The 59283-nt window shown below is 34.7% G+C and overlaps 7 protein-coding genes across 7 annotated transcripts in view; 3 read left to right on the top strand and 4 right to left on the bottom strand.

The window, feature by feature from the left end:
* The window catches only part of LOC144434931 (eukaryotic translation initiation factor 5A-1-like), a 3172-nt gene extending 2980 nt beyond the window's left edge, over positions 1 to 192 (bottom strand). The window contains exon 1 of the mRNA XM_078123459.1: positions 31 to 192. Coding sequence (XP_077979585.1) covers positions 31 to 192 — 162 coding nt within the window. The remainder of the gene's footprint in view (positions 1 to 30) is intronic.
* A 1808-nt stretch (positions 193 to 2000) lies between these two features.
* Positions 2001 to 5608, bottom strand: LOC144435714 (eukaryotic translation initiation factor 5A-1-like). The gene is made up of 5 exons (XM_078124322.1): positions 5571 to 5608; positions 5122 to 5311; positions 4704 to 4808; positions 3642 to 3773; positions 2001 to 3116 (listed from the first exon to the last, which is right to left on the bottom strand). The coding sequence occupies exons 2-5, from the start codon at positions 5281 to 5283 to the stop codon at positions 3051 to 3053; spliced, it is 465 nt and encodes a 154-aa protein (XP_077980448.1). The 5' UTR covers positions 5284 to 5311; positions 5571 to 5608; the 3' UTR covers positions 2001 to 3050.
* Positions 5609 to 6280: 672 nt separating this feature from the next.
* On the bottom strand, positions 6281 to 32342 carry LOC144435229 (uncharacterized). Its single transcript, XM_078123812.1, has 23 exons — positions 32324 to 32342; positions 31354 to 31524; positions 30170 to 30692; positions 29835 to 30004; positions 29136 to 29229; positions 28340 to 28534; positions 27799 to 27866; positions 24220 to 24358; positions 23638 to 23672; positions 23070 to 23243; positions 16797 to 17002; positions 16100 to 16167; positions 15888 to 15943; positions 15242 to 15298; positions 14152 to 14208; positions 13258 to 13440; positions 12205 to 12387; positions 11112 to 11241; positions 10644 to 10726; positions 10197 to 10270; positions 9748 to 9799; positions 9027 to 9205; positions 6281 to 8688 (listed from the first exon to the last, which is right to left on the bottom strand). Exons 1-23 carry the CDS (start codon positions 32339 to 32341, stop codon positions 8565 to 8567), a joined length of 3039 nt encoding a protein of 1012 aa, XP_077979938.1. The 5' UTR covers position 32342; the 3' UTR covers positions 6281 to 8564.
* Positions 18055 to 20742, top strand: LOC144435847 (fibrinogen-like protein A). Its single transcript, XM_078124484.1, has 2 exons — positions 18055 to 18481; positions 19083 to 20742. Exons 1-2 carry the CDS (start codon positions 18181 to 18183, stop codon positions 19718 to 19720), a joined length of 939 nt encoding a protein of 312 aa, XP_077980610.1. The 5' UTR covers positions 18055 to 18180; the 3' UTR covers positions 19721 to 20742.
* A 3235-nt stretch (positions 32343 to 35577) lies between the features above and the next one.
* Positions 35578 to 39023, top strand: LOC144435213 (small ribosomal subunit protein uS8A). The gene is made up of 5 exons (XM_078123793.1): positions 35578 to 35620; positions 36546 to 36683; positions 37386 to 37465; positions 38150 to 38235; positions 38858 to 39023. The coding sequence occupies exons 2-5, from the start codon at positions 36551 to 36553 to the stop codon at positions 38949 to 38951; spliced, it is 393 nt and encodes a 130-aa protein (XP_077979919.1). The 5' UTR covers positions 35578 to 35620; positions 36546 to 36550; the 3' UTR covers positions 38952 to 39023.
* A 2000-nt stretch (positions 39024 to 41023) lies between these two features.
* On the top strand, positions 41024 to 43917 carry LOC144435806 (mitochondrial import receptor subunit TOM22 homolog). Its single transcript, XM_078124430.1, has 3 exons — positions 41024 to 41153; positions 42195 to 42437; positions 43056 to 43917. Exons 1-3 carry the CDS (start codon positions 41103 to 41105, stop codon positions 43155 to 43157), a joined length of 396 nt encoding a protein of 131 aa, XP_077980556.1. The 5' UTR covers positions 41024 to 41102; the 3' UTR covers positions 43158 to 43917.
* Positions 43918 to 44771: 854 nt separating this feature from the next.
* On the bottom strand, positions 44772 to 49243 carry LOC144435071 (protein chibby homolog 1-like). Its single transcript, XM_078123617.1, has 4 exons — positions 48997 to 49243; positions 46826 to 47012; positions 45945 to 46063; positions 44772 to 45377 (listed from the first exon to the last, which is right to left on the bottom strand). Exons 2-4 carry the CDS (start codon positions 47007 to 47009, stop codon positions 45294 to 45296), a joined length of 387 nt encoding a protein of 128 aa, XP_077979743.1. The 5' UTR covers positions 47010 to 47012; positions 48997 to 49243; the 3' UTR covers positions 44772 to 45293.
* Between the last annotated feature and the right edge of the window lie 10040 nt (positions 49244 to 59283).

Raw genomic sequence — 59283 nt, 5'->3', positions numbered from 1 at the left:
TGAACTTTGACCCGAGTCAACGTTACCTACCTTAGCATGGCCGTGTTTTCCAGGTTTTGCGGTCGATAGTTCAACAATCTTACATGGTCGGTCGTTGATCATAACATATCCACCTTTACGTAGAGCTGAACAACGTTGGGGGTAAGTATTGGAGGCACCGGCATCTGCTCCAGCAAACTCGTCATGGCTCATAAGATTGTACGATATGATATCTATGAAAAACTGTGATGAAAAATCATAAAATCAAATTAAGTTTATATTTCAATTTATATTCCAACAAGTATTAGGTGCAAGTTCATTTGATGATACTATTGTAAGCAACACGGCCTGAGAGTAAAATATCATGCATCAATTTGTACTAGGCACGGGTATTAAAAAATTCATGTCTTTCCTTTTCGTAAAATTTAACTGTAAGGGACACATAGAAAAACAACTGGACGGTCAAAAGACGATATAATATGATATAATTGCAATACATAACGTGTGTACTAGTATTTGTAAATAATTGCACCCTTGTGGTTATATATGTTGGTTTGAAATGATCTTTGTATGTCGTGAGAATAAACTAATGCCAAGCGAACTTAGACAGAGATGCTCTCAAAGAAAAAATGACGTCCTACATGTACTATATATGTTCAGTAAGTATGTCATAGATTTCGTCAAATGCCTACCATTCTACGTTTCATATTTACGACGTAATAAGATATTAATGAAAAAAACACACACGTGATTTTTGACAAACTGTACTGTAGAGTGTAGAGTTTGATCAACTCTATCGTGACAACTACATACATTGCTATTATGTGACAAAACTGACGGATCTTTTAAAAGACTCAAGACAGAACTTTCTTTTCAAAGAAATCAAAACTGGTTGAAAAATCAGAAAGTTTTGAAATATCAGGCTCAAAATAATGAAAAAACAATATGATATTTTACCTAATCGTGCCCTATCCTGGATGGTGAGCACTACAGCCAGTGTACAAACAATTCAACATATACTCCCAGAGTCACAGTTTTTATATTACTGAGGTAAAAAACCAAGCTTCATCGCGTCACGTATTAGCTGACGTCACATTGATCACGTGACATCTCTTGGCATGATTTTTACTCTATATACAAGTACAATCCCGTGGCCATACTGCACTGTGTACTAGTATGTCAGGTTATATAGTAATTAACACATATGCCAAGGACAGTTTCTCTGTTGAACAGTGATTTTTTAGCTTCTAAACTTACATTATACCTCAGACAACTATAGCCTTTATATGTGGTCTGAGATAATATATGTATTTAGTTTATTACAACTGGACATGGACTTTCAAAGGGTCATGCCAGTTTTGTTATGGCAAATGTAGCAATAGTAGTAATTAGTAATAATATATAGAAATACACAGACACGGACGGTGTGTGTACTATTATTTATCTCTTCGCCTTCCTTAATATCTGCTAAACTCAGCGTATTTGTATTTGATATTCCTCCATAGAAATGTAATAGAAAAATATATCACATTTATTATCAGTCTACATCTAGTGGGAATATGAATAGTTATTGCCTTTCATGTTCATTGATGTAGCAATAAGAAATAGTTGTTTACCTATCAAATAGTGTGTTGTTCTGAATTGGTCACTTTTCCTTTCGTAGTCGAAAGTCGATGGGCAAAAATACATGTATTGATGATAAAGTATAGTTTTGTATGCTATCTAATTATGCGACTAGACGATTTCGCCACAAACAAGAATAAAATGCTTCGGTCTACCACTTGTACTTGACAGGTGGAAATACTTACAACTCAGGATAAGATTGACTGACGTATATGTTACATAGCCACTGTGACAATTGGATCTGATGTCTTATTTTGGGTGTTTTTTTGAAAAAATGCTTTTTTTTCATGATACTAATAAAAAACATTCAGTTTGTGACAAGGAAAGAATTCAGACGAGACAGCCAACATGTTGCTTCATGTTAGTTTATTATCACTCAAGCAGTAAGAATACAGAGGTTTTTGTGTTTTACAGACTATTAACGCATAGATATTATTTTGAAAGGTTTTTGTTACCCTTATCATTGATAACTGAATCATTCTGTGGAATCACACCTATAGATAGGATTCAAGTTTGCATTGGAAATGGTTCAAGACATAGATGTTTTACAACAATGCATCAATCAGGGTATTAAATCTGCCAATGAACATTCTTTTTCCGAAATTCGTTTTACGAAAGTGTGCCACGCAATGTCGTGCGTGATTACCAATGTAAAACTATACACGACTATAAGCAAGTTAATTACTAGAATCATACCGGTACACATGATCAACTGTCCACTAAACAAAGGATGGGGGGGGGGTAATGGGAATGTGAGGGCAGCACGGTAGCTAACCTCTCATTGTAAACGAGTCGGAGAGCTTAAAATGGTGCAGATAAAACTGAATATAAACATAATTATGAACACAGAGTTTGCATAAGTGGTTCTTTTCTTTCTTTGCAAAATAATACTAGTATGGGTAAAGATATTTACCGCGTACCGTACTATATCTTACGACCCCAAAGAGTATTTATTGCAGCTATTGTGATACAAACAATATGACGTGCTCTAGCTATGGCTATAAGGTTATGGGTGATAGCCTAAGAGACCAGACTGGACTGTGGTAAAAAAAAAAACTCTTACATCTTATCCGTGGCTTATGTTAGCTATGTCATTCTGAGACTGTCAGCGGGTATATTCATTTGAAAATATAACATTTACATGGATATTTCAGGACAATCATTCTAACATCTTTGGTTTTTGTACAAGTTTAATCATGTGTACCGAACATGACAAGTGGAATCCAAAGCCTACCATGTCTGTAAGAATTATTATAGTGAATCAAAGATCTCTATAAAATAAAGTAACATACACATCAATCAAGAGGTATACAGAAAGTCAGACTACATTCTATTCTAATGACATATTCACGATATATGATAGTAAGCTGAGCTGCTTGCTGATAATTGTGATTTCTAGTGTTGGGTAAGTTGATAATTATGTAGTTTTCGGTCCAGCACATCTTCGTCTACTTGTAGCTGCTTTCTCTTACACCAGTCACTATGCCATCATCCATGGTCATCAAAACCGTCACCTTGACAACGAAAAATGAATCGTGTTAGCAAGGGGACACGAACACTTTGTATAATACAATGCAGTTGGAAACTTCGACTGTAAGATATGTCGCTCTGCCCTCACCGGCCAGTTCTAGCTATATACTAAGGGGTTGAGGGAGCCCCGACACTGAGTAACTTATTGGAAACTTATTGATCAGTAAATTACGCTGTGATGAAGTCATTACAAAGACTATTATGAAACGAAAACAAAAACGACAGTCTCTCCCCGGACTATGTTGCCGAATAAAACCGAAGGTAGAAATTGCTGTCTGTGCCCCCGGGCGCCTTCGGTCACCTTTATTTTGAACTGATTGGGGTCTAACAGCTAGACAAGGCAGGTGATTAGAGCCAACACACAAGCTAATGCTATGCGTGGAATAGTCCGGTAAATATAGTCCCATATATAACTTAAATATATGTCGTTATGAAAACTGTCGACTTTTATGCAAGTTCAATAAACCAATATGAAAAACTGCACACGTAGTAAAGGTAAGTTTAGTCACCTCGAAGTCGTCCTCATTCTTGTCTTTCTCTCGAATCCTTTTCCCAAGATCGCCACCAGGTACTTCGATGTTATCCTTCATGTGTCCACGATCGTCAAGGAGAGACATGAACCGACTTCCAACGCCTAACACCTAATAATGAAACCATAAAGACAAATTGACCATTCTAGTCACTATATAACATGAAAGGATGGGGTGGGGGTGGGGGTGGTGAAATGTGCATTGATTTTGCGTGTACTGAAAACTTTACAAAAACAGTATTCTGTAGATGACTCCCAATACGAGATGTATGTGTTATATATGTACCAGTATATATATGACAATAAAACCCATATCATATATATATATATATATATATATATATATATATATATATATATATATATATATATATATATATATATATATATATATATATATATATATATATATATATATATATATATATATATATATATATATATATATGTTGAGGGTAGAAGAAAATCAAGTCGGGTTTTTCGACGAAAAACCCGACTTGATTTTCTTCTACCCTCAACATATACTCCGCTCTGCGTGCAGACGTATCGAGCACTGTACTACGGACAAATCTTACCACTGACTTCATATATATATATATATATATATATATATATATATATATATATATATATATATATATATATATATATATATATATATATATATATATATATATATATATATATATATATGTTGAGGGTAGAAGAAAATCAAGTCGGGTTTTTCGACGAAAAACCCGACTTGATTTTCTTCTACCCTCAACATATACTCCGCTCTGCGTGCAGACGTATCGAGCACTGTACTACGGACAAATCTTACCACTGACTTCATATATATATATATATATATATATATATATATATATATATATATATATATATATATATATATATATATATATATATATATATATATATATATATATATATATATATATATATATATAAATCCTGCATTGTACACGTCACATAGGTTTAATTTAATGTATCTACAGGTTCGTGGAATAGTTGATAAAACTAAAACAACGTTGGAGTAACATACCTGGAAGTCCTTCCTCGTGACGTGCGGTACGTCCTTGTTATGGGTTGACGGACTTATAGTTTCATATTTATGCTTGGTAAATATGTCCAGACCAATCAAACGAACCTGTAATCGAAATGAGAAACAACGTCAGATACCGAATCTTCATACGCACCGACTGAGAACGAGAGAAGTTGTAACATGTAAACGAATTTAAATTTGTCCACGGGTAAACACTACGACTGATGGGCATAAGCTTACAAATACATGTATAACTCATGGAAGATAATGGACAAGTGGAATGCAGTTGCAATTAAAGTGTAGGAAGAAAATAAATATATACTTTGCGAACTACATAAATGGTCATCCTACATTCCAAGTTTGCATGTTACGGAGTTGCCCCCCCCCCCCCCCCGGGTGTGGTACACGTCTCGCTTACCTTAGCATGGCCGTGTTTTCCAGGTTTTGCTGTCGATATTTCCACAATCTTACATGGTCGGTCGTTGATCATAACATATCCACCTTTACGTAGAGCTGAACAACGTTGGGGGTAAGTATTGGAGGCACCGGCATCTGCTCCAGCAAACTCATCTTGGCTCATAGAATGCACAGGACGAAAAAACGAAAAACTGTAGGGGAAAATAATATAGAGTTGAGTTGCTTGAAAGTACTAAAATTTCGCTTGTTTGGGGGGAAAGACCCATCTGACGCAATCGCCCTTGCATAAATAAGTTAAGTTTTGATTTCAAGAAGACAGTGAAAAGTAAAAACTATTACACACTTGACAGTATTGTGACCAAGTGTAAGCTCAATGTGCGGGGTTCTTCACGAAAGTGAAAGACACACGAAGAAAGACATATATGACGAAAACTGAATTATTTGTCTCACCTTTTATGCCCGCTCCACTATGGCGAGCATCAGCTTTAGATGCGTTATGACGGACAACACTCACTTCACGATATTTATACCTAGTCCTTACAACGTGTTGTGCAATACCAATGAGTCACGTGACACTGACATTGCACCATAGGTCCCTAGACGGATTGCACCAACCCATGCAAAATTGTTTTGGCACATGTCCAGGGAGTAGAGTCCACAAATCTTAAACACGTCTTAGTATCTTGACATTTTTATGATTTTAATGAAGGAAAAAAAATGTGGGGTGTAGCGGGGCAGGACGTCACAGCGTGCAGCGCCACCTACGACTGATAGTGTAGATCGCCCACCAACCCAAGATTTGCGCAACCAGTCATACATTTAGTATTTCTCATTAAAAGTCTAGGATTTGTAATAACAGATTTTATTTTAGTCTTCATAGTCTTGTCTAAGTAGACTTCAGAATCATCTTGAGCACTGGGGAGGGGGTGGGGTGGTGGTGGTAAATGCACTGCCAAATTTACATCCAGAAAACATAGTGGTTGTACCTGAAGGTCAATACCAGAATTTGAAGGGTGAAGTAACCACAGAATGAAACAGACAGCAGTAAAACAATCTCATTAGCATATGTTGTCCATACGTTTCCTTTTATTATGTGTTGTACATAAATATACAAAAAATTCCAATTGACTATTGAGTATGCTTGTGTTTGGTCATCTGAAGGCATTTCCTTCAGTTTCTGCTGGTACTGTAGTCACATGTGACATTGACTATGAGGAGATAAACAAAGCAAAATAAAACAAGGCTAACATTGAAATCCCATTGGAGATTTACAGAAATAAAATGAAAAAGTGTTTATTTTTGTATACAAAGTATTTACACATATGCAATCCTATCAAGACACTCCATACAGTGTTGAAATTTAAGATATACAAATCAATATTATACAATATTACATTATAAAATTTAATATACACACATTGTTATTTACTAGTAGTAAGTACATAATTGTGCTCTCTCGTTTCTCTATAGTATTTCATTACATTGAAATATTGGTCCTTATACGCACTCCTGTTAAAAAATAGTTGGTTGCTGGGTGATGTACACAATCTAGTATTTCATGTATTCTTGTAGTTGTACACCAGTAAGGTATTAAGAGGCAATTTATAAACCATACCGACTAATTTATTACATGAGGAACTATGCAATACTCAGGGGTTTGTTCATTCTAGTATGCTTGTGTTTGGTCATCTGAAGGCATTTCCTTCACTTTCTGCTGTTACTGTGGTCATATGTATCATCTTACTAGGGGTGCACTGCCTATATAGAAGAAACAATAAGTAACAGAAGGCATGCTACTTTTGGTTTCTATCATGATAGAGAGAGACACCAGTACACTCCTTGAATTATCAAAGAGTGTGCTCAGCTTGACATAGTTTCTATCAAAGGGAGCAGACTACTTGAATGGTTCACTATCATAGATGCAAGTTCCACATAAATAAATAAATTCAGCATATTTATAATAATTTTGAAGATTTGTCAAAAAAGAGACCCTGTCTCGAGGTCACAACTTGCCAAAGTTCTCGGTCTAAAATTAGAACTGTGTAGTCACCAAACGGGTATGTAAGGCCTAAGGGTTATATAGGCAGTACAGGTCAACAGTGCTACATCTAACACTTAGGTACAACATACATCAAGTATGTGAAATGGCAAGGGGTGATTGCTAAATCTAACACTATGTCTTGGTCTTGCAGTTGTCCACATGTAGCACCCTTATGTACCTCAGTCCAACATATCATGGCAATTCCTCATTGTCTGACAGACAGACACATTAACTGTTCCTCACCATCTTCATAATTTTCATTTGAACCACACAGTTAAAAACAAATTATCCATGTCTGAAAGCCACATTACTCAAAGTAGACCCACTTCATGTATGCTATTGGAACTTGGGGGGAGAGGTGGGGGGAGGGGGTACCTCCAAGAAATAAGGCACAGCTTTGAGTATGTACTGTCATATGTGTATCCGATCCCCTGTTCTCTCACAACTGTTACAACCCACGAAAAAACACTGGTGCATTTGCTTTAATGAAGTGACATCAGGCAACGAAAACATTACGTAAAAACAACAATAATGTAGGAATAGGTGATGCTTTTATCAGTGTGTTTATATCTGTAGAAGTTATAATGTAACACTAACAGTTGTACTCAATTGTTACAACATGTAGCATTCTATCAACAAACAGAGTTATAAGGTCCTGGTTCATGTGGTGTTTATGCTTTGATAAGTTACTGATGCTAATAATAAGGTATGTCTTTCCGTGAAAGTTGTCTCACTCCTGCTTACCACAAGCAAGTAAGCAAACACACTGGTGTGTTTTGTTGCAGGTTGTATCTTATCCCTGTGGCAATAACTTAATATGGATTACATAGCCTAGGATCATTCTTTTGTTCAGGATTTTGCTCAGTGGCTCTACCACACAACTATTTCTCTCAATCAATTCTAAATTGAAATCCTAATCCAAAACGGGTCTTTACAATTACCTTGTGTCGCTGCTGAATTATTTACCTTAAATATCCTCCATAATATGCATTTATACAAATAACACACAGTATATTCAAGTATTTACACATTCTGTGTCCAAGGTGATAAAGCGGAAAAATTCAAAGTACTTGAAAGTGTTTATGGTGACTGTCTAATAGTTTTCATGTCTCAGTATTCCTGGTCAGCATTGTATAAATGAGTTTGCAGGTGTATGTGTCCTTAATACAGCTGGAAACTCTATGTACCCCTCAAACCGTTTGGTGGTCTGGGATATATCTGATGAAGCATGGCCCCAGAATCTTTTGTCATGAAGATAAGTTCAGTGTTGCAAGCCATCACAAACTGTAGACAAAAAAGTTCTGCCTTATATCAGAACAGATGAAGTCATGAATGTGTAAATGTGTATAAATGTCTAGTTGAAATAAAAGCTAGGTGCATATATCTCTAGTAATTATACCATTTCATATACCAAGCATATTTCTTGATAAGTTAGGAGAGGGTGTTTTCAGTGGACTTCTGGATGGACTTCTTGGTACTTGATGTAATTTGATTTCATTCAAGATTTTCAGTGCTTTACCAGCTTCCCTGTAATCAAAACAAATTGTACATGTTTGAACAGAAAATATGGAACTTATACCTTGGTTACAAAAACACGGATCTATGTCATTGGTTCTGTAGTACTCATAGTATCACTCAAGACATCTCAGTACTATGGCTGCTTTCTCCACAATTTTCTTAAATTCAACACATTCAAAAACTACTGACAATAAATATCCAAAACTATACTTTTGTAAGGTATTCATCTGAATTTTATTGTTGTGATGTTAGTCTTTTTTTTTGTACTGACTGGAAAAGGGTGTGATTTGGGGTTAAACCTGAGAATGGTCTGGAGCGAAGAAAAACTAATCATTTGTAATTCTTACCTTGCTAAGGGACCTTCAGTTCTTTCTCTCTCTCTCATACTTCTCATAATTTTAATATCTGTCATACCAAGCTGTGCAAAGGTCCTGATGACATGTAGTCTGACAAACTCACTGGAATCTAACTCTAACATTTCTAGCAATGTACGGACGACTTTGTCTGTCTTGATACCCAACACACCCTGACAAATGTATATAAAAAGATGAAATCATAAATCATAAATACAATCAAGAAATATGTGTATGTAAGCAATGCTATAACATACGGCTCAATTTAATATAAAATAACATTTATCGTAACTCAGAATTCCAAAATACTCACAGCATGTGAGTGGAATCTATATTGCCTAATTAAGTTAAGGTTTATGAAAATTATAAATTTTAACCCCCAATACACACAACATAATTTGAAAAGCTGAATGGGAGCTTTTGACAGCAAATTATCCATCTTGTTCACTCTAGGATAGATGGCATTATTTATGCTTCATAATAGTTATCAAGTCTATGTGACTGTCCACCAATTTGAAAGGTGATAGGTGAAACAAAATACACTGCAGTTTAGGTTGAAAAAATTAGACTGCTGGACCAGATACTGTATTTATTTAAACACATACTAATTCATACAGGAATACATTTTCATAATATTCCTTTGTATAAAACAATCCAAATTTCAATAAAAATAATCATAACCAAATTGTCAGTAAATATTTCTTTATGTACTCACCACAGCAATGGCTCCCTGTGCTCTTACATCGTCACTGTCGTCTTCCAGTTTCCTAAAAGTAATACACATCAGTAGTGACATCAATGTTATTATGTCATTGACAGCTATCAAAAACTGTGAAAAGTACCTACATAAATAGAGATTTCCTCTTATCAACTAAAGTTTAAAGTTTAAAGTTTATTTATTTTCTAAAGCGCCTTTTCTATTTATTAATATTCAAAAGCGTTGTACACAAAATAGATTTAAAAGCATGGTAAAACAATATAATAAAGGTAAAAACATCAAATTGGTTACAATAATTACAGAAAGGCTAAAATGACTACTCAGTAAAAGACATGTGGTAATAAATTAATACAGCTTATAATATTATATATACACTACACAGGATTCACTACAGTGGTATCACTCTAAAAGTGCAAATGTCAGATAGTGTATGACTTATGACTTACTTTTCAACTACTTCCCATATCCAGTCTCTCATACCCAATGAAGCAAGGGCGTTACCGATTTCCTTTTTCACTTCCTGTTGGAAACAATTATTTGAAAATGTGTCATCCTTCAACTATGTGCATCTCTCCCCCATCAAGGGATATAATAATAATTGGACAGTACATATTAGTCACTGAAGGAGTACAAAATAAAAGAACCAGATAAACCTAACGGAAATAAACAACATAATTAAAACTATCCTTCACCTTAAAACTTAGCTAGAGTCTTTCTGTTGTATGACCAAGTAGTGGGTGTCTTTCATGATTACAAACACCCATTTTGTGTGTCAGCGTTACATTGATAACATATGTGTATGACCATACTGATATACATGTGAATGAAGGTGATGCTAAAAGTTGGACTGAGACTTGATCTAGTAAATGTTTACCATGGTAAACAATACATACCTTGTGAGGGTCATCCCATAACCTGTGTTCCAAGATATCAAAGACATTGTCCACATGCTCAGTATCACAGATATAGGTAGGACCTGGATGAGAAATGAGACAAAATTTAACATGTAAGCGTTATTTTCAGTCTATGGCCAGGTACTGTAACAATCTGTTGGGATCAGCAAGACAAAACAACATACCATTACTTGCTATTGGCAGAACTCACACCTGATATTCACATATACCATGTAATTCACTGACATAATTTACCGTAGTATACATTGACTAAACTGCCAAGACAACCCCTACTGTACCACAAACTAACACATACTAATACCAGCAGATGATCTTCAATACCATCAAAGACTTGCATCAACATTAACATTACACTAGAATATTTCATCAAGGTTTTATGTATGAAATATTTCCATCTCAATAAAATAGCTTATAAACTCAGCTTGTGTCACTTTGAGGTTTTCTTACCAATATAGACTAATAATTTTGCAGCTGCCGCCCTGTGTTTCCATGAAGTGGATGTCTTTAACTGACCAAGGATGGCATCAATCACCTTCTTATCAGCTACATACATTTGTCTCACCAGGATCTCTAAGGACTGAATGAAAAGCAAGCTATCTTTATTGGTTCAATCTGTCTAAGGTCCTGTTTACACAATACCGTTTTTAAATGAAAACACAAGTATTTTGTTGTGTTTTCACCTACCGTTTACACAGAGATGACAAAAATGCACATGAAATCTGCTGACAGTGGATTGTTTTGAAAACGATCTTTTTTCATTCAAAAACAGAGTCCATGTAAATGGGCAAAAGTGGAAAGATTAAAAAATGTTGTCGTGTAAACTACCAAAAACATAAATCAATTTGAATGACATCAGGAATGACCCAACTGATGACGTACTAACGCACATACTTACACCATGTTGTTATGTTTGCCTATGTACAACAGCAGTGTTTTTTAATCGTTCCATCTTCTGTGCATGACATGTAGATGGACAAAATTATGTCGGTGTATTGTGTAAAGATATGAAAATGCATTAAAATGAAGATGGTATTCACGTTTTTTATTTGGAAACATTATCATGTAAACACAGCCTTAGATCACAAAGATCCCCATTGCCAGTTAATGAGCACAAAAGTGGTATGTCACATTGCTAAAGTAATTCTACAGCCAGTCAAGAAAGGTATGCACATAATCATCATACAACTTATATGACTGTATGGTTATTGTACTTTTTATGATAAATTACTAATTAAATATTGTGAGAAGTTGTCCAGAACACAAAATGTTACCATGAAATTGACAAAGGCACTGCATGTAAAGTAGCATCTAAATACAACTTACATGGTATACTAGTAAATGTATTACTATGTATTAAAGGCCTATGATTCAATCCAAGGTTTTTGTATTAGTGTTATCTAATGAATGGAGCAACAAGGATCATTCTTTGTTCAGTTTTTCACACCTAAATTTTACTCCTAATCTGCACTGGGTCTTTAAGAATGACCAAGTACAGGACAAGTCTATACAAGAAACAATGAATAAAATCAGTACTACTTACTTTTGCAATGATAAAGGAATCCTTGGAGTCCAAACTCTGCAGTAAAGTATTCTTAGCGATAGGATCTCTAATACCAAGACATCCTAGACATATGGCTGCATTGAATGATATGGACTCTGAACAATAACCAGGTTCACATAGACCTTTCAATACTACCACTAACTGCTCATAGGCTGCCATCTCCTGAGATGTCAAACAACAACAAAGTAGTACATCAATAACATGTATGTATGTATGATAACAGAGTAACTGTACAACTATAGATATACATTTTGATTACACTCAAGTCAGATTAAAAGAAAGGGTTCGGTTAAAGGGGACACCACTCTATGAAATATTAGCCACTTCGTAAAATTTGCGGTTCTGTGGAGGCATTTCATGATTTTAACATAACTTAAATTTGTGCAATTGCTGAGTTGAAACTTGTTCCTTATTGACAGACATGTAATAGAATATAACTATTCATGGTGTAGGTCCTTTCCATGGATGAACATTGCCAAATGGGAGTTGGCAGACATGTAATAAAATATAACTATTCATGGTGTAGGTCCTTTCCATGGATGAACATTGCCAAATGGGATTTGGCAGACATGTAATAGAATATAACTATTCATTGTTTTATTTGATGGGAATACATATTTTATGAATATTTATGTTCTGCTCTTGCACATGTATGTCTGGTGACTACCATCTTTTACTATTCAATCTAAGGATTGTTAGGGTAATACATTAAGGAATAGAGTCATTTTTATCTATTCATCTTTCAAGCTAGGGAGTTAGAGCACAGACAAGTAAGTTAGGGAGTTAGAGTGAGGATTTGGTCAGTTTTAGGATAGGATTAGACCCTCTAACATGCATTTGATTTGTGTCATTTTCATCTATTCAAGCTAGCAACTGAGACCCCTTACACAAACCTGAAAGATTTCTGTCATAAGCTAGGGAGTCAAGGTGAGACCTAGATAAGGTACAAGACTTAGATCTCTTGTACATAAATCTAATTCTTACACAGTCTGATAATTCTTGTGGATATAAGTAAGAGAAAGTAAGACTTACTGGATCAATATACTGTATATCTTTAGCATACATTATTGTTTCTAGTAAATCTTGTCTAACAGCTGGACTACCGTACATTAGATTAGCAATGATGATTTTGATAGCTGGTTCATCATGAAATCCAAGTGACACCATAGATTTAGCTGCTTCATATTTCACTTTGAGATCAGCATCCAACAGCACCTATTTGTAAATACAACATTATGACAGTTATTCATCTGTCATTGGCCAACACACAATTCTCATCTACGTTGCATATTACCTGCTGGATGAAAATTGCAGAGTCTATGAGACCAACATTATTGTAAAGCTGCAACTTGAACAGTTTTAAAATCCGTTTTGTGAGATATAATGACTTATGTGGTACATCCTAAATAATATTGATGAATCACCTGTGGGGTAAACATAGCTGTACACATAGTATGCAGCTACAATAAATCCAATCCAATCAATTTTGGGTCCTCACCCTTAAATCAGTGCCCAAAAAATGTTGACCGTTTACTTTTAAATTACTACTTATGGATAAAATCAACCTCTCTAAGTAACATGTACAATATTTAATTATTTGAATTTTGACAATATTCAGTTAATATATTGTGCTTTGTCTGATTGAACATTGATACTCTAGTTACAGCTAGTGCAGCTTTAAAAGATACACTTGTAGTCATTTCTGTAAGGTTAAGTATCAGGTACACAAAATCTAACAGATCTATGGCTGAATAGGTGATTAACTTGTTCTCACCCTTCGATTTTGATTTCATAGTACCAAGTTGTTTTTGACTCCTAAAACTTTTTTCTTTTTATTTTTTCTTTTTTTTTTTTTTTTTTTGGGGGGGGGGGCGGCACATTTATATCAACAGACATAGAATGAAACTTTGAGTCAGGGTGTCATACCTTCTCCTTCAGGCTCAAGAGTACATCATCATTATTACATTTCAATGTTCCAAGGTGCTGTGGGGAGAAAATACACAAAGATGAATGCTACTGAAAAACAATGCAAAAAAAAAGAGTGGTTCTTGGTTGTCCTTCATTTTCAAAGTATTGATAAAATTTGAGTAAATATATTTGTTTCAAGTTAAGTACTAGTGGTTGTCCAATTAGTCTATTAACTGTACATGTGGTCATTTTCTACGATCACTCTCTCTCTCCATGTATAGACGTATGGACAAATTCTACCAAAAATCTAGCTAAATCTCCAGCTGGGGAAAGGGTGAACAGCACATGTTAGTAGTAATCCATCACATACTGACAGGTGGTTGTAATTGTTTACTTTATAGATTTAACTACAAGCTCAACTTCTATTTTGAAAGTAAGTCATGTGAGGATGCAATAACATCATCACATTATATCAACGCTCCAGTAGTGTTAAACTACCACTGTTGGTGGTAAGAACGGAATACTGTACTAGAGAACTCCATTTGACTACAAGGTGGAGATGATGGTAGTGTGTATAATTACAAGACTATTATCCAATATGACTGTCTGGATGATATAGAAATATTTTATTTTGTTTGTTGACAAACATGACTCATCACATCTCAATCACTTTGTAAGCTTTTCCCCGTCCTGCACTCCAACCATCACATTGAATTTGGCATACTGGCTAAGTTTTCCCTGCATGGGGTGCCAAGGTATGCCTATGTGAATTCCATGACTGTCGTTATGTGTTATACAACTTAATTCATTGTGCTAAATGAGGATGTTAATGTATATGGCTCTACAACAAGAAGTTACCAGAGTTAGCTTACATGTACATACTTTGGATACATAATCAACTTTGAATATATATACAACATTTTTTTATAGTAAAGAAATTTGTATCACTATCATCATGTAACAACCACACTTCTTTGCAGAATCATAAACCTATCCCCCCTCCTTTTTTTGTGAGGGTAAAATTACTATAGTTTGCAAGACTGAGTATTTGCTGAAAATGAAAGTTTGAATTGTGGAAAGCAAAATCATGTCAGTATTAAATACTCACTGTAGCTGCATCTCGTCTTTCATCAACTCTATCAGAGTAAAGCTTTTCCATAATTTCCTAAAACAAAAAATACCACCGTATGTCAACCAATAAAACAACTGGAGATATTTGAAAAGTACAAAGAACTTCAGACAAACCAATAAATGAGGTAGTCCATAATACTGTGCAAAAAAGGAAACATTCACCAGAAAACTGTGTATGTAACAGATACAATTTATGATGAAAGTTTCATGTGACCTTTGTCAAGTTGATCTGATTTCAGTCATTACATAACTATATCTTTGCCCATTTACTTGGACTTGAAAGAAAATGGATAGTTTTGGTAAAGACCTACTCTCAGCAGTCAAGTTGTCAAGTTGTTCTGATTTCAGTCATTCAGTGACTTCATCTTTGCCCATTTACTTGGACTTGAAAGAAAATGGATAGTTTTGAAAAAGACAGCATTTTCAATCAATATGTAAATAAAACCACTGCATCTTTATCTCTTAAACAGTGCCATAAAAAAGTATCATAACAATGGTACAGTATTTCTTTGATATACGAGAGTACAGTCAAGTGATTAATGTTTTTTGTTTGTAACTTTCAGTGAACTATGTCACAGCACTACTGTCATTATTATTAATCATTATACATTAACTAGACTTACACTTATTCTCTTCCATTTCAAGGTATCTGTTTCTAGTTTAACAGTCTTTTGAGTTTCTGAAATGCAAACAAAAAAGTAAATTAAACAAATTTTGATAAAATAATCAATGTGACAAGCAAAATTAAGAAATATTGTGTAATGAGTATTCAACAGTCTTGATTCTACATTCTTTGCCATGCAGTCTTTTTAGATAGATATAAAACATAACTTACTTCCATTCAACATGGCTATCATCTGTGCAGCTTGTTGGGTTGATGTATCTTGATTTCTGTCTCTACTCCTGTGAAACAAGAACACATGATTGACAGTTATTTTAGTGGGGGAGGGGAGGGGGGGGGGCAATGATGATTTTTTTTAAAGCTGTAGTCCTTGATCCTTAGAAAGGATCAAGTAAAGTTATTTTCACCAATTCTGCACCGTTGATTTCTCTTGGATTATACATATAGAGTAATTAGCATATCTATTATGGTACTAGGCATTTGGAACAACATCAATCACTTCTGATGTGTGCCAACATTTCAAAGGCTGATACTCTATTTATAGGGTGCAATTACATATAAGTTAAACCAGACACCAAGAGTTGAACTTTAATATGAATTATGTTTTAACAAGAGGTCATGATGGAATGACTACACTATTATATCAAGTTACGTACTACTGAGATGTCAACATTTGATTAGTTAATCTGCTGAATATTGCAGAAAGCACTTTCTTCTCATGTAACAACACACATTGGGTACCCCAAAATATGGCAATAAATATATTTGTATAAAATAGACCACAATCTTGGTAAATTTTCATTTCTTCAGGTGTTTTGGGCAATCTCCTTTCAGTACAGTTTTGAGTGAACTTAATATCTATTGTCTTTTTATCAGAATGAGTTTAAAAACTTAAAATATGATGACTTACAAATTTCCTGCCTTGCTAGAAGCTTCTCTCGTAGACACTGGTGTAATTACATGGGTTTTCCTTTTCTTTTCTTTGCTTTTATAAACCAGTAAGTTAGTTTCCTTGGCAACGTTCATTTGATTGACAATCCTAAGTGTTGGTTCACTGTCTTCTGGGGCAGTCTCATTCCAGTCGCCAGAGATTCGTGGATATTTCTTGCTGGCATTCTGTTGTACAAAACAGTTACAAAATAAAATTTAGAATTTATGTCCAACTGTGTCAACATATTACTATACTAATCACTTCATACAGAATACATCTAAAGGACAATTTGAAAATGAAAAGACATAATAAACTCAAGAGGGTGTTTTCTACAATCAACGATAATAATTAACACATCTACAATCTCTTTGTTTATGTACAACTTAAGTTATCATCATCATCATCATCATCATTTTATACTGTTGATAAAGGTCAACGACCTGTTCAAAGTATATATGTCTACATTTACGGAGCAGATGTCAGTCTGTTTGTTGGGGCTGTATTAAAACCAAAAAAATAATATATTAAAGCCAATATATATATTTCTGATTGTTTAAATTCAACTGAATGACCTCTGTTTAGCACTTTCACTACATTATAAAGGTCACCTCAAAGCATTCATGTATCCGTTCTGTTTTATTTATTTATTGTTTGGATCAGGCTCAAGGCCCATATAAAAGAAATACACCAGGAATTTTAGAAGAAAATACATATAAAAAAACAAACTAATAAAAAACACACCAAAATAGTGATATAAATCAATAAAGAATAGCTCTCCAGTGCCTGTATTGGAGAGAGTCATGGTACATACGTGAGTAAACACACTGTACATAAACATTACTACTATCTAAAACTCTCTTGACAAAATTATAAACACTTTTCCGGACAAGTTTACCAAAAGACAAAACTGAGTAACAAACAAACATAGAACTAATACTACACCGCCTGGACAAATTAAAAAATTTTCTAAAACAATTATTATACGCAACTCGAACTTTGTTGTATGTTCTCAACTTAAAATTAGACCACAGTACAAAATACATCTGTTTATAATTATATTGCCAATACATGCGTTTATATTTTAACCTTCTGACATTTGTTGCAATCATCATGAAACTTCTCCAATATGAGTTAATAAATTGAAAAATTGTGACATTTCCCTTTGAAAAAGGCAGGACTATATTGGATAACAGAGCTGTTTATCATACCATGTACCAGTCCGTTGGCAAAATAAACGGATGTATTTTGTACCAACAGTTCACTTCCTGGAATTCTGGCCTGTTTTTCCTCCCAGAGGCTAAATTAACAGACAGAATCTAGCTAACATACGTAGTACTCTTAGGCTAGCAGTCGAACGAGAAACATGAAAACTATTGCAGTTGTTCTTCTGTTCGTTGGCCTCACAGCCTCACAACAAACCCATGACTGGGTGCAAGAAGAAGTTGGTCCAGCAACTGAAACACAAGATGGAGGATCATGTGCCTATACATTTATAGTACCACAAGAAAACCTACCATCTCATCCCCATGGTTCACATTCACATTTGTCAGAGATCTCGGAGAAATTGGACAACATCCAAATCAACCTACACCAGCTTCAAGTCAGTTTGAATGTAGAATCAACTTATCAACAGAATGGACACACAGAGAAGGTCTATCCAGAGGGTAAGTCAGTTTGAATATAGAATCAAGTATTCAACTAAACAGACATGCACAGAAGGTTCAGAAGGTATTTAGGAGTGAAACAAGTTAAGACCAACTATCAAGTATTATTGTGATAGTCATAATGACTGTATAAGCAACAATGTAGTACATATGTATTAAACAATCATGGAGAGATAGAGATAGAGAATGCATATGAGCTGCATCAAAACAAAATTATGTACCAAAAAAAGTATTGTAGAGAAGGCACTAGTATGCCATCATTTTCTTTCACTTCTCTCATGTTACAATTATATACACTATGAGTGTTAATTGGTTATTGTTTGGCACCTGAGTAACACAGAGAGACACTTCTCAACATTTTTGGCCCTCTCATACAGCTTTCTGGCACAGCACTGCATAGGTTTTGGCATGTACTGTTCTGCACATACACTCTTGCACCACTAGTGTACACAGCCATTTTACACAGACAACTTTCCATACCTTAATATTTTGGTGAGGAATAAGTTACTGCCCTCAACAAGCAGTATACATAATGAAATTTATGCAACAGGTAGATATTTTGAGACAAGCCTTCTGACAAAGTAACTGTATTGCCTTTCAGATTGTCACCATGCTTACATTCTAAATGGCAGCCATCTTGTTGAAGGAGTTCACTTCATTCAACCTAAAGATTATCCAGAACCGTTTGCTGTCTACTGTGAAGTTGCTGATGACGGTATCTGGAACGTCATACAACGACGTCAAGATGGATCGGTACATTTTGATAACGAATGGACAACTTACAAATATGGATTTGGTTATGTCACTGGTGAACACTGGCTGGGAAATGAAAAGATTTTCCATCTGCTTCGTAGAGGGCGCTATAAGTTACGAGTTGATCTGCAAGAATGGGACAATAACACTGGCTATGCCGAGTACGACTTCTTTCAGATCGGTAATGAGGACGCCAAGTATACACTACTGGTGGGAGATTATTCTGGAAATACATTAGACTCACTTAGTTTTCATAATGGTATGGCATTTACTACCAAAGACCAGGATAATGATGCCCATTCAGGTTGCTGTACTTGTATTAGTGGTTATGGTGGATGGTGGTATAACAACTGTCTCCATTCAAATTTAAATGGCATGTACCTCCAAAATGGTGGTTATTCAATAAGTGGGGTTCGATGGGCCTGGAAGATTGGTACCTATTCATACAAGAGAGCTGTGATGAAAGTAGAAAAGGTTCATCCTTGATAGTTTTACAGTTATGACAGTAATCACCTATATTAACAATGTCACAGTTTTTTCTTCTTCTTATTCTTTGTTTTTTTAATGTCACGCAATAACTGATTATGATAGACTTTTAAATAATAAACCTATATTCAAGTAAACAAAAAATGTACTAAATTCCATTTATTCCTAGAAGTTATATCCAGATATATTACACAAAAAATGCTGGTGTGATAGACATTTTTTGATTTTATAAAAGTTTACATTATCTTTTATAATTCCATATTACAGAATAGACAAATAATTTACAGCACTTCAAATCAAAGCATGGACAATGAAGTACATATACTGCAATATATTGATATATTGATAATTTGTTCTGATGCATTAATTGATGTCGCTATCGTAATGTAGTCACAACATACTGTCTACATGGCAAAGTTGAATATGTCATCAATTTGCTTTGATAATTCCACCAAACAGGCATGCAATTCTTCACTATTGCAAATAACCCTTCTATTGGATGACATCATCACATAGTGATGTCTAATATAATAAGAAACTTGGGTAACTGTAAGAGGTGTCAAATTTGAAATTAGTTATGATTGAAGTTATAAGTAATGACGCACACAATTGCAGTACTCCTTTGATCTGACCCTACTAAATTTGGTACGACGAAAACTTACTTTGGTAATGTATCAATATGCTGTAGTGGTTCATAATTCATACTCTGATTAGAAACACTGAAACCAAGTCTTTGTCAAAGGACTTGCAATGCCTTCTTAAGACTCTATCTAATCACACTCTATTACTCTGTATCTCTACCATGACATCCTAAAAATAGCGTGTCAGCTCAATCTGCACTAGCTGCAACTGCAACAATTTTTAAATAATGTTTCATTAGGTACAATAACTTGCTCATAATACCATACACACTGTGAACAATATTGTATCACCTGTAGGTAAACATATTTTTTGAAGCTGTAAGCACGATTAATCAAATCAAATCAATTTATTCAGAACTTCTGTATGTCATCAATTTTTCTTTAGAGTTATTCGTTTGTTAAAAGAGTTATGTTCCTGACTCATCAAAATATAACGGTTTGAAAATCAACAGTATACAGTACAGAGAGAATTTAATGAAAATTAGACAAGTATCTGAGTTTTCACATTACTTTTAAAAGTTTAGTGCTGTTAGACTGAAGCTGTCAGTCAAAATTTGACCTCAAAAGTCTACTACTTTAGATTTTAAGCAACATTTTAAACAAAAATTTGTTTGAAACAGTGACTTGTAGACATTTTATAGATTGAGAATTAAAAGTGCAAAGTATATGTATGCATATGTGTGTTGTGATTATTTTCCACTTTATAATTAGATGTTTTTTCCAATATTTTTCTTTGTTCAGCCAAGGAAAATATGAATGATTTAAGGGGACTTTGTAGTGAGTCGTCCTGACAACTCTTAGGTTATGAGTATTTTCCAGCTGAGTGAAGAAAATTATTGGGAAGAATAACTGTTATACCAGCGCCAGTAATATCAAAGAAAAATCAGGGAAAGTAATCGACAATTTGGAATGTTTTGACTCATATTTCGAACACAGCAGAACCAGTGATATAGACACATGTTGTCGTGACACACACGCAGTGCTGTGACGTAGAACGTATTTCGAACACAGCAGAACCAGTGATGTAGACACATGTTGTCGTGACACACACGCTCAGTGCTGTGACGTAGAACGTATAATTAGATGTTATTCCCCAATATTTCTTCAATTTATCAAGGTTAAATAAAGTCAATAATAATAATCTGTCACTCTTTTTGTATTCCTAATTTCATTACATGTGACACTTGAACTTTCATTACAAAGGCAGACTGACATACAATCATACATATTATAGTTACATACAGACATGCATGCATACATACACACACACAGACAGACAGACACACATAAACACACAGCCACTGACAGACACTCACACATACATACGTACGTACGTACGTACGTACGTACGTACGTACGTACGTACAAACATACATACATACATACATACATACATACATACATACATACAGACAGACAGACAGACAGACAGACAGACAGGTATATATTCAAAAGCACAGGAGCTAAACATTCTGTAAAGTTATTTTTGACACATTCATACACATGCATGCACATATAATATAATGTAACAACAAGTTTATGTTCAATAATACCTTGACAGAGATCATGTGAAAAAACTATTTCTGTCTAAAACAGTGAAAATCAAAGTGTAGGAGCAGTACTGAAACATCAGAGGAGATTAGGAATTTAGGGATACACTTCAAGCACAATCAACATTACATGATTTGTAAATTCATATGGGGAATGGATGTAATACAAACTAAATAGTTGGCTAAGCCATGCATAAGGTTGCAATAGCAAGAACATTCCAATGCACTATAAAATGCACGCTAGCAGCTCTGGGGAAAATAGCTTTGTTTTCTACCCACAAAAAAGGTAGAAAATGGGAAATATGCATGAAACCATGTGTAACCATAGTTCTTGGAGGAGACCCTCTGAGATCAATGGTATAACATATAAGTCTATAATTGTCTAGAGGAACTCTGCAAGGGAAGTAAACAATACAAGGAAAGAAACTGGTATTAGGTGAGTGATTTGATAAAAGATGATATATGAGGTGTAAAAGTCAGTTAGTCACTGAGAACTATACTCACAACACGGTCTGAAAATACCACCACAGGCTGATTGTTAAAAAATGACAGAGTAAAGACTTATGGAGTTAGTTGGAAAAATAAAGAAAAGTTACAAGACTGTTACAGAGAATATAGTATGGTGTTGATGTACAAAGAATGTGAGATTGTTTCTTGAATGTATTACAGTTATTTATATAGAACAAACAACAGAAAGAGAATAAAAAACAGTCACTTTAGAGTATAGCTTGTTATCACTGGCTTACAATATGTTAACACTACAGGAAATTGATACACACATTATCAAATTTAAAATTTAATCATCAAGATTTTCACATAAAAGTGAAATATTCAAGAATCCAGAATAGTTTGTAAGATATGGCATTCATGTCATATTATCAGGTAGTTTAGAAGCCTGATAGGGCTGAACAACACAACATATCTGACAGACTAAGTCCTGAATTGTACACAGTTTAGCAAAATGTTGAGAAGATTTTTATATAAAAATGAAATATTTGAGAGAGAAAAAGTACAAGTCCTGAACTATACACTCTTCACCAGAATGTCATTAGTTCCAGTAATTCTTTCTTGTGACACATAAAGGAACTTTGTCTTACGAAAACATTTTACATGTTAAGTAAAACTATTATTACTAAGTAGTATAAAGCAATGACTTACTGTTCTAGTGAGTGATAAGACTTCAGCTGGAGGTATTGGCTTGGGGTGGTATTCTAATAAACGAGATCTAGCATCTTGCTTTGATCCTTCAAGGGGTGGTAGTAGTGATGGACTCTCAACAGCTGATGTAGCACCACCTCTACTCTTAGTGCGATTACTTTTTCTTGACCCAGGCTGCAATGAAAGTTGTATCGAAGAAGGGTCATTGAAGGTCAATTTAGGATTAGGATTAGGATTAAAATATGAGCTTGAAAAACATTGATGTGAAAGCAGACAGTAATTTAGCTGAGGGTGGCATTAAGTCAAATCTGAGTTCACCAGGTATTTTATCGAGATTACTCACCATACATGGTATGATTCAGCCAATGCGAGTTTACTAGTACTACCATATCATGTATACAGCTACAAAAAATATGTTCACCCACAGGTGATTCAATACTATTCAGGGTAAACAATATTAAAGTTATTCCATTTTACAAAAGAATTTCAAAAAAATCTTCCAGTTGCAGTTAGTGCAGCTTTAAAAGTGCAATCAGACTTGTAAAAGTAGTCAACAAATAATACATACTGTTTTAGCTGGTGATGGTCGGTGACTTAGAGAACCTGAGGGAAAGAAGAACGGTAAATACAATCAGGGTGTTAGTTGACACACATGTTTTCTTGGGGTCACTGTATATTACCAGGTATGTAGGTTTGATTTGTTGAAAGCAATATGTATTTACTGATTTCTGTCTGCTTACTGACTTTACCGCTAAGTGGTATAGTGGTGATAATGTATTCATAGATCACCCATGAATAGAGTAGGGACAAGGGGGCATACTAATTACATCATCTCTATGATCACATCATCGCCACTATACCACCTAGCAGTAAAGCAAAAAAATGGACAATTTGACAAAACTGGTCAACCTGAACAGGTGAAACATTACGCATAAGTAATTAGAACTCTTGATCATGATACAAGAACTACTTCTAACTAACTCAAACTCCTGCACCTCATATGATGCAACAGATGTAGAACCAGTTCCACATAAACCTGGTTTGTATCATTGGATCTGACTCTACATATTCCGATCCCTGACAAGACTATATATCTGTGAGTTCACTTTTCTATTAAAAACTGTGAGTCTCAATCCACTGTCAGACTTACTTTCAACATTGGTAAGGAACGTAGCCTCCCTGGCAAAAGATGGTTCAGGTGTCTTAAATGTTGTAGATGCTACTGCTGCATTCTCTACTTTACCCCACATTTTATGAATCTTCTTAGCCAACGAATCTAATGCTATTTTCTAAAAAATCAAAAATGTCAAAAAATAATGAGTTAATATCACAACACAATTGAACTTTTTTTATTGTCAATAAGATGTTACTCATCACAGCAAATATGAATATATCAATTAGTACTAAGAAAACTCATACTTTGTTTTAAAAAAAAAAGAGCACTATTTTTTTTTGGGAACAATGTTGTATGTTACCTGGTAGGCCTTTTTGTTTGTATAAACTGATATCTTTGTTAAGTCAAACCACACTTAGTATATCAAAGTAACAAATGGTAAACACTCAATCACACAGGTAAAAATAAATTAATATCAGTTTATCCCTACTGCCTTACTTAGTATTTGGTTAGTACTCCAGATAACGCTCACAAGCTTATAAGCTGGGGTGTATCACAGTCCCTGAGTCTACCACAGTCCCAATCTGATTAAAATACGATGTAGTGGACTTGGCATAATTTATTTATTTACCGCTTACTCTTATTGCCATTGTTTTTCTTTTTTTGTCCTGTAAGCACCTTGTACCTACATCTGACACAGTACTTTAGGAGTTAAGTCTCATACCAAATCTCACACTTTATTACAGCACTCAATGTTTGAAACTGACAAAAAGAGCACCACCAAACAATAATCACAACATAATTTGTCTGCGCTCGAGTTCTTTTCAAAAAGAGCTTTCTGAGGTACTGTATTTGTAAGTTTAGGTGCATTTCGCGTTCTCATTCATTGAGTAAATCCACTCAGTGCTCACGTTTTGTACGAGAACTCCTGTGGTATTGTGTCAAATGTAAATTGGTACAAGGTGCTCACAGACTTGTCACAAAAGAGAACAAACAACAACAAAAGAAGGAGAGAAGGAAGTAAATAAAGAAATTGCACCAAGTTCACTACATTGGATTTTGATCAGATTGTCACAGTCCCTGATAAAGGGACTATGAAGAGGCTACTGAGAAATATACACCATACTATGGGTACTGTGTTTCATTTCTGAGTGCTTCTCTATGTTGTAATGTTTCATTCTGTATACAGAGGCCAATACAGCAATCCTTCCAACTAGAGTACAGTACAGCACCACTTTAGTAAAGTTGAAAACCAAAATTAACCCCAATGTACACTCATCCCTCCCTCCCTCTCTTCCCATATAACAATAAGGAAAGATATCCTGTGATTTTGTGTTCAGGCCGTGTCAGTAATCATGAGATATATGAGCTAGCAATAGCAAATACTTTAGTAAATTTGTTCTATAAATAGTTGAACATCACAGCAGATGTTAGTCTAAATAATGTGTCGAGTCATCTCTTCACTCCATAGATCTTGAGATTGATGTACGGATAATAAGTTAGACTACGCTGATGCTATATGGTGTGAGATGTGTTAAACATGTAATGCACTATACATGAGATAAATACAGTAATGCAAGGCATTTGATTTGTACATTGGTGAACAGGATTTAAAACCAAATATCTTGTTGTAGACTTTGTTTTGTGAATATTCCTCAAGTATTGCTATTACCAGTGTTATTGGTAACAAGTACATTTCATACTCTAGTTGGGAAAGAAAGCAGTTTCGGGTACAATTATTTCATATCAAAGTGATATTTAATTGTAAGTTACACTGCAAATACACATTGATTAATATGTTAGTAACACTACAAATCACACATGTGTACTAATTGATCTATGTCAGTGCTTTAATGGGTGTGATGGATATGGCAAGGTAGTGGTGTGTATTTGAGTTGCTGTGTCTATGACTTACTCCTTCAAGCTGTATAGTATGCAGGTGATGGGGATGGTACAATGGTGATGATAAATTGATTGCCATGCATGCAGGCATAGAGATGAATATCACAGAAATAAAAACAAAGAATTAAATCAAATAATGGTGATGATGAAAACAGTGCAACATTTCATGCATTGGGGGGAAAATATTCACCCAATCTGTGGTAATGAGAACAAAACATGAACAAAGTTGGTAATAGCATATTGAGTTTAACTATGGGGTAGGTATAAACATGCTTTCTAGGAATTCTGGGATACTAAAGACTGGTCGACTAACAAAGTAAGGAATTGTGGGATAATGTGCTATGATCACTGACTGTGGTAAAGAAGTGAACCATGGGTACCTATATCAACAGTTAGGGATTAAGGTATGGTTGATGTTTCATGGGTGGGTGTATCAACGAAGGATAGGTGACAGTTTTGTGCATACAGCATTCATTTGTGGTTACAACAGCTATGATAAACTGACAAACACAGCATTGTTCAAGTACATGATGACAAAATATAGGGTGGGGATGGGGTCAGACTGTACAGGACTATAGCACTCACTTATTGAACATGTACAAAGAATAATTTACCTCCCAAACCATTTGTTCATTCAATGAATGTGACATGGAGACTAAGAAATCGTCCTGAATGGGTCATAGCATGATATGATGTAAAATTGAAAACATTTAGCAAATATGAAAAGGGTGAAATCATCAAAATTTCCTTCTTCAAAATATACTCGAAACTTTTATCACATGTATACACGGTTTACACCTGGTATCATGTAGTCATTTCACTAAGAAAAGCTCTGTACACATATTTGTCTTAAGACAACCATGAATCTGATGACATCAACTGTATACTTATATAATACTACCACTTTGTACAGTGACAATAGATGAATCTAACCACTGAAATAAGTCATTGACCAGAAAAGTTTCTATTATTACCAGTTTTGTACTCAATTGAACCTAATACAGCAACTTGAAAATTATGAAAATGATATCTGAAATTCAATACAACAAAGTGACTGAAACAAAATTATGCAAAATAATGATGTATCTATCTAATTTGTTTTGGAGAGCCTTGTGTCTTTATCCTTCTTTGGTTAGAAATATGTCCTAACCAATTCTGACAGGATAAATCAAGTAATTTCTGGTTTAAAACCATTCAAGTTGAATAAAGTATCTAACTAAATATCTGTGGCTAATCTTACTCTCACACCTTACTTCTTAAACCCAGTTCTAATCAATTCAAATCTGTCATTTTTTGGTTCTCAACAATCTGAAGTGAATGATGTGTCATGCTGAATCACTGTGTCTGTAACATTCCCATAAACATGTTAAAACCACTTCAATTCAGTCATTTCAAACTCAAAACTGTTTAGATTAAAATTATGTCTTCTTCATCTGTATATCTACTCTTAAATCATACTTTGTTGACCTGAAAGTAGTTTTTTAGACTCGTTCTGACTAGTTCAATTCAACTATTTCTGGTTCAAACTAGTTCTGAGCAGTTCAATTAAACCATTTCTGGTTCAAACTAGTTCTGAGCAGTTCAATTCAACCATTTCTGGTTCATACAAGGTCTGACTAATAAACTTAGCATGCAAACAGACAACAGTGTGTCAGCTACTCTCTATGGATAATACACACACCATCAGATATTACTGAACAGCTGACAACTTACATGCACATCTGGAAGATCACTGCCTTTTCGTCTTTGTCTCCAAGGTAATTGGGTACCATGGGCATCCACTGGAAAAGATAAACAGTCATTATATATTGCTGTTATAGGTAATCCCATGACAAATATTTGTCAAAAAAAACCCAACCGATCATCTTCTAGAATTTATAGTTATTATCAAGACTTCAGTACTACTTGGCAAATAAACAGCTAAAGACTATGCTGATACTTAGTCATCATCATATGTTCTGTATGGATTGCAGAACACAATTACTCATTAATTAGCAACTATTGATGACACTGATCTGGTGTACAAATATTTACATGACATACTCATGTTGGCCAGGTTATGTGAAATGTCAGACAGATTTGTAATCAAGTAAAAAAACAAAGACTACGCACACACACACACACACACACACACACACACACACACACACACACACACACACACACACACATACATACATACATACATACATACATACAGACACATGAAATTGATAAGTAAATAAGGAAAAATATTACATGTACAATATCTTACGTGATTCGGTAAATGTAGAGGGTACAGCCAATCCCATGGCATGGTATGATAATGGATCCATAGACAATATTGCTTCTTTGTTCTCTGTATATTCAAACTGGTGGTGATCAGATTTCCAGTATTTACTTGCTTCATCTTTTAAATCTTCAAGATCTAGATCTCCTGATTTAGCACTGACTGGTTTACTTGTATCACCTAAACAACATTATGAATTCAGTCACTAATATACAATAAAGCTTGTTAGGCAAGTGTTTAAAATATGTTATGTAGTGACTTCAAGTTTTGAAATTTAACACTATCGGTAACTCATTAAACTGTTTTCTTGTGGGTTGGAAATCAAGAAGATTTGCTTCATGAAGCAATATACTTTATTTTAGTTTGTAGATGTAAATCAACGTCTCATAGTGTCTGTCTCTTGCAGAGCGTGATTTACTAAACAAGGACTACGTGAAAAACAATGCGAAGCCATGTCATAATTTTGAGACAATACGAAAACATAAATCATATCATGATTGTACACTATATGCAGACTATACTATTCAGACATGTGCAACAATTGTATTACAATATATAGGAATCACCCTCTGCAAGAGACAGACACATGTAACAATTGTATTACAATGTATACGAATAACCTTCTAAAAGAGATGGACACAGGCAACAATTGTATCTGTTCTGACTTTTATTCCTGCACCTATCATTTTCTTATGCTGTAATATAGTGACATTATTGTCAAGAGTAAGTTTCAACAATTACATTTGAAAACATTCAATTTATTATAAATCCCATATATTACCTTTTCTGGGTGATACAACAGTTACTTGATGTGAGCCCCTACCAGACTGTCTTGTACCTGGTGTTTCTGTTATAAACACCCCGTCACCTTTCCCCTGTAAAGTGATTTTAAAAAATGCAAGACAAGTACATCAATTAGAAACCAAGCACTCACACATTTGAGACTGTCAAATAAATTCCAACAACTACACAATTAGAAAGGTGAGGACAAGATTTGGTGAGCAATACAACCTGTACAATGCTTATTATTCTCTAAGGCTATACACAAAAATATTACCATGCATTGCACTTTCAGCCCCCAAACCAACAAACCTATGGTGATTAAATGACAACTTCATATGTTGATAACGAATGAAGTCCCCAAATCTCAATGATTCACTAACAGATGTAAATACACATTCTTCATTAACTGATTATAGGGCCTTTATATTTTTTTTTTTTTTTTGTCGAGTGATTTCATCCATACTTAATCTGATGAGTACCATTCCCTCTGTATATAAGAACAAAGTAAATCAAATAGAATTACCATATGAAACTTAATCTAAGAAACTTGGTCGAAATAAGCTTTTCACAGTCTAGATAATCCTGTTTCTACTGAACCTTTCGATCCAAAAATGTAGACGCAACTCCCATGATATCCCATTTTGCCCTCTAATATATTTCTACCTTTAAACCAAGTTCAAATGATGTATATTTCTACCTTTGAATCAACTTCAGATGATAACCCATCTTCAGACTGAGTGTCTTCATCAGTTTGACTGATATCAGAGTAATATTCCTCTGTAGTGGTGGTTACAGAACGAACAGGATACACTGATGTTTCTGTAAAGTCCTTGGCAAACATTGGCTGCCGTTGAGCTGCACCACCCTCTGGTGTTCAAATACAGAAATGTTAATAATGAGGGGTGTAAAGATTCAAACATAATAGTATACAATGCACAGAAATGAGTACCCAAACAGTAACAGTAAAGCATTTAAGACAATCTTATAACTGTATATAAAGATATATTTTTACATGATTCATGACAATCTTACCATCACTTTTTCTGTCATCTTCCCTGCCATCAGCCTCTCCCCGAGAATGAGGCCTTTTCAAGATGGATTTCGGTTGGACTTCTACGTCATCATCAGAAGAGGCATCTTGATAAGCTGTAGAAGCATCACCTGCTCCAATCTCTTTCCTCTTCTTCATTTTCTTTTTCTTTCTCTTTTCTCGTTGCGGTGTGGTATCGATGCCAGATTTTACAGTCACTCCAGCATGGGTTATTTTATGAGGTGTGACTAAATCTGTATTATGTTGTGCAGTCTGTGATCTCTGTGATCTGCTGGAGACCCTACTCTGTAATGCCTCTCTTGGTATGAGTTCATCATCAATGAAACCATCAGAGTTGTCAATGTTTTTTACAAACTGTATAGATGCCATGGATGGTGTAGACTGGTCAAGTTGGTTGTTCATGAGTTCTAATTCACTGCCAGTTTGTTGATCACTTGTCAATGGCTGGCTTTCAGAGTGGTACTGGTAGTAAGATTCAGTCTCATCAGATAGAGTGATTCTGGACTGCAGACAAAAAACAAAGTAAATTCAAAGTGAATAACACCTATTGTCACTTTAATGGGGAATGCAATACCAGAAAATAAAGATAACTGAGTAAACTTTGATTCTGGAGAGTCGTTTTATGATTTTACTTCACTTAAATTATGCAATTTTGCAGAGAAACCCCAAATTGAAAGTTGTTTTTCATTCACTGTCCAGTGTTAGTTCTTGCCATGAACCTGCATTGTTTCATGGGAGTCAGCAGACCTGCATATGTAAAAGCAGAACATAAATATTCATGACTCCAAAGTGCTTATATCCTTTAAATAAAATAATCATGAATATTAATGTTCTGCTATCACATATCAAAGATTGTGGATTTCCTCGAAAAAATTTATAATCTCTCCAACAGCTGTGCTTCTTCCATTTTTGACTTTAAGTTTTAGGAACTCATGAAGTTTATGTACACTGATTTTGTTGACTGCTTCTTGCACTACCATGTGTTTGCCATACTTGATGCAAGTTCAACCTCAATCTGAGGCGTCCTTCATCAACAAAAACAGCTGAAAAGTGAGTACCCAGAATATGGAAACTTCAGAGTACTCTTTTGGTAAATAAATCTAAGTCTTTCTGTATACAAGGGTGAACATATCACAAATTATGTAATCTTGTGTGACTGACTTACCTCTGAGAGCCTGGGGACACCTTTTTTATGTCTAGTAAGTAACCTTTCTACCCTATCTTCCAACCATACAACTTTCTTCCTTGCAGCAGCAGCGTCTCCTCCGTCACCCTTTGTTGCCCTGTCTAGTTCAATCCTAGCATATGCCAATTCACTGTTCAATTTCCCAATGACCTGTAGTCAAGCAACGTACGTGATAATAAGTACATACATTTCATTACAAGCAGGTGTGACAGGTGATCATCTTGGCAAACTAATAAAAGTAATGCTTTAACAACAATAGAAAGGTCAGTGTAAGTTTCAAACACTAAATTATTTAAAAGCCATTATTACATTTCCTGGTAATTAATAATTTATAAACATCTGTAAATTAAATCTAAAAAAATTATTACACTACAATGATGGGCTAAAAATAAATAACATTCTCTTCTACATTGCCCAAAATTTTTGTTTTTCAGGGAGGTGGGGTGAGGGGGGGGGGATTTGAAAGTACAGTATACAATGTACACATCTATGAATTTATTAAAATTTAATCATAATGTTGGAGGGGACTTTAAATGCCTTGAAGCATATTTTTACAGTACTGAAACCAACATTGTATTTGAACAGTAAAATTTAATCTTAACAATGGAGGGATTTTTAAGGAGTTATGGCGATTACAGGGATTGATATCTATCATTTGAACAAATATCAGTGGTTTTTTTAAGGCCAGGGAACATAGGTAAATTGATGGGAAATTGTAAAGTTCTGCCAACAAAGTTTTGTTAGGGACTCAGATACTGCCATTTGACTTTACCCTTTTAATAAGTTTTACATGTACATACTACCATCATGAACACTGACTACAACCTAGCAAATCATAAAAAAATTAACGTTCTACTTCTACAAAAGAAGTGAACTAGCTTTGCTGTCAATGGCTTGAGTAATTTTACATCAATAACTGTATTTATCATATGTATATTTTACATCTTACCTGTAACACTAACACCATCTCTTCACATTGTAATTTTAATTCTTCTACTTGTATTCTATAGAATTCCCTTTCATCATGTGATTTAGCCTGGGATAGTTTCTGCATTGCCTTCTCCAAACTATCCTGTACATCACTGACTGCTGATATCTGTCATTATAATGAACAAAATGAGGAAAATTGTTAGGTTTCATAGAAATCAAATATTTACTTACTAATATCAATATACAAATACTTTGATTCAAGACTGTAATCATTACAGCTACATTTAAAGAATTCCAAAGTCTTGGACAGTTGCAGAATAATAACCATTTGATGTATCAATTCTTAGTACCTACTATAGTATTTTACCTCACGCTAGAGGTTCAAAATAAAACAACATGATTGACTTATTCTCAGTACCTACAATAGCATTTTACCTCATGCATTCAACTGTCTGAAGACCTGGTACAAATATCAGAAGATTATCAACAATAGGAATCAAAATCTGGGTTGTTAATAGATACTATTTGATTGAGACAAAGAATGAAATTGGCACAATACAGTATGACTAACCTAGTTTGGTACGAATTATCATTTTGGGCACTCCACAAATTAAATATTATTGTTTACATTAATTCCAAAAATTATGTGATCATGCTTAATTTATGTTATAGTAAAAAGACAAACCATTTTAAAAATGCATGATTGTAGATACAATTCATCACTTTTTATACCAACTTATTACAAACTAATTCATGTTATAGTGCTTCACAACACCTTGGTACACTGGTTGTCTAATTATAAATACCAATGAAGTTAGACTCAATGCAGACATTGCTAAGAGATAATGCTAACATAGAAGGAATTCTCCTAACTTAGTCAATCATTAACAATTCAACTATTTCTACAAATCTAGGTGTATGCTAAATTAATATTGACCATATCAAAATACATTTTGAAACTACAGGACATACTTTCCTTATTTCACAAACACACCCACTCACCCACCCACCCATGCCCCTCACTCCCAACTCCCACATATCAATGACCCATAAGAAAATGGGACATAACTCCTGTATTAAAGAATTATACAGTTAGAGTTACAGCCCTCAAGTCTTTCAGGGCTATCAATATGAGGGCTCACTAAAGATAAATGAAAGCACATAAATTAAATTTGTTTATTGGAATAAACATTAGAGAAATACCGGAAGTTTGCACAAGTCTATTATATATACTTTTTAGAGAGTATTACCAATATTATTTTTTCATGTTCATATATATATATATATATATAATACTTTATAACATGACAATTTAATTGCCCTCTGAAACATTTTGCTTTCAACTGATTCAGTTTTCACTAAAAACTGCATTTGTCTGATGTACAGAGATGTTAGTGGATTCCTTGCCCTGACCTGTCTGACCATACATGTAACTCATTCACTCCAACTGCATCTACTGTACTGTCAGTCAATCCACCAGATTTTGTTTCTGCCAAGCAAAACAAGTCAGATGAAAGAGCAAATAAAAAAGGACATCCTAAAACATCATTAACTTTCATAAAGATATATTTTATAACTCACTTGATCATCCAGTAAAACTTCAGATCTTCTTATTAGCTGTCTTTTCCTTGGGAATGACACACCACTAGCTACAGATTGAGGTCTTCCGACAAAAGTCTTTTGACGTTTCTTGCCTGCTTTGACTTCTGCTAGTGTTGACATGATGAATGATGTCTGGTTACTATAGTGATACAACAGCTACACCTAGACACATTGTAGTGATACCAGACTCCACCAACACATACAACCTTTATATATATGGGGGAAAAATTGAAGATGGTATATGTAAACAAACATGTCTATAAAATGAATACCCTATTCAATCCAAATGAATGTTTCTGCATGTGATAGGATATTTAGAACAGTTTAGCCTGTGTGTTCAAACACATGTTTGTAAACCTGTCAACTTGAAGTTGGCAGTTGTTCCTGCACCAGAAACATGTGTACCTGGGAATTTGACATTTATAGTTAGTTTCTGCACTTGCAGCACAACAATTTGTTTTTCCTCATACCCTGGAAACATTTTTTTCTGTCGAGTTGGTCAGCATATTTTTTTTTGGCAGGCAAAATGTTTTTGTTTTTTTAAATCCCCCCCCCCCCCCCGAAATCAAGTAAGACTATTGAACTTTTTGAAATGCCTACCAAGGGTGGTAGTATGGTAGTAAAGTATGTCTGAGTTACAACACCCATCACATTAGGCTATGGTGAACTATATTTCTGACACCACATTCACACACCTGAATCCATGCCACACCAGTGAGGAGGATGCATTCAAAATATGCAATGAATGTAAGTGCTGTAAGCATTCAAACTTCACATTTCTGTATATACAGTATAGTCTAGAATTAGAACTTAGAAGTAGTGTCAAAAGGAGATGAATGTGCTCTCGTCTACAAAAAAGTCACCTATTTAGAACCATGGCAGTAAGAACATAGATGTATTAATCGATACTGATACATCCATGTAGGAAGGACTGGTTCATAATGTATTAGGTGACACATCCATGGCTGGTTCTACCTCCATGTTATTGTTTAAAACAATGCATACAATCGACATCAAATTATACAATATTACACAAACTGTGTTTAACATATTCGAAACACACATCTAAAGAATGTGATATACTCAGTCACAAATAACATGTACTGTGCTGTATTGTAGAAGTATACAGTCATTGTAAAAATTAATAACAACATGTTACATGACACATTGACAGGCAAGTAAATAGATCTAGGAATGAACTATCCGTTTAGATATTATTATCAAAACCCACAGATATCACGGGAATCAATAATAACGAAGACAACACATGACTCTTGTAACGCTAATTACTAGATCTAAACTTACCTTGACGGTCTGGCGTGTACCGTTCGTTTTCTTTGGTAAAATATAAGTACTGCATGCACAGTTTCTTGCTGCCTGCCTGTGCGCGCTGTAACCTATGCCGTGACCTCGAAGCTGATCTCCAAAATGGCCGCCTCCTGAGATCGGTTGCCAGTAGTAACAACGCGAAAGGGGCTTTTGCCAAGATCAAAACTGGATTACCTCTTTTGTGGTCTCACATGAGTCTATATCAGCACCTTAGATTTATGAAATAGCGAGATTTCGGAAAATGATGGTTTTTGACGTATTTTCTTTTCAATCCGTTTCACGGAAGGTCGCGGATATGTACTCTCGCGTTTAACGAGATATGAGCAAGACTTCCCAAGCTCCTTTGCGAACATAAAGTGCCCTCTTTCCGACATTTTCCAAAACGGTGAGTGAAAACATACGAAACCCCAACAAGTATATCGGGCAACATCTTGGTCGTACAAGTACTTGTGGCCGAATACTTGTGCTAGCCGATAGACTATTAATCCCCCTTGAAGCTACGCAGTATTTTGAAAATAAAAAAGGATGTGCTCGTGAATAAATGAGACGTTTATGATCGGAGATGACCAGTGAAACCCATATGACTGATCAGTAATGGCGCTGAATCCCTTCAACGCTTGAACATGTGTAGGACTTTTGTAGGTGTGGAGAAATATAGTTAATAGACAGACATCACAGTGTGAGTTGCGAATGAAATCACTACATCACAAAATCAAATGTTGTATCTGTAAATTGAAACGTAAGGCAGAACTCCTCATTTGGCCACTGAAACTGAGAAAATTCCATCTTCTCCGACGACAGGCAAAATAGATCAAAAGCAAAATAAAGCTTCATTTAGAGAGTGCATACTTTCTTTAAAATCCTCACAGGTCATGTAAGTAATACTTTAAAGGATGCTCTGTCCAAAAAAATAAAAACTAACATATGATTACACATTTTCACTGAATGCAATGTTTACATGATTTACTGCAGTGTTATGGTGAATGTCGTGCTGTCATGCCATTGCTTGTTGTAAATGTAATGTGTTATGGCCATTGCTAAAACCATATACCCCGAAAGGGCATTGAACCAGTAATATATTATAATTTTTAAGGCAAGCTATCTGCTAATATTGGATTCTTGTTGTTATTGTTTTTTTATGGGGGGGGGGGGGGGCAATTGAGTTATGTTGCTTAAAATGTGAAAAGAATTGCAAGACGTTTCTATCAAAGCCAAGTACTAACTTGTTTTGTTTTGCCTTTAATATCAATGAATATAATAATAATAACATATGTGAATCAACTAATTTTCTTATCTTATTTTGTCTTCAGCCACCATGGTGCGTATGAATGTCTTGGCCGATGCCCTCAGGGCAATCAATAATGCAGAGAAGCGAGGCAAAAGACAGGTCCTCATTAGGCCTTGTTCAAAGGTCATTGTCAAGTTCCTAACTGTAATGATGAAGCATGGTAAGTTTGTCAGATTTGTTACCACTCAAGATGTATGGAATCCATGCTCTCTTGACATGTAGTGGGGTGGGAGGTATAGTGACTAGATACCTGGAATCCATGCACTCTTGAATGTGTCAGGGGGGGGGGGGAGTGTTAGTGAGTATCATACCATAGGTAGAAAATGTCATTAAATGAATGGCAAATTATCTTGTGACCATGCAAATGGCATGTGAGTGATTCACTTGAATTTATATTGCATATTACATTGACTATGAACACTCAAAACATAAGTCAGAAACATATGACCTGCAAGACATTTGCATTTAGTGATGATATGGTCACATTTTATGGCAGTATGTCTATTACCTTCTACTTGATGCTCCTGACCATTTCTAGAACAAAATTATGTTCATTTGCTACACTGGTAAGATTCTCCACATCAGCTGATCCAAAATCAAAATGTCAATGTACTCTGCATGGTGTATATTTTGAGATGTATGTAAACAGTCCATCTATCTACATGTGTGAAAGAAGAAAAGTATTGTTATAACATTGTTATAAAATAGATCCAGTATTGTAAAATTAATCTTTTGTAAATTATATTTTATTTTATGTGTTTCATTGACAAATTTGATATGACATTGTAGATGAAGACAGATTTTTGTAAAATGGTTGAAAACGTGATTACTTACCTGTAAACCTTGTTTTTATTTACCGTAGGTTACATTGGTGAATTTGAAATCATAGATGATCACAGAGCTGGTAAAATAGTAGTCAACTTAACAGGAAGACTAAACAAAGTAAGTCATGTTAATAATAAGTCACCGCTTTTCAGTATTGAAATATGCTGTAATGAATTTATTACTGTTCTTGCTGGGGATAGTAACTTGGTAAACTTTCTGAAGTTTCTTAAGTCATTTTATGGAGATCCTTCCCCAAAACTATGGTAAATGCATCATCTATAAAGTATCTCCTGAAATCTTTAGTAAGAGGCAACATATTTGCATGGTTAGATTACTTTGGGGATTTGGTAAAAATTTTAGAAGCAGGTTTACCTTCTTTTTTTTCCTCGACGAATTCTCAAAAAAAGAACAGATGGAATGGAAAAAAAGTATTTTTTTTTTTTTTTTAGATTTTAGCCAATAACAGGACACCTGGATGCATATGTACAGACTAATCTCCACATATGATATCCCTTTGTATTTTACATTGTGTGAATTGACTTGTGTAGTTCCAGTGTTTTCAGATGTGAAATTATGAACTTTCAGGAATGTTTAGAATAGTACATCAGATGCAATGAACACTACCCCTCAACCTTCTATCCCTGGGAAGAGATCTTGTTATGAAACAAAAACTAAATGGCATAGTACGGTATTTGAAAGATTTGTCAGAAAACTTCAGTTGAGAATCAGGGAAGTCTGTCTTGCATATTCTAGTCAATTTTAAATATGCAAGTTAATGTCTTTGAATTTTGTGTCTTTCAGTGTGGTGTGATCAGTCCAAGGTTTGATGTACCTGTCAGAGATCTAGAAAAATGGCAGACCAATCTTTTGCCCTCAAGACAGTTTGGGTATGTACTAATGTTCCTTCTCCTGTAGCTGTAATTTAGCAGAAGTAGGTTTTGTCACTCAAGTCAGTGAAAAGAAAGTAGATAGAACCACAGTGCATGATTTATATAATTGAATATTGAATATTTCCTCTTGACTTTTAGTTATGAGTCAAGGAACATTTTATCATCCACGCAATGTGCTACATGAAAACTTCTGAAAATTGAAACCTGTTTTTGATCCTTTGGAATCTGTAACAGTGTTTTAACTATTCATAAAATATCCAATTTACCCATGGTTATGTGAAAGAAAGAGTTCAGACTTTATTTATTCATTTGTGTGTTCAGTATTGATAGCCAGGTACACACCTGTGTGTGTAGTTATCCAGTAGTGAATACGAGTATGGCTGTTTGTCAGACCAGCATGTGTTCTTTTACATAGGCAAATACTTGTGCTTTACATACAGTATTTGTCCACAGAACTCCTATCTGAGCCATAAAAATATTAAAATATTAATTTACCAAAACTTCACACACACAAAATGCTAAATCATTCACTTTGCAAAAATTAGTGTGAAAAGTATTCACTGTTGATATTGTTATAGATATTTATCTATTGTGTTTTTTGTTTATTTGTTGACAACAGCTATGTAGTATTAACAACATCAGGAGGGATTATGGACCATGAAGAAGCCAGACGGAAACACATGGGTGGCAAGATTTTGGGATTCTTTTTCTGAGAAACGGAACATGTAACGTTATAAAAAGTTATGTAAAAAAGAAATTAAAAAAAATCATGGAACTATGTTTTGTGTGGTTTATTATGTTAGTGTCACACTGATTGCTGGGAAGTATGAAGGGAAATGGTTTGTCCCAATATTGGTAGAGGGACAAATTCATCATTGAGGTGCTTAACATTGTGGTGTCTCTGGCAAGCAAAGGTATGATGTGGAGTACCCACAAAATAAAAAAATAAAATAAATAAAGAGATTTATATAGCACCTAGTCTCCATCAAGTGATGCACACTGGTGCTTTACAAAAGATGTTGTCACAAAGACTAATCTCTCGGTCTATCTAACTGGGAAAATGGGAGATAGAAGTGGTGTATGATGGTAAACAATATCTATGGACATTTTGAATGCCTTGGTATACTAGTACCATATACAGTGATTGACATTAATGTGTTGTTGACACAAACAGGCTGAACAGGAACCAGGCCAGGCCAAGTAAAATCATAATATCTTTGGTAGTTATTCAATCAAGAAGTAAAAGTAACTTGTGTTTATTTTCATGGTAAAATAGTGATGGGTTGGCATATCTCAGCACAGTATTTCTATTACTAGTTAGACTGTCAACCTATCACTACTAGTAGTGATGGGTTGGCATATCTCGTAGCACAGTATTTCTATTACTAGTTAGACTGCCAACCTACTAGTACTACTACTACTACTAGTAGTGATGGGTTGGCATATCTCATAGCACAGTATTTCTATTACTAGTTAGACTGCCAACCCACTACTACTAGTGTGTATCACTAGCACTTGTTACTTCAGTCATATTATCACGTTCTTACCTGACCATTATAATATGTCAAACATCAATGCATCTGATGCAGTCTGACAATACACATAAATTTGTAGAATCATTCAAATATTTTGCAACTTGTGGTCGCTTGTAATGGTAGAATTGCCCAAGGGTCTAAGTGCTGGACTATAAGCACAAGTACAAGTGTTCTCCCCACTATAGAGAAAGCACGGTGCAGACACCATCCTTGCCATTTAACCTGCCATGCTTCAAAAGTATTCTACCATCCTGAAGCTTTAGTAATCTTTGAATGACAAAATCATAATACTTTCACATGAAGAGAAATGGCTGATCCCCAATGTACATGTGGAGTTTGTTCCAGTGTTGAAGACATGCATAACTGATAATATGCTGATAACTGCAAACCAATTTTGACATGTACTATGTAGCATAGACAGAAGGTTGATGATAGTACGCTCAGTGCATGTGTTCTAATTTTCTAGGGGTGGGGTAGAGTTGTGTTTGTGGTTTAAATGATAGTGCACAGGGTGTTTACATGATATTAGATTTTATGTCTCATTAAGAAATATCGTACATGTATCTGCTTTAGCATGGCATAACAAAATATGAAACACTCGAGTCAAAACGAAGTATGGGGAAAACAATTGTTTGACGTTGATGGCGCCATCACGAACTTTTGAGTGGGGCATCACATCACATTATGGGTGCCTCCCGGGGGTGCCTCACTGCTCCGTCCCCTCTTCTAGCAAGTGCTATAGTAGTGTCGTGGATTAAAAGTCACATTCACTGATTGTATTTACAGAATGTCTGTAATCGGGGCTTCCTGTAAACTTAAACAGATAAATTGGCCAAAAAATATATATACATTTAAAAATGAATAAATAAATAAATAAAAATTATATTCTTTCAATAGAACTAATATGAGAAGGGATGAGTAAGTTCTCTGAAAAAAAAACTATTGCACCGGTGCGGCAGGTATGGTTGGAGGAAACAGATGAAACAACTAAACCCCCAAACCCTGTCATGACTACAAGAATTTGATTCATATTGCACTTCAAAGGCTGCATGTCAGAAAAATCAAAAACGCGAGATCGTAATTAGTACGAAAGTATTGTTATTCTAAAATGTCAAAACTATAATAAAGCTCGTTCATATTCAACTTGTTATGTGAGGAATGAATATTGTTTCGTATCCCAGTGAGGTTAAGTTGGTGGTTACGAGATTCGGATTGAAATTCAACAATGCCAATCGTACGCTAATTTCAAATGATCGCAACCCGAGACGACCTTCACGTGGTGAGCTGTGAATATTCACTTTGGTTATTTAACCGTATCCAATTTTAGAAATGGCAAGTGAGGAGACAGAACGTTTAGAAGACGAGATAGAGGAGGACGAGGTAAATATAGAACACACAATTGCGTAGAGCAGTTGATCTACCCATAGTGCAGAAATCAGGGTCATATCTTTTGCCATCAGTAAGCCGGTTCATGGCATGCATGCTTTCGTCAGCTAACCATGTGCATATGATACTCGTACGCATTCTATATTCATTGAAATTACATTGGGTCATTGAAACCAATTGTGTAAAATCACATGGAAATAAATAGTACATTTGATTAGTATTTTGTGTAGCTATACAGAAATAGCTGATAGAACAAATTAAATGTTCACTATGATTTATAGCCCAGCTAGTTACATAATACATGTGAAGCCCTGGTACATGGCCGTGATCACATCCTTAGAACGGACATATAAGAACATACTACAAGAAAATATCATAGACGAAACATAATAATTTAAAGCTTCTGTTCATACTATTTACTCTACCATGTTATAGTCATGTCTATTTGATTCATATAAAGTAGAAAGTTGTGTGAAATGTGCTAGTAAGAGACTGAATCTCACAGGAAACTGGGTTTTTATAGACTGACCTACTCTACACGTCTTGTGAACAATTACGTTGGCAGAAGTTAAAACTTTGTCTCAATAATGGTACCATGATATTTTAGCAAATGATTGTTTATCAGGGTTCTGTTCACTGTGCAACTGTCATCAAAAAATGAAAATATACCCAAGACCTGTGAGACATATGTTTATGCTGTTTAAATTGGGAAAGTTCAGTCAACTTAGGTACATTTTAGCTACTGGCCACCCTTAACAAAAAACATTGCCCTGTTCCCAGAATATTTGGAAATGAATTTTAAAGCAAATTTTAAATTTTAAAATTTGAAGCATAAACACAGGAAGGAAAAAGAACACAAAATTGATTCTCTTATGTAAAATTGTAATAAGAATCTGTGTGTAAAATGAGGAAGGCAAATTTACAAGGTTAGAGTTACATCTACTATGGTGCGATATTATAAGAAATTGTCACCCAAAATAATGGTCAGTGAAGGGTCTACCTAATTGTCTAACTTGACTGTTACTTGTGTTGCAGGAATTTGAAGATGAGACATTAGGTGAAAGATTATTGGCACTAACAGAGATGTTTCCAGCAAGTCTACGCAATGCTGTATGCAAACTAGGAAGTTCAACGGTATCTGGAATTGGTTCAACATATAGATTTAGCCGTAGTGCAATGTGGATATTTAGTTCATCCTTTATGATTCTTGTTTTACCAGTTGTCTTTGAAGTAGAAATGACTCAAATGGAACAAGCACAATTACAGAAAGAAAGACAGGTAATTGTATACTATCATTTTACAACCACTGACATCAAACCATTGATGAACAGAACCTGTTACAAACACCCATAGAAAGTAAACGAATGAAGTGGATTAATAAACTCTTGGCACAGCATGTTGGAAGTACAGAGAGACAAGTATTACATTCCATTTGATAAGAACAGTTGTATGGCCTTTTTACATAATAATTCACGTTCACAAACAAATTTGAAGTTCCCCTGGCATTTCATATATACATAAAGAGGCCATAAAACTATTCTTATGAAATTATGAAACGTAATTCAAGTCTCTGCTGTTCCAACTTGCTAAGCCAAGTGTTATTAATCCAATTCATGTGTTTACTTTCCCCATTGTGTAACAGGTTCCATCCAACAATGGTCTGGTGTTGGTGGTTGTATTTGTAGTGGTTCAATAATTTTGACAAGTCTTCAAGAGTAATTGTAGATAAATTTACGTGGTTAGCACTTCTGGTTTCATGTATGAAATTCTTTAGCTAGCATACTTGTAGTGGTATATGTGAAGTCAATTCACCTTTTCTATCAGTGTCTTCCATAAAAACTGATCTATGCATTAGTGATTTTGTAGTGTTTCAACATATTTCCTTGATTATTGCAGATTATACTTGGACCAAATGCAGCTTTCAGTGGTGGTACTGGTATCCCAACTGGCCTAGCTCCAGCTCCTATGCAAAGTCCTCCACCACCACAACCAAGATAGCAAGACATACCTTAGCAACAAGAAATAATATTATTTGAAGAACAATTAATTTGTATTTGTCAGTGTGAAACTCTGAAGAAATTGTCTGCTCTTCGACCTCAACACCCTCCCCACCCCTCCAGAAACTTACCATAAAAGTAAAGCGAGGTGTACATATATTCTAGTCAGAGGACTTGGAATATGAAGTAGCAAAACCAGAAGAACAGTAGATTTAGATATACAATGTTTCCATGGTTACCTCATTTTACAATGTGTTTTCCAGAGAACATTTAAGATGGGCGTATGGGAAATTTGCATGACAGGAATAGTACATTACTATTGAAATGTATCATACCTTTATCAATAAATACAGAACAGAACCAATTTCTGTATAATGGCTTGGGGAGAACCCCAAAGTACAATGTATTAGTTAATCCTCTTTCTATCGGAGGGTGGGGGTATTTGTACACAGAATACCACAAGTTGTGAAAAATAGGATTAAGTCACAGGGTGAAACCAACAACTCTACAAAGGTGTGGGGATAACAGTGTAACATATGCAATCCTCCTGCTATAGTTAACCAGACAATGACACTGGAATTGACTCACAATTTCATAGCATTCCTACAAAAATCGTCTGATTGTTAACTTTTTTTCATCATCTTCAGGGTCACAACCAATGTTATTTTTTATTTTGCACAAACTTTGTTACCACATCCTCTGTCTATAAGCTTTTTTTGGTTGTTTGCATGTTTGGGGTTTGTAATATTTTAATAAACTGTGTGTAGGTTTTTGAGTACAGTTTGTATATGGTGTGTTTATTCTTTGCTGCACAGAATAGTTCCCTCCCTATTCTTGCCAGCAAATACAGAGTACAGAGAAACAACAAACGTCTGTATGATTATTGTGTGTTGTCTGTGGTTTATACAAGTTGACATATCAACATGGACAACACTTCAGACATATCAAGTCATATTACAAGTGAAAGTATCCGACATGCAGACAAAAATGATATTTGTCATCCTACACCTTCACAAGTCAGTCATTGCTTCTGCAGTGCTTACAACATAAAAGTCAAAACATTCATTATTTTCCAAATGTTTCTCTAAATTATGCTTGCATAGGTATACTTATAGTATTCTCCAATATTTTATTCATTGAACCTGAAAGTACCCTTGAGGCTTTTCTTACTACTTATATTTTTTATTCATAGTGACAAGGCCCCTTACGTCACTCATATCTTTGACTCATAGTGACAAGGCCCCTTACGTCACTCATATCTTTGACTCATAGTGACAAGGCCCCTTACGTCACTCATATCTTTGACACAGTGACAAGGCCAATACGTCACTCATATTTTTTATTCATAGTGACAAGGCCCCTTATGTCACTCACATTTTTTATTCATAGTGACAAGGCCCCTTTACGTCACTCATATCTGACTCATAGTGACAAGGCCCCTTATTTCACATTTATTTTTCTTAACTGAATGTGAACAAATGTGGGAATGCGCGATACATTTCAAACTGTCGCAACCTGATTTCTAGAGTATGTGTGTGTCTGTGTGTCATACTCGGAATTTTATCATTACATCTTAAATTGTATTCTAATAACAATGTGCATTTATAATAAGACAAACAAAAGTTTTCACACCCCAAACCATTTATTTAAAAAAGAGTAGAGACTCAATCTCCATACATTTTCAATTCTCTTATTACATTAACTATAAATTAATGTACAATAAATACATTTCAATGAGTTGATCATATAAATTTGACATGAAATAAGAATCAACCAGTGATTTGAAGAACAGAAAGCTCCTATTGCTAATCTATGCTATCTGAACTAGGGTATAAAAATAGTAGTACCTATCGTAGTAGGTAAAGGTTGCATTGGACGGAGAACAAGCAAGCACTGATAGCTAAATCATTCCGCAAAGTGATCATGTATAGTTCCATTGTCAATATCAAGTTGACCTGTCATTAGTACAAGAGTATAAATTCTTGGCTGAAATCAGCGTTAAAATCAAATAAATCATAACTGTACAAATCATTCAATATTCGTGTTCTATTCATGATATTGTGAAAAAAAATCTAAATCTTTAGAAGTAAAAAAGAAGTCATTGAAAATTTTGTAGAATCTGTAGATGTTGTGAGAATTATTTTCTACTTCCTCTGCCTTTACTTCTCAACTCATCCAACTCTTTCTCATGTAGATGTGATTCAGCTGTGGTCTGTGCCAACTGTCAAAGAACAATCAGTTCAAATGTTAACTCTCTATCAACTAACAATTGAAGCATTACTGTACAGTACCACGGAAGATAATATTTATATACTTTCAGACAAGGTATAGCCTGCTTACATCGCTATCTGAGATTTCGCTTCGCTGTTTCACTAACTAATGCTAATAACGACTAACACTTTATATAGCCATGCCCCCAATGGCAGTAATCAGCATGCCTGTTTGTAGATATTTACATAACATTTGTTGTATGTAAACTATGTCGATCTTGTACTCATCTCAACAAAGGCACATTTACAATCTGGCTTCACTTGAAAATAGTCAATACACTGATGTACATTATCACTCCCCAGTGTGACCAATCAGTTTGAGTGCATTCTTTCAAAGCAATCAGTTTGAGTGTATGATTTTCAAACCACATTTATAATCGTTTGCCATTGCTAACAATACAGGTCCACAAAGACCCCTTAGGTCACTCGTATTTTCCCTGGCTGAACGAAGAAAAATATTGGGAATAACATCTAAGCATTTACACATTAACATAATGAAACACTGGATGTATACATACCATATCTAAAAGAATTTCTATTTTCAATTTCAGGAGATTGTTTTCTTCATTTAGAGTTTGGTTTTGTTTTTTCACTTTACTGAATTCCCTTTGGTTTACACTGCCACCACTACTACCCTCTGAAAAAAGATAACAGGAAAAGAAATACCCTCAGTAATATTAAATCAAGATATTTTTAGAAGGAAATACAGATACCATATTGAGGGTCATATGAAGATATACATTGACACTACATAGTATAGATCATGTATATAGCCATTATTCAACATATATATCAAATTATATCTCACTGCACTGCCTGTGCCTAACAGTGAAGTTTCACAGGGCTACTACTGGTAATATAATGTACATAGAATAAGGACATCCATACTTAATGCTATGTTTCTCACTGTAACACCTTAAAAATGATGGGTCAGTTGGTCACTGTCAGTTAAAAATGTTAAAGTAAGAAAAAATAAGTAATATGCGCGTACATGTTGGTTATATTTTCTTAACTTTCTGAATGACCTAGAAATGCTAGAGCCAGAAGGAAATGTAGACCCATTTGTTTTATTAAAGTTCAAAACATTCATTCTCGCAAGCCATAGTAACATTTTTCCACTGATGCAACGAAAAATAATAAGCGAGGGACATCTGTCAAGTGCAACTGTAAAGAGGCTAGCAGTTTTACAATTACGCAAAAATTCAGCAATAATAAGTTTCCTTCAGATACGTGCTTGTGGGATCGTCATTTCATGATCAGTGAGGCTGTGATTTGTTTCTACTCCTGCCATAGAGGGCGTCAATTTTTTAAATAAAAAAATCAGTAATCACCAGATTGAAGAAATATACAGTCAGTCAGGTCATGAGAAACGTTCATCCTACCAGATAGAAATACTTACCAACAACCCAAGAGCCATCTTCAAATACCAGTTCTTGTCCACCTAGTTTGACCGTAGCAGGTCCATACTGCATACCGTACTCAGTTTCTCTGACAGCATGGTCTAATTTATTGAGATTATTCAGTGATGCTGACTTCCTGATTGGAGTCTTCTTTGGGGAAAACTTGTCACCAAATAGTGGCATTCTCTGTAGGTCAAGATGTAAAGGTCACTTAATTTTTTTTTCAGTGTTTTGGTGCTTCACCAACACCTCAAATGCTATTGCATCATGGGAGTCAGTAGAAGTAATACATTTAAGATGCACACTGAATATTCATGAGTCCTGAGTGCCTATACCCTTCAGTGTAAATCATCTCATAAATATTCATTGTGCAACTTGAATATAAAATTTCTGCTGACTCCCATAATGCAATGTCCCACAGCAAAGATACCCTATAAAGACACAAGATCAACTTGATGTTTTTTCTGAAATGTAGGTGATGTAAAATCGTGAAATAACACTCCAGAACCCATAGTGTATGAAAATGACTTAATTTCCTGGATTGGCATACCCCTTTAACTTAATACACCACTCCAGACTTTTAATCTTTTACCATTTCACTGGTACCAAGTTTTCATTGGCTAGATTCAGCATTTCATTTTACACAGGAGCTGTCCAGAGTGTAAATTATCATCTTCGCATCTTTTAGCACAGTCAGAACTAAGTTCGAAATGTAAGTCATACCAATGAGTAGTATGACTTTAATACATTTCAAACTTTGTTCAGAATCATATAATTCTGCTTGAAATTGAATCACTTTGAATGAAAATGAAAGGATAAATCCTGAAGATTAAGGCTACTATTGTGCTCAGAATTAATCTACATGCCAAGACCTAAATATAGAGAGATTGATTTTTATCGAGGGAGTTAATCTGAAAGGTTTATGTGATTAGGTGTCTTTTAAAACCACACACCGTACCCAACATCAAATCATTGTAATGTGGGGTAACACACACAGTGAGTTAGATACAGTTCAGTATAATCTAAATTATAGCAGGGTAGTAGGTAAATGCTGGTTTTATATACTAGGATAAGATATTTCATTATTAGCTGACTGATGTGTTTCTAATCAACAAACACAGTGAGTGTTTCAGTGTCAACTACAATTTGTTGATCTGTTAAACTATACCATGCAGTTGCTTCCCATGAAAGCCATTGTTAACTATAGTAGACCAGTAGACCTACTTAGAAAGATGAAAATACATGACATGTTAGACTGCTACACTGTTATTGCTGTATACAGATAGTTAATACAGTAACATATATTATTCCTTACATCACCACCTCTCGTCCTACTGTGTATACTACCATACTAACATTCATATAGGAATATCAGTATGTATAGTATGCCCAAAGGTTTTGATCAGCTGACTACACACACACACATATTGATATGATATATATATATAGGTATGTATTTATGTATGTATGTATGTATGTATGTATGTATGTATGTATGTATGTATGTATGTATGTATGTATGTATGTATGTACATGTATGTGTGTATATATGTGTGTGTGTGTATATATATACATTATATTATAAATTCATCAATCACCTAGTATATAACAATACACACTACACAAATTATGTCCATAAATAACATCATGTTCACAATGATATAGTGCAATGTAGGTGATTGATGAATTTACATTTAAATAAATGATTGACCTTTGTGATAACATTTTGCCAACATATAATGTATTACAAAGTTAGAGATACCGTCATTTCAAAAATGCACCATGACTGATTCTGCAATTCTGTGTGACTGTGAATCATACATGATTGATGGATTGAGTCAGTATAGCGTTCAAATATTGATGTTTCCCTTTTCTATATTCTAAATTTATGTCGACATTCTGATTATTCTGCCATAGGTCTGTTGGTTTTATCGTTAATATTATTTGTTGAACTATCTCAATTCTCAAGCATTGTGTATATTCGGTGGAGCGTTGTTTACGCTAAAAAAAACAGTGACCAAGATGGTTATGGACAGGCTTCAACTTGCGCAGCCAAGCGGGATTTACACTCTAAGCGATTATCACAAAACTATCCTTGCTACATTTGTTGAGAAACAGTTCTGTATTCATTCATGAAAAATCTAAAAACGTGTTGAACGGGATCACTTACCTAAAACTGTACTATATTCGGATATTGGATCAAAACAAGAATTTGTACATTTCCATCCACTGAAAAATTGTTTACGTGAAACGTCACTTCCGTTATCGTAGAGTAAAGAAATACGAACATACAAATTTCTTATTGCCCACCAAAATGGCGAACATAAACAGAGTTAGTTCGCCTATGAACCTATATGAGGAAGATTTATTGAAAACCAGGGAGGAGTTGAACCATATGAAACAGGACCTACTGCGTAAACAGACACAAAGCCCCGGTATCCTTACCTAAAATTGCATTGTTATTTCCATTCAGTTTTTGGCTGATGATTTATTTGCATGTGATCGGCAGATAAAGCGTCTAGCTGTTGCTAGGATATGTCTATGTCTGTAACTAGTCCCACGTGACCATGTGTCAATGTCTTATGGAAATTAATTTTATCATCTTGAGAAATTAACTTAATTTAATCATTTTCACGTTTCACAATTCATAGATTTGATAAATCAAGGGATAATGCATGTGCATTATGTCACCAACTTGCAAGAATTTCAATTTGTTAATTATTTATCATCATTGGATATATTGAGTACATCCATGATATCTTTGAACGTCAAAATGGTGAAAAGGTGTATATTTTGTGATGTCAAAATGGTCATGTGCAATGATGGCATTAGCACAGTTGCTATGGCAATATTACTATGGAAACAAAGTACTGAGCTATCTATGAATTGTCATGTGATATTTGACAATCAAAGCTAGTAGATATTGACTATGTGTGTGTTGTGTGTGTATGTGTGTGTACCACCATGGTTGTGATGGAAGTATAACCTATCATTTGATTTTGTCATAAAGTATGTTTGGAAAAGAATGTATAAATGAAGAAGTCAATAACTATCATACTAATTGCATGACCATTGTTATTTGTGTCAAAGTTCATGTTGATTGATGTTTAACTCAATGTTGTCTAGTCTGTATCCTGTCTGTTATACTTTGTTTCATAATGTATATAACATTACATATACAAGCAAACAACATTGTAAGAACTGTATACATATATTTAGATGTGATTGATGTTACTTCATCTTTCAGTATCTGCTTTCAATAATAAGTTCTCGTAACCTTGTGTTGTTGGTATACCACGTCACACACACACACACACACACACACACACACACACACACACACACACACACACACACACACACAGACACACACACACACACACACACACACACATACACACACACACACACACACACACAGCCTCACAGGTATGTAAGGGTCCCAAAATTGACAAAGTGAATGTAAAAGTGCTCAACTCTTACTCTGTCGAAAATGGCATAAATACATATACAACTGTAAACTGTAAACACATACATACTGACACACATGCACATAAACAGTTAACACATACATACATTTACACATACAAACACACGTGATTGTATATTATATATGTACATACATATGATATGTTCATTGACTTTTCAAAAATACATTGGATACCTGATAAACTTTTCTTTTCAAACATTTCATAATGACAAAACATTTGACAGCGTAACAGATTAATAGTTGATTTAAAACCTAAAAGTAAAATATTCATCATTACACCACATTGCTGTAGCTAGTCTTTGAGTCTATCCAAAATAATTTCCCTCATCAATACTGATATCTCATTCATTAACAAAACAGTCTTATGTACTAAATGTAAATATTTTAATTTTAACACATTTGAACATACAGTATTTGAGTCAAAGAAAGATTGAGATAGTAACCTTGACAAAATTATAAAAAGCTTTTCAAATTGGTACGATCGATAGCGTTAATAACAAAATAGCTCACTTGGACCGACAGCTTCAAAGTTACACAGAACTTGTCATTGAAAGTAGGGCTTCAAACTATGATGATGATTATGGACTTACAAGTGAACTTCAAGCACCACAGAAAGGCTATCAAAAAGGTAAGAATAGTAGTTTTAGTGTATGCATATTTCTCAGTCAGTTGTAGTTCTAGTGAAATTGCATGCAGGAACAGTTCAATGTTACCATACATGTAGTCCATCCAAGTTGGTATTTTCTTGTGTGTACAGACTGTAAGATATGAGAGGCGTCATGTCGTTCCACCCTCACAGCCCTCTCCTCTCACCTGATGTGTGAGGGCACCCTTTCACAGCATACTTTACAGACTATTGTATGTGTTGATCTAATAAGATTTTATCCTGAATGTTGACCTTGTTCAGATGTTTTCTATTCTTGACAAGATTTTCAAATGCCAGGTATATCCAAATGACTGACTCACATCTATGAATCACACATTGCTTGGTGTACTTCACAGTCATAAATATACATATATGTTGAAATTAATCAACTTATTGTTTATGATGACAGAGAAAGAAACCAAAGAGTTGAACCAGTTTGCAGGACTCTACTCAATAAAAGCAAGTAAGTGGTTTATATTATAATATATAAGTCACTTTGTGATTAAATTTGTTGAACTGCTATCATGTTTATTATCTCCTGCACGAACAAAGTTTCCGTTATTGTGTATGTGAGAAATAAATTGTATTTTAGAAACTATAATTGAATATTTGATGCAGTATGTTTGCCATATGATAGGATGATGGAAACTGAAATTTCAATTTGTTTAAATACTAAACTGTATGTTTTTCAAATTCTGTAGAATATCTTTAACTTTTATTTCGATTGATTAATAGCAAGTACAATGTAGTCAATATTGAGGTTTACAATTTTAGCTGTGAAAGTATAAATTGTAATTAGACAACAACAAAGTAGATACATGTAGGATGGGCCTTACCGTAGCGTGACAGCGCCATCAATGTTGAAGGTGGAAAAACTGAAAAAGGATTGAAACTGGGACAGTTACTAGTAATGTACATATTACCGTATAATTACCATTGCAATCTGCTATCTGCTATCTCACCCACCCCTACCCCTAGAATGTCACACAGGTGTTGAGAAAAATGTGTAAATGTATGAGATTTTTGTCAAGTTGGTCCCGAATTACTTTTTTGAGAAGAACAATATCATTTAAATTTCATAACAAAAGATTCCATCAATAAAGAGTTGACATCCAGACAGTAAACAAAGCAAATGATTGATGGGTTTGTCAAACACAATATGTACAATTGAATTACTATAACAATAATACATTCTGTATGCACTAATAAAACATTTATTGTTTGTCTAGCTCTTTTACCACAGGTTGGTACCAAGGCCAGGTTAATCAAAGCATCAACTCCCAAAAAAGTGAGTAAAGCAACTAATTTGATTCACAAATACAGTAGTAGACACTTCAGTTATGCAGTAAGATTAACAGGAGTGTCAGCAATGACAAATATTTCAGTCTATGCATATTTACAGTCTGCTGCACTAGCTGTAACTGAGGTATTCATTCAGAGAACCAATAATTTATGCATTAAAAACTGTGAACATACCAATAATTATACCTTGTATATGTCAATTAGACAACTAGATGTCTATTTCATGTATACGTTCTCTAGTAATAAATTGAAATTGTGATTCATTGGGGGTGCTGATTTCTGAATGAGGACCCAAAAATCAATTTGATTGCAAATATTGCACCATACTACATGTATGTGTACAGCTACACAAATTGGTCAATCTATACAATAACTTAATTGATAATTTTGTACACTGATTAGTATATTCAGGGTGTAAGATATTATCAATTAAGTTATTGTATCTATAAAGACATTTTCAAAAACAAAGTGTTCCAGTTGCAGATAGTGCAGCTTTAATAATATAACTACTATTTAGTATTACATTTTGTACTATATTCCGGTAAATTACTATTGTCATTATTTTTGAAAATTTTTCTGTTTTTACTTGCTTTGTCAAAAGTGAACCGTAGCTGAAAGGTAACGATAGTATTTTAAATGAGATGTAGAAATACACCTTATCATATGAAATTAAATTAAGTTGTTAGTTTCACCATATTTTTTTAATGACAAATTGACATGGACACAAGGTAAAGCATTTCAACATGAAGTTTTGTTGCATTCATCATAACTGATACACATGTGAGTACTTTGTATTTATATCAACTATTTATCAATATTATATTCTGATGTCACCTTTTTTGTTCACAGGAGAAAAGTAGCAATAAACCAAAGCTTGTTGAGGTAAGTTGTCTGTGTGCAGTGATCACTTATTGCTTTGGTAGTTGAGTCTTTGGTTTTCTAAGATAGACACAAACTAAAACTATTGTGGCAACTTGTTGATACAATCAGTGACAAGCTATTGCATGGATGTTGGTTTAATCATAGTCTCAGTAGAGAGATGTCTCTGAAAACTAGTTTATTGAGAGGTCCATGAACCTACAGTGCTGTTTTGGGACTTCCTATGTTTACACTATGTTGATCACAGGGTGATTAGAATTGCACAACTGAGGAACTGATATCACCTACTTGTGTAATTTACCACATTCAAAAACAATAATTTTAGTTTGCACCTATCTTAGTAAATCGAAGGCTCCATTACCAGAGTCATAAATCTTTCAAATCTTCCATTTCGATACCTTTTGTTTGATCAGTTCTCACAAACTCAATGTAACTAATTATGTCCTACCTGAAGCAGAACAGGTTATTTTGAATAGTAGATATGATGTCTGTTTAACAGAATTTCATGATGTAGTCTGTACATTTTCATTTTCAGAACATTGATACTAATAGTATAAATCCTATGTCACTGACTGGTCACATTTTTTGATACCCCTGTAGCTTCACCAGTACCCAGGTTTTGACGCCAATGATCTGACCCCATTACCTGATGTAGAAGCATTTACAATTTTAAAGAAGGTGTCAGCAGCACAGAAAGATCTGAGTAGGAAACCAGGCTACAGGGAAGAATTCAAACGATTACTGTATTCCAGAATGAGTGAAGCTGTACTTGTAGTAAGTAACCATCCCAAAGCAAACAGCGCCCTCACACACTTCAGTGACATTTCATACCACCTCACTATATAATAACTGGATAATTTTCTTACTTGTAATTGTAATTTAGCTGATTTTAATAGCTGAAAACAAAGTTATGAACAAACTAATCAACTGAGAAATTACTCGATGGATTAGCACACTTGATACTTCGTTCAGGTGGAAGAACATCAAACACTGGTTATCATAATGTCAAATACCATGGCTGTATTTTCACTAACCACCAACTAAAATCACTCTGTATCTGACTCTAGAGGGCTCCCTACATAGTTTCTGAGCCAATCCATACATGCATTCTTCTAATGAAATCTTTTGTGTGATTTAATGTTTCAGGACACTTTCTGGTGGACATTTTTGAATAAATACCAACCCAGTAAGATTTCGCAGTCCAAATTGTTTAATAGAATTGCTCACAATTATGTGAAATTGTTACTATATGCCAATGAACCTCAATATAGGGATGCCTTCTTCAAGGTAAGCAATAATGATCTTCATTTTGACCAGATATGAACTTTGCACAGTGCGTACATGGGAGGAATGCCTAACTTAGGCAGAATATCGCTGTAGTCTTTCACACCCATATTCAGACAACTAAGTCAGAAAAAATTAGTGTATATTATCATTTTTCAGGATGTATATTTTTTGTCTTTCTAGTGTTTATTTTGTAATGATACATAACTAATATTTATTCTTGCCAGTGGATTGATGTATTTGAGCACATCACATTGCATTTTTTGAAGGAAAATTACAAAACGTATCCCCTCTTACATAGTGTGACTGACACACACACACACATACAAACAAACACATACACACACATACATACATGTACACACACACACAAAGAGACACGCACACACATTCCTATGAGTTTATTGTAGTATTTTGTGGACTCTACATATAGCTTAATATGAAATTATCTTTTGTTGAATTCAAATAAAAGGCAAAAAAGTTATCAAGTACATTTTGTGACTGCAATTCCTTCCAAAAAATATCAGCTGTTTATAGAAAACATTTACGTGCAAATCAGGGTCTGGCTCACGATAGTCGGCGGCTGTCGGGCTTGATCACCACTCACAATTGCTAACCTTAACTCAGAGGTCGCCGATCGTAACTACTTGAATGCATTTTTGTTCCTCCCTCATGTTGCAGCTATAGACAATGGTTTGTCACTTTCATGCCTGATCAGGGCAGAAGGAGCCATGCTAATTTAAAAATCAAACTTTATTTTGACAGAATTATCCAGATCTGTTAGCTCAGGGTGTTTATAGTAGTTTCTGTGAAGCATTCCCATCGTCATGGCGACAATTTGATGATGACTTCAAGTCTGATATTTGTAACTTATCATCAGAGTGGGTTGCTGGTACTAAACCTGTACCAAGATCCTTTACTGGCTGGAACTATTCAACTTTAGAACCAGCTGGAATGAAGAAAGCTGAAGTGATTTCTAAGTCAAAGAAAGGTGAGAAATTAACCCCATTATGAAAATGAGCAGTTGATACATTTCAACTCATTCATATTTTCTTGATTTTGGAAATGTCCCAATATGATACTTATTCCATTCTTTATAATACTTTTCAGGTAATATCTTGGACTTGGACTTCCTGTCATTAGAGAGTTCTCGTTCCAGTAATGACACCGCCACCTTATCAGATGCCAGCCCCAGTTCATCTATGGTGTTTTCTACCAAATATGGCAGACCAGATCACAAGAGACACAGTGTAAGACGTAGCGAACCCAAGACATATGCATCTTCCACCTCTAGTAGCTATACTGAAAGTGACAATATTAGTGCAGTGTCTGATGCACAGAAACATATATCACCTAGGGCTGTACGAGACAGGAAACTGATCAAACCCAAAATGAATATTTATGGAGTTGATGATTCAAACTTAAAAGTACGGACAGATGCCCTTACACCTATCACTGAAAACACAATGACAGATAGAGATGATACGCCGCAATCCATGAAAAGACCATCGAGAAGCAGAAAGACAGGCAATGCACTACATCAGTACAAAGCTGGACTTACTACAGATGGCAGATTACAAAAACCATACAAGTATCGTAGTCCAGATAGAAGTCCTGATAGAAGTAGTAGTCAGTCTAAAAGTCCACGTAATCTTACCAAGTCAGAAGCAGATACAACCAAAGATGGTACCAAAAGCACTAAGAGTGGTGTTCCGTTAGCTCAGAGATCGTACGCAAGTATTACACATGCTACATCAATGTCAACAACCAGGAGACAAACCGAAAAGAAGCAGAGAGAGGTATTGTAACATCATCTAAAACTTTTTAAAGATGCTGGAAAATGTTCAAACTTTGGACATTTCTCCTAAGTTCAAAGTACAAATTGTGTAAAGCTACTCAACAAAAACATAGTAAGCATTAATTCAATCCAAATCACAAAAATTGTGATTTTATATTAAATATTCAAGAAATTTCAAACTACCGCGTCAAGTATTAATTTATTCAAATTGACCAGTCAATTTCGAATAGTAAAACATCACGATTACATTAATTTTTTGTCAAAACTAATTTTAGCTAACTAAAAGCATTGTCACTTTTTTCTGTATTGTAGTCTCACCCAGCAACTAAAGGACCAGACTTTGTCAAGACAATGTTTAATGTGCATAGTCAGAGTCCATTGGTGGCACATTTCTTAATCCAGAAAGGTTTACTGGATGATGTTGGTACAAACGTTATCGTACAGAGAACAGAAGTCAGAAATCAACCTCCATATCCTTTTGATCGAGTAGTAATAACATGCATTCTGTTTTTTATCATGTTATTTTGTACCTATCCTAATAATTCTAGTATTTTGACTGTTCTTTTAATTAAACAAGTCACTGAGTCTTGAAAATCAAATTATTTTCTGAAACCGAAACACAGTTTGTATATTTTGATTCTTGCGTTTTAACCATGCATTCCTCAATTATATATATTTATTATGGATATTTTATAAATTTATTATTTAGCCCTTTAAAGCCTTACACCCTATATTTAGGGTGTAATTACATAGAGTTACAGAAACCAAGTCATTAAAATCTGACACCCAATATTTAGGGTGTACTTACATATAGTTACAGAAACCAAGTCATTAAAGCCTGACACCCTATGTTGAGTAATAGTTGTTGGATGGTTCAAGTGGTTGGTTCAACTGCAGATTTCTAGTTCAAGCCTTGCCCTTTCCTGGTTATATTATATAAGTAAAGTCTTTGAGGTAATCCAACCTGTATACTTTAGATGTGAACATTGTAGATGAAAATGAGAGATACATATTCCTGTGTTATAATGACACTTTATGATAAAAAATAATATTGTCTCTGAAACTGAAGGATACAGGTCCCTGTGTGATGATGAAACTTGATAGAAACACTGCAGAAGAAGAAGTGGTACATTATGCATGAACAGATTTCTTTGTAAAATCAATACATAGATTAACAAACAGAGAATGTCAATGAATTACTAACTAGAGAGGCTAGGTTGACTTTTTTTTTCAACTTACAAGTTGTTTCAATGTTTTAGCAAGCATGATACCAGTATAATAACAAACTTGTATTTCAGGTCAAACTTAGTAATAGAACCCAGCAAAAATTTACACAGCTTCAATTTTTTGTCCAATGAATAAGATATTTTGGCAATAAGAGATGTACATCATGACTGACTTGATTTTTAATGTCTTGACATGTTCCTGGAATTTATAGTGCGTCTCACAATGTCTGATAATATTAGTCTACGGTTTACAGTGAGTGTGACGTTGGATGGCTTTAATGTCTTGATATATCAGCTGTCTATCACTTCTACAGCATACAGGCCTACTCACTGAGTACCGGAAACCTGTACAGCTAATGTGTATGTTCCGTTACAACGGTATAAGAATTGAAACATCCTCATGTATTATTAAAAGTCTTCAAAGTAGTGTCCATATTAGGAAATACATCTGTAATGAAATCCTATCTGACTCTCTATAGAGAAATAACATGTATATTTTTATGTGTGCACTGATTTGAACGGTTTCACTTAAGTTTAGGTCATTTTGAGCTTGAGTGACTATGGAGTGTAGTGATAGGGAGAAGGATATGACCTTGACTTACTTCTAGGTTACCTGACATTCTGTGGTTTTCAGATGAAAATGATGTTTCATCTTTTGGGTCATTTTAGCTTCAATGATTACGTGACCTTGTGTTACAACAGACTATTAAAAAGTGTCTGAATCCCAGTCTTTGTGAGATGTGAAGTGAAAGAACATGCTTTTAGCACTATAATTTGGTTAGTACCCTGTGACTGGAAGAATCATAGAATTAATCTGCTCAATTTAATCAAGATCGTACAAAACCAGACTGCTTTTAGTGCAGAATGTATACGCACACACCACACATTACAAGTGTCAAAACCATGCACTTACATTAATTTTATAAACAAATATATTTTTTACATAATTCTGATTTCAGGCAGGTGATGTGTGTTGTGCCCTCTATAGACATGCACACAGCCTTCAAATAATGTAAAGAAAGCCCAGGTTAAAGAATGCAAAAAAAAATCGTTGATGTAAAAACTGCCAAGATTTTGATTGTTTCTACAGGAGCACTTTTGAGTGCTAAGTGTGTCGCTGAAAAGTTCATATCCTACTTAAGCATACCGATGTGTTATTTGCATTGACAAGATGTAATTACAGTTTGATCATCAAGAAAATCAATGTTACCATTCCCTGCTGCTGTGAATGTACCTTGTACTACACTCAGTATCGGACTATCGGTTCAGACAGCAACTTGTCATGACCTATTTTTGCATATATAAACTTTTTTGCTGACAAGCGCTTGTCAGTAGGCACTCCAAATAAACATCCAAAGAAATACAAAAGATGAATACATCTCTGAATGTGACGAAATGTGCGTCAACTACATATGCTTGCAATGACTGCATGAGCTGGAATGAGATATTTTGTCCCAGCATGCTTTGCGGCATGACCCATCTGGACTTCGGGGTATATGATAGAACTAGAATTACTTTCATACACTGTACACAGTCACGCAAAAAACATAAAATTCATAAAAAATGAGTTTTAAGAGCATTTTATGTATTCTGACAAATTTCAAATATGTGCTTTTCGTTTAAAACCCACATGAAAATGATGTTATACAAAGAAGCATAAGATGTAAGAATGTATGACCTGAATTGTTTAATTCCAATAGCAATTTATATTAACTCTTTTTGCTTATACCTCTCTTTAGAAAAAGTAAACCCCAGATATTTGACTATGAATTTTTATAGTTCTCACAAATTCAGAAATATACCGATACACTAAATAATTCTGATACCGGTGA

Source organism: Glandiceps talaboti, chromosome 5, assembly GCF_964340395.1.
Source record: "Glandiceps talaboti chromosome 5, keGlaTala1.1, whole genome shotgun sequence".
NCBI lineage: Eukaryota > Metazoa > Hemichordata > Enteropneusta > Spengelidae > Glandiceps > Glandiceps talaboti.
This window is presented reverse-complemented; position numbering and strand designations above follow the sequence as displayed.

Bases quoted from the DNA above. Each gene is read 5' to 3' on its own strand.
- LOC144435714 (XM_078124322.1), bottom strand. From the start codon at position 5,283: ATGAGCCAAGATGAGTTTGCTGGAGCAGATGCCGGTGCCTCCAATACT. The intron at 4,809-5,121 runs GTAAGCGAGACG...TTTCGATTACAG, and splicing joins GAAAACACGGCCATGCTAAG to GTTCGTTTGATTGGTCTGGA. The intron at 3,117-3,641 runs GTGACTAAACTT...TTCGTTGTCAAG, and splicing joins AGAATGAGGACGACTTCGAG to GTGACGGTTTTGATGACCAT.
- LOC144435847 (XM_078124484.1), top strand. From the start codon at position 18,181: ATGAAAACTATTGCAGTTGTTCTTCTGTTCGTTGGCCTCACAGCCTCA. The intron at 18,482-19,082 runs GTAAGTCAGTTT...ATTGCCTTTCAG, and splicing joins AGAGAAGGTCTATCCAGAGG to ATTGTCACCATGCTTACATT.
- LOC144435229 (XM_078123812.1), bottom strand. The intron at 29,230-29,834 runs GTAGAAATATAC...ATCACTTTACAG, and splicing joins CATCTGAAGTTGATTCAAAG to GGGAAAGGTGACGGGGTGTT. The intron at 10,271-10,643 runs GTATGTATTGTT...TGTTTCCAACAG, and splicing joins TATGGGATGACCCTCACAAG to GAAGTGAAAAAGGAAATCGG.
- LOC144435213 (XM_078123793.1), top strand. From the start codon at position 36,551: ATGGTGCGTATGAATGTCTTGGCCGATGCCCTCAGGGCAATCAATAAT. The intron at 36,684-37,385 runs GTAAGTTTGTCA...TATTTACCGTAG, and splicing joins AACTGTAATGATGAAGCATG to GTTACATTGGTGAATTTGAA. The intron at 38,236-38,857 runs GTATGTACTAAT...TGTTGACAACAG, and splicing joins TTGCCCTCAAGACAGTTTGG to CTATGTAGTATTAACAACAT.
- LOC144435806 (XM_078124430.1), top strand. From the start codon at position 41,103: ATGGCAAGTGAGGAGACAGAACGTTTAGAAGACGAGATAGAGGAGGAC. The intron at 41,154-42,194 runs GTAAATATAGAA...CTTGTGTTGCAG, and splicing joins ACGAGATAGAGGAGGACGAG to GAATTTGAAGATGAGACATT. The intron at 42,438-43,055 runs GTAATTGTATAC...TGATTATTGCAG, and splicing joins AATTACAGAAAGAAAGACAG to ATTATACTTGGACCAAATGC.
- LOC144435071 (XM_078123617.1), bottom strand. From the start codon at position 47,009: ATGCCACTATTTGGTGACAAGTTTTCCCCAAAGAAGACTCCAATCAGG. The intron at 46,064-46,825 runs GTAAGTATTTCT...ATCTTTTTTCAG, and splicing joins AGATGGCTCTTGGGTTGTTG to AGGGTAGTAGTGGTGGCAGT. The intron at 45,378-45,944 runs GTATGTATACAT...GTTCTTTGACAG, and splicing joins TAGAAATTCTTTTAGATATG to TTGGCACAGACCACAGCTGA.